This window comes from Lactuca serriola, chromosome 9, assembly GCF_051521515.1.
Source record: "Lactuca serriola cultivar US96UC23 chromosome 9, Lser_US96UC23_V15, whole genome shotgun sequence".
Taxonomy (NCBI): Eukaryota; Viridiplantae; Streptophyta; class Magnoliopsida; order Asterales; family Asteraceae; genus Lactuca; species Lactuca serriola.
This window is the reverse complement of record NC_136416.1, coordinates 215336221-215408309: the sequence shown is the minus strand read 5'-3', so window position 1 is coordinate 215408309 and position 72089 is coordinate 215336221. Positions and strand designations below refer to the sequence as shown.

General features: G+C 35.9%; 4 protein-coding genes across 9 annotated transcripts; all 4 read right to left on the bottom strand.

Moving 5' to 3' along the window:
* Positions 1 to 6162: 6162 nt before the first annotated feature.
* LOC145073676 (uncharacterized) lies at positions 6163 to 10986 on the bottom strand. Of its 2 annotated transcripts, none has more exons than XM_079020192.1 (13): positions 10874 to 10986; positions 9789 to 10248; positions 9613 to 9690; positions 9271 to 9514; positions 8943 to 9179; positions 8615 to 8844; positions 8342 to 8545; positions 8026 to 8118; positions 7821 to 7928; positions 7417 to 7740; positions 7117 to 7209; positions 6980 to 7024; positions 6163 to 6442 (listed from the first exon to the last, which is right to left on the bottom strand). In XM_079020192.1, the coding sequence occupies exons 2-12, from the start codon at positions 10236 to 10238 to the stop codon at positions 6998 to 7000; spliced, it is 2088 nt and encodes a 695-aa protein (XP_078876318.1). In that variant the 5' UTR covers positions 10239 to 10248; positions 10874 to 10986; the 3' UTR covers positions 6163 to 6442; positions 6980 to 6997. The 2 variants fall into 2 exon arrangements, with proteins under 2 accessions (XP_078876318.1, XP_078876319.1); XM_079020193.1 differs by lacking the exon at positions 10874 to 10986 and adding an exon at positions 10523 to 10658.
* Positions 10987 to 14430: 3444 nt separating this feature from the next.
* LOC145073512 (uncharacterized) lies at positions 14431 to 20197 on the bottom strand. 4 transcript variants are annotated; one of them, XM_079020060.1, is made up of 15 exons: positions 20066 to 20197; positions 18979 to 19451; positions 18805 to 18882; positions 18416 to 18659; positions 17753 to 17923; positions 17420 to 17655; positions 17117 to 17320; positions 16666 to 16758; positions 16460 to 16567; positions 15461 to 15781; positions 15249 to 15332; positions 15126 to 15179; positions 14945 to 14992; positions 14745 to 14849; positions 14431 to 14639 (listed from the first exon to the last, which is right to left on the bottom strand). In XM_079020060.1, the coding sequence occupies exons 2-15, from the start codon at positions 19432 to 19434 to the stop codon at positions 14613 to 14615; spliced, it is 2229 nt and encodes a 742-aa protein (XP_078876186.1). In that variant the 5' UTR covers positions 19435 to 19451; positions 20066 to 20197; the 3' UTR covers positions 14431 to 14612. The 4 variants fall into 4 exon arrangements, with proteins under 4 accessions (XP_078876186.1, XP_078876187.1, XP_078876189.1 ...); XM_079020061.1 differs by lacking the exon at positions 14945 to 14992; XM_079020062.1 differs by lacking the exon at positions 14431 to 14639 and having other exon boundaries at positions 14920 to 14992.
* Positions 20198 to 36652: 16455 nt separating this feature from the next.
* Positions 36653 to 45522, bottom strand: LOC145072752 (uncharacterized). Its single transcript, XM_079019227.1, has 20 exons — positions 45372 to 45522; positions 44405 to 44870; positions 44249 to 44326; positions 43859 to 44102; positions 43196 to 43357; positions 42858 to 43093; positions 42542 to 42745; positions 40812 to 41069; positions 40509 to 40724; positions 40337 to 40429; positions 40144 to 40260; positions 38993 to 39301; positions 38836 to 38914; positions 38585 to 38736; positions 38145 to 38497; positions 37875 to 38063; positions 37670 to 37777; positions 37526 to 37595; positions 37352 to 37450; positions 36653 to 36881 (listed from the first exon to the last, which is right to left on the bottom strand). The coding sequence occupies exons 2-20, from the start codon at positions 44858 to 44860 to the stop codon at positions 36789 to 36791; spliced, it is 3516 nt and encodes a 1171-aa protein (XP_078875353.1). The 5' UTR covers positions 44861 to 44870; positions 45372 to 45522; the 3' UTR covers positions 36653 to 36788.
* A 13787-nt stretch (positions 45523 to 59309) lies between these two features.
* On the bottom strand, positions 59310 to 63532 carry LOC145073486 (uncharacterized). Of its 2 annotated transcripts, none has more exons than XM_079020034.1 (13): positions 63394 to 63532; positions 62453 to 62948; positions 62298 to 62375; positions 61984 to 62227; positions 61709 to 61897; positions 61421 to 61627; positions 61083 to 61327; positions 60756 to 60959; positions 60574 to 60666; positions 60378 to 60485; positions 59974 to 60294; positions 59663 to 59746; positions 59310 to 59564 (listed from the first exon to the last, which is right to left on the bottom strand). In XM_079020034.1, the coding sequence occupies exons 2-13, from the start codon at positions 62936 to 62938 to the stop codon at positions 59538 to 59540; spliced, it is 2286 nt and encodes a 761-aa protein (XP_078876160.1). In that variant the 5' UTR covers positions 62939 to 62948; positions 63394 to 63532; the 3' UTR covers positions 59310 to 59537. The 2 variants fall into 2 exon arrangements, with proteins under 2 accessions (XP_078876160.1, XP_078876161.1); XM_079020035.1 differs by having other exon boundaries at positions 61709 to 61894.
* Positions 63533 to 72089: the final 8557 nt, after the last annotated feature.

The window sequence follows — 72089 nt, the reverse complement described above, 5'->3', positions numbered from 1 at the left end:
CACAATCCCACACTTGCTGAAGTCCTGCAGACTCGACCCCAGCTGCTGGCTGACAGACTCCCGAACTGTCCACACCAAAATAACACCCAATTAATAATTGGGTCCCAACACATAACCATAATACATACTTGGATAATTACTTCATTACCCCAGGCTTGGCTTATATAAGCCCAAGGCCCAATCCATAGGCCCAAAGCGAACTAGGAACCAAAGCCTAGCACATGGCCCAATTTTCCAAATTAGGCCCAGGCCTATATGTGGTCTTATTCTAAGGCCCAACATTATACAATCATTAAGGCCCAACTATGGTCCATCTATGGCCCAATTTTCCAAATTGGGCCCAACCCCTTACATGGGACTTACCCTAGGCCCATTAAATTATTTTAGTCCATATAGTTATTCTTGGATGGCCCATTAATAATCCAATCATCAAGGCCCAATAGAAAGGCCCAACAATAAACCCAAGACTTACATTCTAGCCCCCAACCCCATAAAATCTTCTCAACTTTAGTCCAATACTTACCATTCAGCCCTTAGCTTCCAACATCTCTTCAAATTAAGTCCGAATTACATTTTAACCCCCCCAAAACTAACTCTTTGCTGTTCTATTATGCTTTTAGGGCTATTTTCATTTATTAATTTGTTCATTTATTTATTTATTTAACTAATAAATAAACGGGTGTTACATGTTAATAAGTAATACTGTAATACTTAAAATATAAGCTAAGTAAAGATTATTTATATGGTTCTAGGTGTTCAGAGAATTGAAAATCCATCTTAATCACTTCAATAGTTTATTTTGGGTTTGCGACATCAAGTAAGTTTTCTCACTATATTTTGTATTGCAGTATGTATCCTTGTGTGTAGGATGTTGTTATGTTGTAGTGATCTGTTAGACTGGTAGATCTGCTATGATTACATGTTTTTGCTTGTTATTGTTTGTGTATATATGTTGACATTTTATGGTTGGATTGAGGTGATACTTCTTATATTGTAGGCCAACAAACTCGAGAGTGATCTAACTTTATGTTGCAGGCTTAGGAGCGGTCCAACTTTATGTTGTAGGATCGGGGGTGGTCCAGTCTTGTGTTGTAGGTCCGATGTGCATGCATTGTATCTGTATTGTTGTGTGGGGCATTTTGGTGAAACTCACTAAGTTTTGGCTTCCAGTTGTGGATTTAAATATGTTTCAAGTACTTATCAAATTGCGAATGCGAGATTGTACACACGCACATCAACAATTTTATGATTCGAGATTCCACATTGTTTTCCTTATAACTTTGATTTTGAATTGTATTTTATGAACAAATGGTTTGACTTAATGTAATTTTATAAAAATGGGTGTTTATTCTATTTTAAAAATGAAAAATTATATACTAGAATTTGAAACATTACATTCTCACCCTGGTCTGAATTAGGACTTGCCTTGGAGTCAAACCGAACCTATATTGAGGAACTTATTGACATTTATAAAAACACTAGGATAAAGGATAAAAAGGAAAGTATAACTAAAAAATTGGATTTTTTGAATCTACTCAAATAAGAGTACTACTTCGGACATCCATAGTCGTCAAAAGATTAGTCCATAATATGGATGTATGTAGTTGTCAAAAGGAAAACAATGATTACAGTTATCTATAGTCATCAAAAGAGATTGTCGAGCTCGTCCCTTCACAACCAACACAACATGACCATGAATCCAAAGTTGGAACACTAAAACAATGAAATTTAGTGTACATTTTTATGAAATTTTAAAGACAAAACTTCAAAAATGGTCCCTGTGGTTTTCAAAAATATCAAGTTTAGTCCCTAAGTTCAGAAAACCTCACAGATGGTCCCTGTGGTTTCAAAACTTTTAACAAATGGTCTTTTTCGCTAACTCCGTTAGCTTTTGGCCGTTAAGTGAAGGATATTTCCATCATTTCACAAAAGAGGGACCATAATGAAGTTTTTTGTTATTTAAAAAAATATAATTATTTAATAAAGGGTCCCACCCTCTCTCTCTCTCTCTCTCTGCCTTCCCTTGAAGCCACAGCTCAGGAAAGATGGAAAAACGGGATGTCGGCCTCTCCATCTCCGATTCTCGACTGTTCCAGCCCCATCTCCATCCTTGCTTCGTTAATTCAACACCCATCACCTGCTTGTTGTATTTTCAAGTACCATCGACACCCAAAACAGCCTCCTAGCAAGGCTTAAACTGTTGAGAAACTGTCACGAGAAAAGCACCGACAGCTCTCCTTTAGACAACCAAAAGCAGCCTCGAACACCCCCTCATTCCCTTGACTTACAGATGCTACTACTGTCTCCCTTCTGTCGGGTTACGGCCGGCGATGAGGCAAAATGAAAGAAGGAAACCACCGGAGTAGACCTGTACAGCCAACGCCCCCTCCCCCCTTTATCACGATCGCCAGCCACATGATCACCACTTTGACTGCCTTCGATCGCCTGATGCCTTCTCGATCTAATGAAGACGAAGATGAAGACCGAGGTCCCTTTCTCAGTCATACCTTGTGATCTGCTTAAACCTCACTAGTACCCTCGATTTTTGATTGCTTCCATTCGTGTTCTTCCTCGATCAGACGAAGAAGACGCACCATCTCACTTTTGCATTTGAGTTCATTGACGAAGTGAAGATCCAGTTTAAGATGGGTTCTTTTGAGAGAGAGAGAGAGAGAGCGAGGGTGGTACCCTTTATTAAATAATTATATTTTTTTAAATAACAAAAAACTTCATAAATGGTCCCTCTTTTGTGAAATGACGGAAATACCCTTCACTTAACGGCCAAAAGCTAACGGAGTTAGCGAAAAGGACCATTTGTTAAAAGTTTTTAAACCACAGGGACCATCTGTGAGGTTTTTTGAACTTAGGGACTAAACTTGATAATTTTGAAAACCACAGGGACCATTTTTGAAGTTTTGTCAATTTTAAATGAAATATGCCTCTTTACATAGAAAGATACCTTAGTTAAACCTATGATGAGCATCCTCTTCAAGGCATCATGGCTACAGTACAAATACAAGATATTAATAATGAAGATACGATTGTACTAGGATTACACCCTATTGAGAGATTCATTGGGAAAAGGAAAATTGATACCAGACATCTTCCTTTCCCTTCCCAAGCTCGAATCACTTCCAACAAGATAGGATAGGCGAACATCTCAACTATATGAACATCCATAAATCTTCAAGAGATGATGACACATACATCCCTCTTTAATCTCACATTCTCACCCTTATTATCCTTACTAACTTGACCATTAACGTGGATTGCTAAAGACCTTCCTTAAGACCAAACTAATGATTCTTTGTGTTGTTGTTAGGTCTACACTATTTTGACACGCTACATATAGTGTACAAAGATCTGACGCATAAAAATCTTATTATACCAATCACCATATATAATCCAAACAAACTTGTTCTCCAATAAATTTACTAATTAATAGTTTTAATATAAATATTAATTGAAGGGATATAACAAAAATTAGACTTATGAAAGATGTAATTAACAAAAATTACCAAGTTTTTTGTGTTTTAGTTAAATGACCATTTTTCCCGAAATGTGTCATTCTTGACTGATAAAAAAATATATATTGTGTAATTTTTTCATTTGCATAATTTAACAAAAATATCTGTCTACTCATGTTTAAAATAGATACAATGCAAGGGCTTAAATTTATTTTAAGTCATTGCAGTGTGTCTATTTTTCTCTTTGTTATGTTTCTTTTAAATTTTTGTTAAATAAAAATGAAGTATTTTTCAAAATCAAAAATTAATTATTGGATTTCAAACTTGTTTTTGAATTTAAAAAATAATGTACTTTTTGTCCAAAATTTAAACTAAATTTTTTTTTGTTAAAAACATATTTCTGTTAGGCAATATAAAATCGTCTAGAATCAATGGCGGACGCAGAACATTTTCTTAGGGGTGACACTAAAAAAAATTTCCAAATAAATATATATTAGTAGTGTCATTCGTGTTTTAAGCCGGTGCACCCAATAGAAAAAACATTAAAAAAAATTTACACTACGTGTCGGTGTCGGAGCAGTGGCCCGGGACCCCTCAGGCACCACTAAGGTCCGCCACTGTCTAGAATTATTCATTCCTAAACATTGGTCATTTGGAAAAAGAAAATTGATTATTTTATTCTAATTAGTTTAAAAAGAAAATTGTTTAATAAGGGTTCTTCTTTTATTTTAAGCCTCTGCATAGCTGCATTGTATCTATTTTCTCTTTGCTATTTTTCTTTAAATTTTTGTAAAATAAAGATGAAGTAGTTTTCAAAATTAAAGAATTAATTGTTTTTAAGGGTCAGTTTGTTTGGCTGGAATAGAATGGAATTTGTGGGAAAATGATTTCAATTCCCTCAAATTGGTTCAGCTTCAAGGGAAGAAAAAGAAATGTTAAATGAAATATTTTCCGTTCAAATGAATGAAAGTTCATTCCTTCATAATCTCAATGAAATTAATTACTTCATAACATGGAAAGCATCAGATTATGATTTTTCCCCTGCTAAACATTACCATACCCTTCATCAGTTAACCTTGATCGTTCAGCTCATTCTCGTTGAGCCGACATCCATCATCTTCATGTCTTCTCCACTTCGTCACAAGGTTCGTCCGACGACCTTCATTCCAACTAATCTCTCTCTCTCTCTCTCTCTCTCTCTCTATATATATATATATATATATATATATATATATATATATATATATATATATATATATATATATATATATATATATATATATATATTCGAACCAAATAGCCCTATGAAGCAAGACGTAATCGATTCAAGATTTCAAGCTAATCGATTTCTTCACATTCTTTTCTGGTTTTCTGAATTCGTCTACAACAACCGGTAGTGAAGTTAAGCAAGTTCTTATTTTCTGTTTTTCTGATTTTCTAAATTCTCCTTTTCACGATTTCAGAAAAAGCGAAATTATGTTCTTTGATTTCCTTTGTTTTAATTTTGGAATTTAACATGATTGCGATTCCTTGTATGTTCTAGTGTTTTTGAAATTTTTTATGAAGTTGTGAAATCGTTGCTATGAGAAACTGAACAAAGAAAACATGTCTCGGTTTCTTGCTAAATCGATAGAACATAAAACATGTTGTGGTTCCAATGGTATTTTGTTGTTTTGCTATCAATATATGTCATTTTGCTGTTTTGCTATCAATGGAATATGTATACCGTTTTCCTGTTTTACAAAAAAAATGTCCCAACTTAGTTTAACAACATGCAATTGTAGACATAGGCAAACTTCATTGATTTTAACATTGTGGAACGATGTTTTACACGGTGTTGTAGTCCTTTTGTTAATGATATTAAAAAAGAAAGTAAAATTAAGCAAAATAGACAAAAAGGACAATTTTGTCATTATACATAGATTCCAATTCCAATTCCTATAAACCAAATAGAATCTGGAATTAATTCAAATTCCATTTACTGTCAACCAAACAAGATATGAAATTTGATTCAAATTTCTAACATTCCTTTTCCAATTCTAAATACAATTCTCTCAGCAACATTTTACGAACCAAACAGACTCCTTAGGATTAATCAATCTTTCCGCACATCCTTTTAGGATTCCAGTTTCTTAACTTATAAATATAAGGTTTAGTTTAATCATTCTAACCATCACAAATTCTTGTCTCACATCTATTGAGATTGTACCCCTTCTACCTTCTTTTATTAGTTTTATTAATCTACATATAGGGCAACCTAGTGGTGCACAAAAAAACCGGTTCAATATCCGAACCAGTCAAAGAACCGGTAAACCGATTTACGCTGAACCGGTCCACAGTGAACCGAACCGGTTTGAGAACCGAACCACCAGTTTAATCCCGTTCGAGATTTTAGTCATTGAAACCGGTTTATATCGTGTGAACCGGTTTGGAACCGATATAGAACCAATCGAACCGGTTTATAACCTGTGTAACGGGTTTAGATATGTTCGACTAATTTTTTGAGTGAACTGGTTTGAGGTTGAACCGGTTTTGCTTGGCTAGGTAGTGAACTGAACCTGTTTGAGGCTGAACCAGGTTTGCTTGGCTAGGTAGTGAACCAAACCGATTTAAAGAACCGGTTCGGTTTGAAAAATGAACCGGTTTGTGCATGCCTAGGGCAACCGATGTTTGTTAGATTTATTTTCATATGTAATATCCAAAGATGTGACTTTTTTATATTATATATCCAAACTCTTTTATAACAAAATTGCTGAAAAAAAAACAGCCTATTGCTTCCTCGCCTCTTAAAAGCAACAGTTTTATCTTAAAAAATCCTACTACATACAATGATCAATACAAATTCATGTTCCTTAACAAGTTAGTTGGTTAATCTAGGATATCTTGTAACAAGATATCAAATCATAGTACCATTAGCTCATGATTATGACAATGTGATTGGGATTGATCTCACCTCTCCACCAACCTTGAATCATCTGCCCATCAAAATATACAAAAGAAAACTCAAACAAGGGTTTAATGCAAGAAACATCATTGATTTGTTATTCTACTTTCATTTCTTTCTGTTACCATAACATAAATGATAAATCTACCCAAGTATAGAAATGCCATCCAAAATACACTGCAATTTTCTCTGCTAAAATGTTATAGCATACCAAATTTTAAGCACTTAATTTGGACAACTTTACTATACATGGTTGTTTCTTTCACTTCATATGGACAAAATGACTTAATGTGTTAAGCCAAAAAAAAAAAACAAGGCTTAATGTATCAAGACGCTAACCCTCTAACTATTTGTCTGTTTGCCCTTTTTTGGCTCCCATTTTAAAGCTGATGAATATTGTGAAATTTCATTATGGAATGTAAGGGTAAAATGGTCATTTAGTATCTCATGTCCCCCCAATTAAGTCCTTATAGATTCAGTTCAAAAAAGAAACAGACTTTACGTATAAAGAAATAGCCTCTAAATCATGTCCCCATTAAGTCCTTATAGATTCATACGAGAGACATACCTTGCTGATTTGATTTCTCTACCTTTTCTTTGGCCTTCCACGACTCTGCAACATAAATCAGGCGGTTATGTAAAATTCAATTTTAACCTTTTAACATCTAAATTACAAAACATAATAATAAAAATAATAAAATCCACCTTTTTTACAGGAACTTCATGATTAGATGTAGTGTTTGGAGATTCCAACTCACATGGAGTATTATTATCCACTGGAACCAAATTGACATCAACCTAATCAACACACACAAAACTTACACCATTAAACAAAAAGTTCATCATTGACTTCATCATTACTTTCATTTGTTTCCTAATATGACATTATATATAGATTTTTCAAACTACAACTGTTGTAATAAGTAATGAAAGTATGATGCTATAACAAACAAATCAACAAAAGTATACATTGCTATTTCTTGCAATAAACAGTGAGAAACTTACAGCATTAGGAACATTTCCCTCTAGGGAAGGCTTCTGCATGGTGGCCATCATTGAGAGCATTTGAGACATTTGAGCAGCCATCTGTGAGCATGTTTGTTCCACTGATGCAAGTCTCTCCTTCATTTCAACAACCTCAGCATTCTTCTCTTCAACCATTTTCAAAGCCTCAACATGTGAGGGAAGAGGAGGAGGAGGAGGAGGAGGGGTCCCATATAATCCAATAAGGGACCCACCACTTTTTGTATCCACTCCCATTATTCGATTATATACATCATCTTCAACTTTATTCTCTTCATTTTGTGTTGTAGATTCACAAAGTTGTGTCTGCAATCAAGATGATAAACTCATCTGACACGTTAAATGAAAACTCGACAAAATTAATTAAAAAAAAAAAAAGATCATACAATTACAGCAGCTGTTGCTTCATTCACAGGTTTCCCATTTTTACGTGTACGAGTTAATATAAATAGTTCTGCTTGTGAGGGTTCCTGGCCATCGGGCCTTTTTGCCTTCTGTTATAGTAGAAAAGGGCAAATCAGTCATTATGGTGGATATTTAATATTTACAGAAGGAAGAGAAGTGAATTTTGAAAATGAGTATAATGTTTACCTCCTCTTCACGTAATCTGGCAAAGCTTTTTTTGCCTGTGGTGTGGCTGAATTTTAGCTTTGCACGATTGGCCTTATTTGTGGCACAAATATTCTGAAAAAAAAAATTGGACATAAATATATATCGTTTGAAATGTACTTTAAAGGGTGAAATGCAAAAAATAGCAACAGACTCGCATTTAGCAATGTCATTCAATTACAAAGAAATTTAACTCTTAATAGAAAGAAATGAAAGTAGGATGCTATGATAAACAAATAACTGAAAGTAGATTGCTATTTCATGGAGTGTGAGTGTGATACAAAAAACAAACACAAACCTGCCATTTTTCAGAGCTCCAGAGTGAAACAAGGGCTGACCATTGGTCAGGAAGGACCCTCTCATCACAATCTGCAATTCTCTCTTCATCAGTCTCATGAACATCATAATGAGTAGCCTTAAGGCGAGACTTAAAGTTTCTCCATTTAGTTCTAAGTGACATCAGCACCCATCCTCGACAACTGGGCTCCATATCATACCTTTTCTATAAAAATATATACAAATTAATTGACATCACCAAAAAAAAAAAAAGTTTATCCAGGTAAATAAATACCAGAACTTTCTGCCACATGTTCTCTTTGTACTCTTCTGGCATTTTAATCCAAGTGGCATAAGTTAAAGGAGCCAAGTTTCCATCACGTGCTATGAAACCAAGAAAGCTTGTTAATTTGCATGCCTCGGGCCCCACAGGCTGGCCCAGTTCATTGGTCATGATTTTTATCCTTTTTGCTGTATTTGATAGTTCATCATGAAATTGGCGCTTCTTTTGAATACTTCTAGAATCTGTTTTCAGCCACCAAATATAGCTAAACAAGTCACATATATTATCATATATATGCTTTACTTCTTATAAAAGATAATGAATTTTGTAGACAGCTAACCAGGAATACAATATTGGGGATCATCATCCTGTTCTGACGAAGATTGTGGAGTAGAGTTCTGTGGGGTTTGATTTTGGACTTGACCTTGACTTTGACTTTGACTTCGATTTTGTATGTTGATCGGAATGGGATCAATTTCTGCTACTTGGATAGGGCCAGCCTTGTTTTGAGGTGGGAGGGTGACATTATTGGCAGGTGGCGACAATGGGTGGTCTTTTTCTTTCAAGATAGATGACTCTGTTTATCAGAAAAGTGAAATCTTGAATTGAAAATGGTGTCATGATTTCAGAAAAGCAAAAAGTTTATGATAACAATGTGGGGCCCTTACCAATAATAGGGGGTGATTGTGCGGTTTGTAATCCGGCTGCTTTCCAGTACTTCATGAAGGGGGCCTTCACACGCTTCATGAGCTCCAAAATATAATCGCCTTTTTTATTATATTTGACACAATTATACCAAATATATTGTACATCTTTAAACACATCTGCTGAATTCATGTACTTTAGGCCATTTTCAAGATTGTTGCATATTGTACCAAAATCCATTGGTGTATCGATCACATCTAAGTAATCCTGGTTCAAAATCAACCCAAATCACTATAAGAATATAAGATGCAACAATGCACAACAGAATCACATATTTGTAGAAAGAAATAAAAACAAATGCTTACAGGAATTCCAAGTTCAACAGGATCCACGGGTCTGTTAAACGGATCAGCTGCATCCAACTTCATGGTCTTTTTGATCACCTACAGTAGAAAAATTGACATCTATAACATATGAAGGCACTAAAGGTCTAAAGCAAAGATGAATAATGTTAATTATAAAAATATATAATAAACCATACTGTTAAAGCAGCATCTAATTCTTCCTGGTTGTATTCTGGATTTTGATGATGTTGGCTTTCTTTTTCCTCAAGATCCATGTCAGCATGAGGTTGCTCCATCTGTCCATTGCTGATTGAGTTATCAACTAAGCTCTTTGTAAGGTTAGCTAAGCCACCAGCTTCCTTGGAAATCTCTTTTAAAACAGTTACAATGATGTCACCCAATGCTTTTGGATCACCTGTCATCTCCCCATAACCAATTTTTCCTATCTCTAAATCTGTTTGTCTACTTCTAATGGTGGTGCTAGTAGTAGTTCTTGGATTTTCAGTTTCCATGTGCACTGAAGTAATCTTTTCAGGTTCATCATTCATCACATGTTTTTCTGCCATTAGAGCATCAATATTTTGAAGTCTCTTCTTTGCTAATGGCATTTCAGGTTTGTCCTTTTTAGGTGCACGTTTCCGCTTCATTGTAATGTACCTAGAAGCAATGTTGAATAAATGAAAACTTTCATGACATAAACAAGATCTGGGTTTTGCATTACTCCATTTTATCCTCTTCACATGATAACTTTTCACAGGAAAATTAACGAGTATTACATTAGCAGAGAAATGATAGAAGAAATTCACAATCTTTGTTGCCAAGAACATTAAAAGAAACAAGCTCATTACTAAAACGAGTGACATTTTTGTCATGCAGTTTTATCAATCCATTTTTCTATTCACATACTGATGCAAACAACAAAACGACTAACCCACACTTAGGGTTTGGGGTAAATCTCTAAGCAGAAAGATAGCTATATCGCTAACCGTCACAACCATGAAACTTCAATACGAAGCAATTTCCAAACATAAATTCACACTTCATTTCCTCAAGCTGATTCACGACCAGACCATAAAGGTTAAAATAATAATAATAAAAATAAAAATAAAAATAAGTACATGAAGTTAATATCTAGTGCAAAATCAACTGATTTTTATCTTGCGTTGGAAACTTAACAAATTGATGGAACGGCGACTTAAACAATCGATAAGGGTATGAATTGAGTAGGGATAGTGATAAACCCTAGTTGAATGTAAGCATAAAGAGTAGATGAAGAATTTACCTGCGCTAGGGTTTTCTCGGCAATTTGAGAGGATGACAAGAAATGGGAAAAGTAAGTACGGATTCACAGCTGATAAAATTAGCCCTTTTGGTGACACCTGTTCATGCTGTTTACCTCCGTCCCATATATTATTTGCAAGCCTTTCGAAGGGTTAATCAATTTAATACTTGTTAAAAAAAACATTTAAAACCTTGGAAAAAAACATTTTAAGTAAAAAAGAAACAAGATTATTACGAACTTATACATTTATAAAGACATGTTGCAAAAGAAATAATATGAAAGTTATTACACTCTTTAATTCCAGATGAACGATTTTTTTTATTGTAGACCTCTTATTAAAGAGTCTCTTAGACCATCCTACCTTCATCTTATCCTATTTGTATGCGATCGAGATAATGTTGGCGTCATCTGATTCGAGATAAATGGGTGAAATGATGATATTGTATAAGACTTCTTGCAATCCGTGATGCTTAATTTTAAGTTAAATGAACGAAATTTTAAGATACAATCGGATAATAAAGACATCTTGTTTCAGATAGATCTTAGTAGGGGTTGACCTACTTGGTGTTTCAGGTGGCACAGACAACTCCTTAAATTGTACCCTCAGGTGCACAATTTAGTGTAAATTCGTCAAATCTGTCAAAAATTCATCACAAATCTGTCACGAATCTATTGGAAATCCGTCACAAATTCCAACTAAGTGTAAATTAAATGTAAATATGTCGGTGTAATCCTTGTTGCGACGGATTTTATGACGAGAACTGTCGTCGAAAAGTGAAGTTTTATTTAATAGTGCAATTCTTAGAAAAAAAAATTGCAACCTCTGATATTTTTTTCTGTATCCACCATTAAATCTTAGTGTGATTGAGATTTTTTTTTTGTTATTATGATCTTAAGATCTTAAAATCAAGATTGAGAACTTAAGAACCATGGGTTAATTTATATGAATTGTGCATTTCTATTTAACGGTCAATAATTTTTATTCTTGTTTTTATTTGTTACTAGGTATAAGACTCATTTATTATATGGGTTCATTTAAAAAAATTATACGAGAATTTTAAACATTTAAAAAAATTTGAATTTATAAGAAAAATTAGAAAAATATTGAATTATTAAAATTAATATGTTTTTTTTTCTCTTTTAAATTTAAACAAATATGTTAGATAAATAAACAAAAGAAACTAATGAAGTTTTAATTTAGAAATGTTAAAATTAGAAGAAAAGTCAATATTGAAGTTGATATCATTTATTATTACATTTATTATAATTATTATATTTAAATATTATGTGGAATTTAATAAAATGAAAAAACCCACAAAATGTCATGTGGAAAAAATTTAATTGAAAATAACAACAAAATAACAGTGGCCAAATCAATTAGAATGTGACATGTGACAACAAAATTTTCATTTATTAGAGTAAATTTGTCTTTCATTGTCTTTTACTATTATTATTATTATTATTATTATCATCATCATCATCATCATCATGATTATTATTATTTTATTATTTAAAAGACAGTAATAATAAAATTAATAATAAAACAGATAATAATACTAAATTATAAATTTATTTTTATTAACCATTATGTACAACAACTATTTGAATATTACAATTATTGTGTGGTGCATTTGATGGAATGTAGGCATTTTTTCGAGCACTATATATGGTTACCCACCTAGTAGAATGTTGTGATATGTGATTACGTTATAATGGCAAAATATTAGGCATTTTATGTGCTCTTTGTAAATCAACATTTACATATTGGGCATCTTGAACATGACGATAGCAATAACTACATGATTTGGAACGTATTGTGGACCAAGCCTTAGTGGCTAATGTCGTTGAACCAAGTCAATAGTTTTTTTTTATTGGTTACAGTAGAGAATATTACCTGAAATCCACAATTTTCCTCTCTAATGACATTTTCTATTTGCGTGACGTACGAATGAAATTCATTTGAAATTTCATTTATAAGTGAATTTGAATTATACATTGGATGTTTTTTTGTTGAAATATGAGCTATGAAATTTCATCTTGTTGAAGTATGAGTTATGAGTCATTTGTTCCTAGTTTAAGAATGAGTTGAGTAATATATATACAAAATTTTAGTCTATCCAAGAACAATCATCAAAGAGACATTATATAATCTTAGTCGTTTAAATTGAATTTTTGTTATAGATCTTTATACTTGAATAATAGAAAAGTGTTACAAAATATTGGGGTTATGTTTTTGTTCGAACATATTTTTATTGATGACTATTATTTTTCTTAACGGTTAACTTAAACACCTATCTAACCACATTCTATTTTTTGTCCACCACGGTTAACTCTGCATCTCAATCTCTTGATGATGAACACTTTTTCAACACTCTTAATACTCTTAGACCAAATGTCTTCTTGGTTTTTAAAACGACAAATATACTAAACTACTCTTAAATTATTCTATATTTTCACTGCGATACTTGAACCATCGACCTCAAAGATGGAGGGCAACATTGTTAATACCATTAGACCAGATGTCTTCTTGGTTTTTGTTGATCATTTTTTCTTTTTTTAAAACGACAAATATATTAAACTACTCTAAATTATTCCATTTATTTTCACTGCAGGACTTGAACCCTCGATCTCAAAGAACTAGGGCAACATTGGTTAATGTTGGGCTAGAAGTCCTTTGGTTGTTGATGATTATTTAAATAAAAGAATTGCAGAGCTTATTTATGATATTTGACTGTGTTCAAAAATGATTTTTTGTAACGGGATCACATTCGTCTGATTAATTTTCTAACTTATAAAAATATTCAAAAAATTGATTAATGATAACATTGATCATTTCGAATAAAAAATGATATACCTTTAACACTATGTAAGGTTGCATACTTGTATTGTATCGAGTGATTGATAAGTAGAGGGGTGCATTTTGTAAAAAAAATTAAAATTAAAAAAAATATAATAAAAAAATACAAAATTTTGATTTGATCGATTATAAGATAATAATAAAATTTATTGATTTACAGGAGATGCAACAAGAAAATAAGAGTACAAACTTCATAAACAAATGTGTCTTTGATAGTATTAGATCGAGAGATGATGACATTGTTTTGTTTCAAGCATAAATTGAAATTTATGACTACAAAACCCAACCTTAAACATTTTGATGTAATTGTCTTCGTTTATTTTCTTGCTAATGTCTTTTATAAATCTCGTTTGCTCCAAAAAGAAAAACAAATAACAGCACCTTTTATTAATGGATAATTACATATTCATTGATGTAATAAAATATAGAAAAATGTAATATATTCCATGAGTTTATTGGTTTGGTTGTTAACTAATTTTGTGTTAAATTGTACAGTTTTTTAACTGTTGTTATTAATTTACCTTTTATATTTCTTCTTAGTTAGTTTTGTCAATTATTTATACAGAAGGATACAAAAAGAAAAAAAGTTAAAAGAAGATTTTTTGTTGCTCTATCCAAAATTTGTTGTCTGGTTGATGATTACATAATAAAATATAAACAGAGAGGGAGATTGGGTTTTCAGAAACCTTGAAACGAGATCTGCCCATCAAAATCAAAATATAACCAACTGATTACAATGACACAAAAAAGAAAAGGAAATTCATAATTGAACAGGTTTAATAAATAGTATAATATAGTTTCACGTTTTTTAACAAGTTAGCTACTCAACCAACTATCGTGAACTGAGAGAAGAACCCTTGGCTTTTTGCTGATTTGATTTCTCTACCTTTTCTTTGGCCTTCCACGAGTCTGCAACATAATAAATTTATAAATCATAAAAACCAAACCAAACCATTTTAAGCTTTTAACCACATCTAACAAATTACAAAAATAAAAATAAAAATAAAAATCCACCTTTTTTGCAGGAAGTTGAGGATTAGACGTAGAGGTAGGTGGTTCAGACTGTTTTGCAGATACTTGATTAAGTTCTGACCTCTTTCTCCTTCCACGAGTCTGAGTCTGCAAACACAAATTCATTCTCATTAATCATCTACTTTACTTGTGTGAAAACCTTTCAAAATTAAATTACAATTTTTTTTTAATTATAAATCCACCAGTTTTTCATCATCATCATAATCCACTGGAACCACATCACCATCAGCCTAATGGAATGGACACACACACACACATGACGAAACTATATTAGCATTGTACTTTCATTCCTATTTCTTTTCTTTTTTTATTAAATAAAGCATTAAGATCTAAATTACAAAATATAAAAATAAATAAATCCACCTTTTTTGCAGGAACTTGAGGATTAAGTTCTGACCTCTTTTTCCTTCCACGAGTCTGCAAAAATCATCTACTTTACTTGTGTGAAAACTAAATTACAAAAAAAATAAATAAATAAAAATCCACCTGTTTTTTAGGAACTTCATGGGTAGGTTCCAACTGATGTGGTGGTAGTTCATCATCATCCACTGGAACCGAATTGCCATCAACCTAATGGAATGGAATGAATGACAAAACTATATTAGCATTGTACTTTGATTTCTTTTTCTTTTCTTATTAAAGCATTATTGTACTTTGAAAAAAATAATAATAATAATAATAATAATAAAAAAGCTTACATGTTCACGGTGAGAATGGTTGTTGTGATTCATCATTGACACCAATTCAGCAACCTGAGCAGCCATCTGTGAGCATGTCTGTTCGACTGATGAAAGCCTTTTCTTCAAATCAACAATCTCTGCATCCTTCTCTTCAACCAACTTTAAAGCCTCACCACGTGTGGGAATGGGAGTGGGACCCGTAGTGCAGGAACGAGAGGAGGGGGTCCCGCCTAATCCGTATAGAGACAACCCACCGTTTTTATACGGTTTCATCACCCGATTATACGCATCATCTTCAGGCATATCCTTGTTGCAAGATGTCTCTTCACAAAGTTGAGACTGCATTGCATTGCATTATCATAATTCATAAATAAAACACTTTCTTTCTTTCTTTCTTATTAACGCATTCTACTTTGAAATTTCAAATTTAAAACACCAACTATTTCACTCTAAAAACCAATTTAAACACTTTATTATATCAACAGGTAAACAACCATGAAAGTTTGTCCCGAATTGGTCCCATGTTACCAACTTTATTTTTTACAATTTTGACCCAAGTTTTCATTTTTCTTACAAATTTGGCCCAAAACCTATACGCAAACTTGTCTGAATTTTTTTTACAGCTGCAGTTTTTTCACATTCTTTCTCTAAATTGTTTTACATATATGTGTACAAATTTTTAAAAAAGAAACTTTGTAAAGAAAATTGTGAAAAATGGTCGACGCAAAAAGTTGTCAAAAACGTAATTTTATAAAGAAAAAATTGGGGGCAAATTTGTAAAAAAGTGTTTGTACCAAATTTGTAAGAAAAACTAAAACTTGGGTCAAGATTGTAAAAAACAAAGTTACAGGGACCAATTTGGGACAAACTTTCATGTTTGGTTACCTCTTGCTCTAGAAAGTGTGTAAATTGGTATTTTAGAGACATCTGAAATAGTTTGTTGGCCAAATTTGGTGTTAAGTGTCAACCCAAAATAATAATAATAGTCAAAAGTCAACACAATAGATGAATTCATACAATTACAGCAGCTGTGGCTTCATTCACAGGTTTCCCATTTTTGCGTGTACGAGTCAATATAAATAGTTCTGCTTGTGAAGGTTCCTGCCCATCAGGCCTTTTTGCCCTCTGTCATGGTTGAAAAGGGCATATCGGTCATTATGGTGGTATTTTATACAAGAAATAACCTTAAAAAGTAAAAAACAAGCATAATGTATTAATGCTACCTCCTCCTCACGTATTCTGGCATAGCTTTTTGGTCCTGCAGTGTGCCTGAATTTTATCCTTGCACAAGTGGCTTTCAATTTGGCAGAAATACTCTGGAAAATTGGAGATAAAATATACATCACTCACATTCTTTTACTTTCATTTATTTGTTTATTGTAGCACACTCGACTTTCATTTCTTTCTATTACAACATTTTTCTCTCACGAAAAAAAAAACTACCAAATTATAGCATTGTATTTTTTTCTTATTAGGACACCATACTTTGAAAAATCTACATGTTGTTTTGTATTTGGATGACATTGCTATAAGTAAGTAGGTTGATTTCTCAGAGTACAATGTTGTAACAAGAAATTAATAAAAATAGGATGCTATAAGAAACAAAACAATGAAAGTACCTTGTTATCTCTTGCAATTAACCCGATCTTTAAAGTCATGGAATATGACACAAACCTGTGATTTCTCAGAGCTCCACTGGGAAACAAGGGCTGACCACTGATCAGGTGGGACCCGCTGATCACGGTCTGCAAGGCGATCTTCATCAGTCTCATGAACATCATAATGATTAGCCTTAAGGCGAGACTTGAATGTCCTCCATTTATTTCTAATGGACAACAGCACCCATCTTCGACAACTGGGGTCAATATCAAACTTGCTCTATAACATATAATAATAATAATATTATTATTATTATTATTTGAAATTACCGAAAGAATTAAGAAAAATGTGAAAAGGTTTCTTTGGATTATACCCTACCAGAACTTTCTGCCACATGTTCTCTTTGTTCTCTGGTGGGATTTTCTTCCAGTTATAAGTAAGGGGAGCGAAGTTCACATCACGTGCTATCACGCCCACAAAGGTGGTTAATTGGGCTGCCCCGGGACCCACGGGCTGCCCGAGTTCATTTGTGGTGATTTTTATCCGTTCCATTGTGTTGAATAGTGCAAGGCAACGGGTAGGCCCACGATGCTTCTTTGGAGTAATTACAGAATCTGATTTTCAGCCAATTATAATTAACCAAGTTACAAATATGCTTTATTTATTAAAAATAATGATGAATTTTGTAGATAGGTAACAGGAAGTTGGTACCAGGGTTAGGTTCATCTTGTTCAGTGGAAGATGAAGATTGTGGGAGGTTCGAGCTCTGCTGGGGTTGACCAGTTTGACCAGCCTCCTTTTGCTGCAAATGAGCAGAATTATTGGCAACTGAAGTTTGAGGGTTGTCTTTTTCTTCTTTTTTGTGCCTCAAGACCCAAGACTCTGTTCATCATAAAGTCTAATCTTGATGAAAAATGGTGTCTTGCAAGTGTTTATATCATCTCAAAAAACCAAAAAGTTTACAAATTTGTAATTGGTTATATAAGGTAAACATGGTTTTGAAGTTCTCATGGCCTAAACAATTAGTTTTCCAAAAGTAATAAAGAAAAAGAATAAACATGTGGTATGTGGCAACAACTTACAGTTAATGAAACAAAATCTCAATAAAACACAAGTTTTAAGTTTGAATCTATGTTTCAGTTTATCTTTGGAAAATGAGAGTCTTGTCAAACATGTTTCGGTTGTGTTGTGAAACAAATCTAAGAAAATGTCGATCGGAAACATAATATGAAAGTATTACAAAACGAGGCTTAAAGATCCTTTTTTTTAGGAATATAAAAAACTTATTTTACTCGTGAAAGAATAGGCTAAATCTAGCAAAGTAGTACAATTATATGGAATAAAAAGGATAACAAAAGTGGGCCTGGGCCTTACCAACAACAGGCGCTGTTTGTTCAATTTGTAATTTGGCTGCTTTCCAGTACTTCATAAAGTATGTCTTCACCCTCTTCATGAGCTCCAATATAACATCACCCTTCTTATTATACTCGACACAATTAGACCAAATATATTCTACATCCTTAAACACATCTCCTGAATTCATGTACTTTACGCCATTCTCAAGGTTGTTGCATATTGTACCAAAATCCATAGGTGTCTTGATAATATCAAAGTAATCCTGATTCAACCTTCACCCAAATCATTATATGATAAAAGAATGCACAACATAAACAATGACTCTGTAAATACAAAAGAAGAAAATATCACTAGACACTGTAATAAAAGCATGTATTTACAGAAAGAATTTAAAAAGAAATGCTTACAGGAATTCCAAGCGAAATGGGATCTACAGGTTTGTTAAATGGTTCAGCTGCATTCAATTTCATGGTCCTTTTGATCACCTAGTGTAGAAAAAATAACATCTATATGAGTAAAGTGAGGATCCATAATTTGTACAAATACGATTAACGTAAACTATATGATATAACAAACCATACTTTTAAGGCAGCATTCAACTCTTCCTGTTTGTACCCTGGATTTTGATGATGTTGGCTTTGGTTTTCCTCATGATCCATGTCAGCATGAGGTTGCTTCGTCTGTCCATTGCTGATTGAGTTACCAACCAAACTCCTTGAAAGGTTAGTTAGGCCACCAGCATCTTTGGTAATCTCTTTAATAACACCTGCAATGATTTGACTCAATGCATTTGGATGACTTAGCATCTCCCCATAACCACTTTTTCCTATCTCTGAATCTGCTTGTCTTCCCCTCTTGATGGTAGTACTAGTACTTGGATTTACAGTTACCATACACAGTGGTGTAGCATCGTCGGGTTCTTCTGATTCATTATTCATCACATGACTTTCTGCTACTAGAGCAACAGTATTTTGGAGCGTCTTCTTCACCACTGGCGTTTTATTTTTGGCACTTAAATATGCACGTTTTCGCTTCATTGTTAAATGTTATGTTCCTATAAGCAAAGTTGGATAAGCAAAAATCAAATATAGTGACATTACGTTATACATGATTAGCTAAGCAATCAGAGAAGAGACAAGACTGGATTTTGAGAAAATTGAAATCAATGAACACAGAGAAGATATCATGAAAAAAATGCTAACTCCTTGCTGCTAAGACCATTATAAGAACCAAGCTCATTACTCAGATCAGTCCTACCGTGCTTCAAATTAAGTGAAATTTTCATCAGAAAGTTTCATCAATCCCTTTCTCCAGTCAGCTATTGATGCAAATAGCACAATGACGAACCCAATCTTAGGGTTTGGGGTATTCATCTACGCAGTGAGATCAGGTATATCGCTTGCCATCACAACGATGTAATTTCGATACAAAGCAATTCCCGGACATACATTGACACTTAAAGGTAGAAAAAGGTACATGCAATTAATACCGAGCTACAGATTGTTATCTCGTATTGGAAACTAAGCAAAAAAAAAAAAAAAAAAAAAAAAAAGACTTAATAAATTGATGAAAATGAGGCATAATGGATCGATTATGGTACAAATTAAGTAGGAATGATGATAACACTAGTCGATTGTAGGCGTACGAAGTAGATGATGAAGTGTTTACCTGTGTTAGGGTTTTCTCGGAGGATGTCAAGAAACGAGGGAAGCAATGGATTCCACAGCTGCTAAAATTACCCCTTTTTGGTGACACCTGCAAGTCTGTAACTGTTACACACTAAAATTATCCCTTTTTGGTGACACCTGTAAGTCTGTAACTGTTACATACTAGTTACGGAAAATAACAGCCGTATTTTATTCGTATCTTGTCTTTTATTTTTATTTTTTTTCTCCTAGGTTACCGTTCTCTGGGAAAATAACAGCCGTATTTTATTTGTATCTTGTCTTTTATTTATTTATTTTTTTCTCCTAGTTCATTCAATTTGTTGTTTGTGTTCACCATAATCTTTGTAATCGGCTATAACTTGTTATAGCCGGTTAAAAGGGTTACGATGAATACAAATAAAAAATTCAATGGTATATTGCATACAAAAAAAGAAAATGACCAAATATGAACAAAATCAAAACTTTTATTTTTCTTGGTGTCAATGCTATTTGGTCTTGGTTTCGATATTATTATTAGGGTTATTGTCACTCTAGCCCAACAAAGTTCCGTATAATGGTTTAAATGGTCCCTCGTGACTATTTTTTACAGTTTAAGGGCATAAAGTTGTTATTTGTTGGTTTAAAAGGGCAATCTTGAAAAAATGAAGGGGTCAACCGGTGACCCCATCCTACATGGCATTCCACGTCATATGCAATAAAGCCATTACATTGCCACGTGTGCACATTAGTTAATGAGAGATACTGTACGTTTAAACCCCTCAACTGTCCCCTTCTTTCACTTTCGTTTATAACTTCCGCATCGGGCTTTGTTGTTGATTTGTTCTTCGGTCCTATCCTTTTCTTCAAGTGTTAGTCACTCAAATCGGGGAACTTTGTTGTTGCTATGGCCGTTTTCATGAAGATTGATCTACATTTTGCTAGATTTTTTACCAAGTATCCCTCTATTACTTACATAGATGGAGCAGAGCAACGATTTGATGATGTTGATTTTGCTGGAATGGACAAGAAGGAATTTGTCGAGTTCCTTGAAAGATTCGCATGTGAGATATGTGTGAATGTGTACTTTTGCATGCCCGATATTGTTTTTCCTGATGGTTTAAGGTTAATCGCGAATGACATGGATTACATGGAACTAATCGAAGTAGGGTATGCTTCTGATTGTGTAATCGATGTATATATGGACCATCTTGGTGTTAATGTACATCAATGGATTCTTGAAGAGCAAGCAGAAGTTGGCAGTTCTTTGGACCAATTATCTGGTGCAAATGAAGATCGTGAAGAAGTTTACAGTCGTATGAATATGGATGATGGTATCGACATGCAAGATTTACATGGTGGTATGGATGATATCCCACGTCCAAACAAGGATTTGCAAGGAGAGCAAGATGATGACATTCACATGGAAGGGGACAGTGATCATGATGAGTGCATTCCTATGAACGAGACAAAGGAGGATGAGTTTCTGAGTAAGTTGTGCCCAAAGGAGCAAGTCACCCCAGACAGTCCACCTCGTGAAGATACATATGATCCACCAGATGAAGTTGAGGTAATTTCTACTGACTAGGCTATTTACAATGAGAATGTTCATTGGAAAAAGCAAAAAACCTGTATTAGGTATGAGATTTGTGAGTCCTAAACAACTGAAACATATGATGTGTAACTATGCTGTAGCAAATGGTTATCAGTTGTGTTACAAAAAAATGATAATAGGAAGCTGTTAGTGAAATGTTGTTCTGGGCAGTGCAAGTTTAGGATGTAGGCTTCTTGGATGAGTGAGGAAAAGTCTTTCCAGATAAAGATTCTTATAAATGAGCATAACTGTGCAAGAAACTTCAAGTTAGGTTCAATTGTCAATTATTCATGGATAGGTACCCATTACACAACACAATTCTTACAGAAACAAAAGGTTAGTGTGAGGCTACTTAGGGATGAGGTTAAAGAGAAATTTGGTATAAATGTGAGTATGGGACAGTGTAGAAGAGCAAAGAAGTATGCAATTGAACTGATTGAAGGAGCATTAGTGGAGCATTATGCAAAGTTGTGGTCATATGGTGAGGAGATTAGAAGATCAAATCCAGGATCAACAGTTAAAATTGATGTCAATTCTATGCCACATGGTAAGAATTATTTTAGCAAACTTTATTTGTGTTTTGATGGGCTTAAGTAAGGGTGGAGAGGGAGTTGTAGAAGGGTTATAAATTTAGATGGATGTTTCTTAAAGGGCTTATGTAGTGGTGAGCTCATATCTGCTGTAGGAAGAGATGCCAATAATCACATATTTCCAATTGCATGGGCAGTTGTCTGTGTAGAGAACAAAGAAAATTGGAAATGGTTTCTGGAAAACCTTAGAGATGACTTGCAACTGAATGATGGTTTTGGTATAACATTAATGTCAGATCAGCATAAGGTTAGTAGTTTTACTTCCTAATTTAATGAATTCTAGTTTCATACCCTTTATATAATTTGTTACCATTGTTGCACAGGGGCTGTTAGAGGCTGTGAAGGAAATACTGCCTATTGCTGAACATAGGCAGTGTGCAAGGCATATTTTTGCCAACTTTATGAAAAGATTCAGTGGTGTGCATTATGAAAACATGTTTTGGAAGGCAAGCAAGGCATCCACTGAGCCTTTATTCAATGCTGCCATGAAGGAGATTGAAGTGCTTAACCCTGCAACCTTTGCTTATCTTATGGACACCAACCCCAAATCTTGGAGTAGAGCATTTTTTTTCACGAGGGAAAGATGTGTGATGCAGTGGAGAATGGTTTATATGAGAGCTTCAACAGTGTGATAAGAGATGCTAGGAAAAAGCCAATCATCACCATGCTAGAGGAGATTAGATTGTATGTTATGGAGAGAATATACAATTTAAAGATTAAAGGTAGTTCATGGCCTGATTACAAGCCTTGCCCAGCAATTACACTCCTTCTGAATCAATTAAAAAAAGAACAAAGGTACTTCTAAACTCTAAACTCATAAATTCATATAATTACTTATGTTATGTCTACACTAGGTATTGGTAGGTTTTACCAAGTGGTCTTAACCAATTTGAAACAAGAAACATGGCTGAGTCCTATGTTGTTGACCTGGACAAAAAGACTTGCACTTGTAGAGTGTGGCAACTTAATGGGTATGGATGTGTGCATTCAGTTGCAACTATATCATTCCTCAATAGAGATGTTGGTGGTTATGTTGATACAATGTTCTATGGAGCAGTCTACAAGAACACCTATAAGTATCTAATTCAGGGGATGAATGGTAGCAACATGTGGCCACCTACTGACTTCATACCACCTCTTCCACCAATGAAGAGAAGAATGCCAGGTAGACCAAAGGTTAACAGAAGAAGAGATGCATCAGAGAAGCTACCAAGGCACACTGTGTCTAAGGCAGGGAAAAAAATATCATGCAGTGTTTGTAAAAATGTGGGGCATAACAAGGTCACATGTCCTCAAGCTGAAAGACCTCAAGTGCAAAAACCTAAAGTTGGCAGGAGGCCCAAACTAAATGTTAAAAAAATGAAAACAGGTGTCAATGGAAAAGGTGAAGCAGGAGGGGTCAATGAAAAAGGTGAAGGAGCAGGAGGTATCAATGGAAAAGAGAAAGGTGAAGGAGCAGGAGGTGTCAATGAAGGGCAAAATGGTCCAGAAGCAAAATCAGTGCACGAAGGGCAAAAGGGTCAAGGAGCAACAGTTGTTGCTGTTGGAAGGATATCTAAAAGAAAGAAATCAGAGAGAATCATAAAGATGAAACTTGCTAAGAGGGTGAAGGGCAAAGATGGGAAAGGAGAAACAAGTGCAAACCCATTGGAGCTTAATGATTAGGATCTTATTTTGTTTTAGTTGTTATCTTTTAACTTGGTTGTGTTTGGTTGGATTTAAGTGTTATGTTTGGTTTTGGGATGTAGTAGGTTATTAAGTTTGGAATTGGACAAGTTGTTATGCTTTAAATTTGTTGTGTTTGGTTGGATTTAAGTGTTAACTTTGTTTAATTTGATTGTTCATATTTCGTACATACAAAACACATCAAACCCCAAATATAACCACTTCAATTAAATAAAGTACATAACAGATTACATAACAACTTAAAGGAAATAAAGTACATTACAAGTTTCAAAAGACATCAAAGTGCATTACAAGATACATAACAAGACAACTGTTCCAACTGACCTTCATTACAGCTTGTACATGATTAAACAGAAAAAAAATACCCAACTACATACTAGGTAAACCTTCAACTTAAAGACCTCAGCCTGAAGCTTTTTGTTGGACTTATACAACCCATTTATGATCAAACCTTCATTGTTGCACTCCATTTCATCAACCCAAGCTATAAAACCTGAACGAGCATCCTGATTCCAAGTATTTGCTTCAATTAACACATCTTAAAAAAGTAGGGTTAACATCAAAATTCGATTTCACTTACAAAATGCCTGTCATTAAGACAGGACTTTTACGTAGGGATATTTCGCCAAAATAAACAGAATTAAAAGAAAAAAAATTAAGACACACGAACACTACATACTAATAACCTTCTTAACCATTAACCACCTTAGCTGCAGATCAACCCATCACCAAAGCTTAACAAGGAAATGGAGCACAACAACCAGCAACAAGAGCATCCCCAACATCATGCCACCCAGAGCAACACCAACAACTTTAAACTTCTGATCATGATCATCCAGCTTGTGCTGGATACTGATGTGGTCGATCCTGCAAACGATATAATCTTGTCCTAGCTGCTCCTTCAAACTTTTCATTTCAGTTTGGTTTTCTGTAATCTTCGGACCACAATCACAGAAGATTGAGTGGAGAACATTGTAGTTGATGTCTTCACCAGAATTTATAGAGTTGGGTGAAGGTGGTGGAGCCGACATTGTTGCTTTTTAAGGGTTCTTCCACAAGATTGTTTGCCCGAAAATGGTAAACAAGTTTCAGATTTGTTTTACTTCAAACCCCACATGCGTATGTCCCCTTATAATTCGAGACTTGTGTCTGGGACTCAATCAAATCGACAGCGAAAGGTTGTTGGGGTGTTGGTGGACATTAAAGGCGATAATTACTAATCTGTATGTGCCAACTTATGTGTCATCGAGTCAACTCGGTATTGACTCAGTGAGTTACCTCATACGTATACATGGCAAGTGACGAGGCAGGTTTACCTGCTAAAATGGGTAAGGTGACTTTCTCAATCGGTCATCAACAAGTTTATGCCCTTAAACTGCAAAAAAAAGTCACGAGGGACCATTTAAACCATTATACGTAACTTTGTTGGGCTAGAGTGACAATAACCCTTATTATTATGTTGCTCACAATTAATCATTACTCATGAGAAATAATTTATTCACCCTTAGTGAATACAAACAAAAAGTTCGATAGTATATATTGTTTTGTTAGTGTGGAATTTTTATAATGATAAATGATGCTATGTTTTTTTTTGTTAATAAGCATAATATTACGAATAAGTTATTTTTACAACGAATTTACTCAGGAGATAAATAACTTGTTCACCCTTGGTATTGTTTGTCATTATGGAATCTTTATAATGAAAAATGATGCTTTGTTTTTTTTTTTTTTTTGTTAATAAGCATAATATTAGAAATAAGTTATTTTTATGATGGTATATTGCATTATTGTGTACAAAAAAATAGATTAAATGGGAATAAAATCAACAGTTGTTGTAGCAACCTGATATTCCAAGTCAATGTAATGCTCAAAAAGTCAAATATTATAATCTATTTTGAAATCAATAAAAATAGCGTCAAGAGTGAAATGTTCAAAAGTCAATTGGGATACATCAAATGTTATATATCGTGTCAAGGTTTTCAAAAATATAAAAAACACTCAAATCCGAGTTATAACGAAGTAGTTATGACCGATCAAAGATCCGTGACAAAACCGGTAAAACACTGTTGAGCTTAAAAAGTGAAATTTCAATAAAAGACTTTTTAGCCTTAAGTATCTAAACGAAAGTCGTAGATAATAACAAACCGTGAGCGTACATAAAAAGAACGTCCAAATATGACTTCGTATGAGGAAGTTATGATTTTTATAAGTCTCAGAACAGCAGTAGACCGCTAAAAACTCGAAATAAAGATCGAACGATTTTTAGCCGACGCAACCTAAACGAGAATTGAAGATCTCGACAATAATAGTACAACAGTAAAAAGACAGACGAAAACGGACATCAGAAGTTATGAATTTTTAACGGATTTATCCTGTCCCGGCCTGTTAAAAATATATAATTAAAATTAAAATCAAAATTTGCCGATGAAGTCTAAATGAAAGTTTTAGAGTATATTCTCACCTACGCGTGGATATAAAGAACGTTAAAAACGGAGCTCGTATGCGAAAGTTACGCATTTTAGAAGATTTGGGCACACACTTCGAGGCTTATCCGAAGGGTTATGCTCCGCGTACGAGGGTACGCCCAGGGTACGCAGATGAAGGGCCTCGGATCGACCACATCGCCCCTATGCGCTCTACCCCTGTCCCATCCGAAGACTAGCGACCGATAACGTCATCGCTGGCGTACGCCCCACGTACGAGGGTACGCCCACATCTCCCCTATGCGCTCTACCCCCGTCCCGAAACTATCCCGACGCCCCGGTTCCATATCCAAGTTCCAACGAAGGTCTGAAGCTCCGAGATTCCCGAGAAAACTCACTTCCTTTCCGGTTGAAGTGTTGTGCGAGAAGAATCTCGTTTTCTTCAATCACCACACTTTCCAGGTGAGTTCATACCCCTACGTTTTCCAGTTTTCTTTATTTTTCAGGGGGGAATACAAGTTAAAACACCAAAACATATTTGAAAACGTAACTGGACAGCTTACAATAGAAAAGTTGTGACCTGTTCACGAACGGTTTTACCCGACTTAAACTTAATACTTTTCCAAAACTATTTATTATGCAAATAGTTCAGGTCATACCCTTAAAATGACTATTTGCACATCTCCATACGATTTTTCTAGAAATACTCTAAAACAGTGACAGTTAAGGGTAAAACTCTCAAACACAAGTTTAAGAGTTATTCACACCTTGTAACATGTTGAGCAAGGTGTGTAAGATTTACACTTAGTAGTTTCAATGTCCTTTTTCGTTGAAATACAAGGTCATGCATATCAAGTTTTCGTTAAAACATAACACACAACTGATAAACTATAATAGGTATAGTTCGAACACCTCATTTAACAAAGTCATAGTAATACTATCGATTTACAAAACGAGTGTGTCAATACAAACAATGTGAACTTGTTAATGAATAAATTTCTGAGACATTCACCTTCGGGGTATTCTTAATTAAGTGCCACAGAAAAGTCTTGTAGTTATAATCAAACTCTTTTGGAGGGAGAGTGTGATAGTTGTGTATATATCTATATTGGGTCTGACAAACCCGCACATAAGTTGCTTGCAACAGCTAGACTGGTAGGTCTGAGGTGACAAGTGTCATAACATTTCGACGTCTGAAGAACATCGAGTACGAGGTCTTCGCATTTTAGTATGGTTATAACATCTCATATGGGGAATTAACAAAACACACAGTTCACGGGGATTTAAGGATTTTTATTTAAATATAAAATCACACACACACAAGTACGGCGATTTACTTACACATACTAAGTCTTGGTTCAGTTAAGGCTACTACAAACCTCTAGAAAATATTGGATTTTCTGGAAACAAACTTGTAACAAACTTAAAGGAACATCATTCATTTTTCATTCATAAATTGCTCATGAACTCACCAGCTTTATGCTGATACTCTTTCAAAAACAACTTGTATTCTCAGGTATTTAGTAATACAGGTAATCCACAAGATTTTTAAAGGCAAAACGCTAAGGCGCAAATTTCTTTTGAACTATTTTGACATCATATGTAATTTATTTGGAAACATGTATTTTTTTGCAATGATGTAACCTTCTAAATTATATTTATGATGGTTGTTTTTACTTTCTTCACTATGGTTATGATACTGAGCATGACGTCCTCCGCCCCTGAACGTTTCCGCCGTTCCGGTTTGGGGGTGTGACAGATTGGTATCAGAGTTTTGATTATAATGAACTAAGTATATCGAACCACGTAAGATATACAAACTATAAATACAACGGGACAAAAATTCTCTGACGTAGCTTTTCAAAAGTACTTTAAAGATAAAATTTTGTATTTTTATAAAAGTACACGCACATTCGCACTCATTAATTCAATATCATAATGGCAATAACATAAAAGTATCAAAAACAAGTTGGACACCATGATTCAGCTTCGGGGTATGTAGTATGATCTTGGATGAATATAGCCGGATCAACTATATTTAGCCAAGGTAGGACCAATGTATGCCAAAGAAGGATCATGATGAGCAACGAGTCTTCAACTTACCAAAAACTTCGAACATCAAACATAAAAATACTATAGGAGTATTTTAACTCAAAAACCGTAATAACCACATTATAAATTGCGATAACTAACTTATTATTACCAAAAATTTCTCGCAATATCCTTCTTATCCCTATTCTCGTACAGGCGCAATGGCAGGATTTCACTTACCGGGTGATCCCTACTTCCCTAACCAAGGGAATGTCTGTTGGATTATGGAAGACCCAGAGAAGGATTCCGAAGAGGAACCCATGGAGGATGAGGAACCCATGGAGGATGAAGAACCCATGGAAGAGGAAGAATCTGTAGACGGTGAAGAGGAAGAAGACTCAGATGGAACCGACTCTGAACCCGAAGTCTACGATCCATACCCTACCCCCATCCCTCCGCAACGCTTCCAAAACCCGACGCCCCAATGGGCCGAAAACTATACATCGATGGAGCCGAGAACAAGGTCAACGACCTCCCTATGGCATGGAACGAAGTTTCTACGATCTCAACAGAGGATGGTCAGCCGACCGAGCCCTTCCCGTCATGGTTCACCATGCCACACACCACGAAGAGAAAACAAGAGTTAACACCCGCCACCTCATGGAAGTTGGTGCAACCAGCCAAGTCAACTCCGTTCTCATTCGCCGGTTGGATGATGACCACAATCGAACTCGAGATCGCACCTAGCTGCTTCGACGGGAAATGGCCACAACCCGAGCTAAAGTGCAAGAACTCCGAGAACACCGAGCCACTCTAGAAGGATGTTTGGCAGACACATAACGCCAGGCGGCTGAATCCAGAGCTGAAATGAGGAACTTCGTGTCTTCACTTCGTGATCCTTAGAGCTTCAACCCCCACAAGTAGTGTTTGCACTGCTCGCTTCAGTCTAATCTAGTTTTGCGGATAAATACTACTATTATTTTCTAGTATTTTATGTACGATCTCGCGACTTAAGTGTTTACACTTCCGGGATCTGTTAGGCGGTCAAAATTTTGCCATACATTGATGTAGCATAGACCCCTTGTAGGGTCAAATTTTCCCCAATATTGTATACTAAGTTATATCAATGAAATTGACACGCTATTTGCTTTATTACATCAAGTTCATGACATGAATTGTTTTCAGACTAAATTTACTGGTGTCTGATTTATGATTGTTTGATGTATAAATCAAAGTTATGTATAATTAAGACCATGTCGGCCTAGAAATAGTGGTTTCACCTTGGATCATGTTCCTTGTTTGGTTGTGGGCCCAGGACGAACCCATTAGATAAAAACTTAATTATATATAAATATTATACATCGAACGATTGTTGGATGGGCCTGGTATGGGTACTATCACAGACGTTTCATGTGAACCAAATCTATCAGCATTCATAAAGTCTATATTTCATTATCTATATACCTCTAGTATGAATGGATTCATACGATATCCTTACAAGTCGGAATCATGATGCATATGAAGAACTAATAATGTTTAGTCTTAACTCTCAACTTGTGATCGCTATCAAAGACTTATTGTCTTTTCATTCTTAATATGGCAAAAGAATGCCCCCTCGTAGAAATCCTAGACGTGGCGGCGTCGCAGGAGCTGTGATGTGTGTAAAATGCACTCATTTTATTCCTACTTTTTATTAATAAATTTAGCACACAAAGGCAGTGAACCTGTCTTTTAATGGTATAGTTGGATAAGTAGGGTGTCGATCTCAGGGAACGGGAAAAATTAAACTAATGGCTAATTTTAACTAAGCAAATAATGAAAGTAAAAAGGTTTTTTCTCTAGTTTTGCAAGACTAGAAACTTAAACACACCACAAAAACACTTACTTAACTAAGTAACTAAAGCAAACAACTAATTCACCAAATTTGATAAAGATGTTTCTATTTTGGTTCAACCAATTCACTCCTATGGTTATTTTGAATTTATGATAGATTAATTGTTATTGGCTACCAACTATAGTGGTTAGGTTCATGTTCATTACTCCTAACCCTTAGACAATTAATTAATTCAAGCGGTGATCAAGTGTTTAAACTAATTAATTCCCTAGATTAATGATTTGGATTAAATAAGATTTGTAATGGTTAATCAAATTAGTGGTTCAATTAACCTCTTGTTTGTTGGTTTCTCAAACAAGCTCACACATTAATCTACCCATTATCTTGTTAATCTTAGTTTCATATTCATTATTCCTAAGCATATGATTAAGTGTTCACATAGACATATGAGGTTAACAACTAAGAGATGTTCATGCAGCTTAATTGTCTTTCAATTAACAGAAAATAGTTGTGATTAATGCATAAGGTTCTTTAACAAACTTAATTTAATAAATCACCAATAAACAATCAATCAAAAGCTAAGAATTAAACCATAGGAGTTACTTGGTATTCCCCAAACAGAAACAAAAACGTATTTAGCTCATAGTTGCAGTAAAAACAAACACAAAAACAGGTTTAACTAAGCTAAACATACTTAATTCCTAAAGCTAAGTGGAATGATTAACCTAGTTGCCTTGATTCTTCAAGAGATTGAAGATTAGGGTTCCTTAGCTCCTCCAAGGGTTCTCAATCGCAGATGAATCTCCAAAAAACGCCAGAAAAGTATTCCCATCGGATAAAGGCTCGGTTTTTATAACTATCTCAAAACAGGGTGTACTCGACGAGTAGCAGACCCAACTCGCCGAGTAGGTTCTTAGTTATCCGTCTCAAATCAGGAGTCGTGACTTATCTTCTGGAATATTCTAATGGACTCACCGAGTAGGAAAGCTTTTGTCCCTCAATCTTCATTCTTTGGTCTCTAATTGCTTCCCCTTGTTCCCTTTCACTCCCAAGCATGTCTTTTGGACTGAAAACAAAATTTAAACAGTATTAAGTACCTTTTGTCCACATTATACACATTATTAGTTAAAAATGAATAAAAATGTATTCTAAATAATTAACTAATTATGCACATATCAAGCTGCACTATCACCACCACCCCCTCAATTCGACCCAGTAATGTTCCAGGCTGCCGTGATAGCCTCACTAGCAGCCGTAATGTCCCAAATCAACACCAATAATGCGGGTGGTGTGGGTAATGGTGCCACCAATTCTAACCAAGGGGATAGCCAGGGACACTCGAGAGAGTGTGCCTACAAAGACTTTACAAATGCCAAACCCAAACCTTCAATGGAAGTGGAGGTGTCATAGCATTGCTGCAATGGTTCGAGAAAACCGAATCCATCTTCGAAATATGCGCATTCCCTGAAGCAAGCAAGGTCAAATTTGCAGCATGCACATTCTCTAAAAGGGCCCTTACCTGGCGAAATGGCCACGTCAAGGCATTGACACTTCCAGTGGCTAACTCGATAACATGGGAAGACCTGAAAACCATGTTGATGAAGGAATATTGCCCAAGGGGCGAGATACAGAAGTTGGAAGAGGAACTTTGGGGTCTCAAAATGACAGGTTCTGACATCCTGTCTTATACCTCAAGGTTTAGCTATCTAGCCATGTTGTGTCCCGGGATGGTTCCTTCGGAAAGCAAAAAGGTGGAAAGATACATATGGGGACTATCTCCCAAAATTCAAGGAAACGTATTAGCCTCAAAGCCAACTACTTTTGACAGTGCCAAGGAACTGACACAACAACTTATCGACCATAAAGCCAGCCATGGCACCGTGGCAACCACCACCGAACAAGCAAAAGGGGGGGGGGACAACAAAAGAAAGTTTTGGAACAAGAAGAAGGGTCAACCTGGTCAAGACCCTGCCAAAAAGCCACAAGTGGTTGCGGTGCACGCTGCCACAACCACTGCCAACCCAACTCCGATAAGGCAATACGCCGGGAACCTACCCAAGTGCAATAAGTGCAGCTTTCACCACAACGGCGCGTGCTATGAAATGCACTGCACCAACTGTAACAAAAAGGGGCACACCGCCTGATTTTGTAAAGCTCCAGTCCAACAAAACGCACAAGCTGCCAACGTCGGAGCCAGTCGAACCTGCTATGGATGTGGAGAAGCAGGACACTTCAAGCGTAACTGCCCAAAGGCAAGAAACCCCAACCCTGGTGAAGTGGGCAGAGTGCTGGCGATAGGTCATGAGGAAGCAGTTGCAGATCGAACTATGGCCACCGGTACGTTTCTCCTCAACAATACATACGCACGCATTCTTTTCGATAGTGGCACGGAGAAAAGCTTCGTGAGCCATCAATTTAAATGCTTGCTTAAACAAAAACCACAAACACTAAAAAACACATTCACCGTAGAAATGGCTAACGCAAAACAGAGAACACAAACGACATTTACACCAATTATACACTCACCTTAAACAATCACTCTTTCCAAATCGACCTTATGTCGGTCACCATAAAAAGTTTTGATGTCATCATTGGCATGGATTGGTTGTGCCTTCACCATGCTGAAATCCTATGTCACGAAAAGGCCGTTCGCCCTAATCTGCCAAATGGCGAAACTCTCATCGTTTATGGCGACAAACCTAGCTCAAACTTTCAGATCATCTCTTGTGTCAAGGCTCAAAAGTATCTCGACAAGGAGTACCACGCCTTCCTAGCCCACGTTGTAGACAAGAAACAAGAAGCGAAAAACATCAAGGACATTCTGGAGGTCTGTAATTTCCCTGACGTATTCCCGGAAGACCTTCCAGGAGTGGAAGTGGGAGCAGATCACGATGGACTTCATTACCTAGCTGCCGAGGATGGCAAAGGGTTTGATGCTATATGGGTCATCGTAGACCGACTAACCAAGAGTGCCCATTTCCTGGCCATACGGGAGAGTTCACCGGCCGAGAAGTTGGCCGACGTGTATGTCCGCGAGATCGTCGCTTGCCACGGGGTTCCGGTCTCTATTTTTTCCAACCGGGATGTTAGATTTACCTTCCGCTTCTGGCAGTAGTTCCACGAGGAACTGGGCACGCAGCTACACTTTAGCACAACATTTCATCCACAGACCGACAGTCATAGCGAGCGGACTATTCAGACCCTCGAGGATATGTTGAGGGCATGTGTCATTGACTTCGGTGGGAGCTGGGATTCCCACCTACCCCTTGCAGAGTTCACCTACAACAATATCTATCATTCCAGCATTAGTGCCCCGCCTTTTGAGATGTTGTATGGGAGGAGATGTCGCACCCCGGTTTGTTGGGTTGAGATCGGTCACAGGGTGATGGGACGGACGGAGGTAGTCTTGCAGAGAAGATCCAGCAGATTAGACAGCGACTACAGACCGCTCAGAGTTGGCAGAAGAGTTACGCCGACAGACGCCGATTTTAGTTAAAGTTTCAGGTGGGTGATATGGTAATCCTGAAGGTCTCACCCTGGAAGGGTGTGATCCGCTTCAGGAAAAGGGGGAAATTGGGTCCCCGTTACATTGGGCCATCGGGATCATTGTCAGGGTAGGCAAGGTGGCATACAGGCTAGAGCTACTAGATGAGCTTAGTCGGATCCATAACACTTTCCATGTTTGGCAATTGCGAAAGTGCATTATGTATCAGGAAGCAGTGGTGTCGTTGGATGATATTCAGGTCGATGAGCGTCTGAATTACATGGAGAGGCCTGTGGCAATACTGGAAAGGAAGATAAAAGTTCTACGGAACAAGGAGATACCTTTGGTGAAGGTATAATGGGAGCATCGGAGAGGATCCGAGTGGACGTGAGATCCCGAATCCGAGATGCGAGAGCATTACCCGAATCTATTTGCCGCAGCAGACTTCGAGGGTGAAGTCTAGGTCAAGTGGGGGAGAACTGTAACATCCCGAGATTTTGCAGATATTTTCGAACCCTCTTCTGTCATTACTTTGTCAATTATAGCCCTTGGGATTGAGTAGGAAGAGCCAAGATAAGTTTAAGGGCCATGTTTGCAAATTTGGGCCAAAAAGGGAGTACGTTGCGCGTACATAAGAGTACGCTAAGCGTACTAAGGTTCGCCTTAGTACGCTGGACGTACACTTGTTTACGTTGGGCGTACTAACGTTAGGATGAAACCCTAATATTTAGGATTTGGGGCCTATATAAGCAACTTAATGAGCACCAAAACCTCCCGTACCTTAGCCTCCACATATCAAACTCGTCTTTCCTAAACCCTAGCCTTTCCTTTGTGTGTTTAAGCTTATTTGGTGTGTTCTTGAGTGCTTAAGAGGAGAATATTTCATCAAAGAGTTGGAGAAGAAGATCAAGCTCATGGATCTGAAGTTAGTTTGTGCCCAAGAAGCTCCAGAAGGTATAAAGCTCCAAACTTTATGCATATATGATTAGATCTCACCATTTTGCTTTAAAAGACCCATTTATTGTCCCAAAAACCACAAGGCGGTGCATATTGTGTTTTGGACGAATAGGATTATCCTTCTAGACTCTTAAAGGGACCTTGAGTGATAAAAATGAGGTCCCATTAGCTGGACGTGTCTCATGCATGGAAATATAAGGTCTTAATGGATTAAGACCAAGCATTAAGAACTTATGGACGTCCAAAGTGATAAAGTTCACGACTTTATGGATCCTAGGCATGTTAGGTCTCTGGATCTGAAGTTTGGGCTTAAGTGCTTAATCCATTAAGCACTTAATAAGGTTTTAGCAAACTGTCCAGTATACCCAGCGTAAATCCATGGTGGTCAACATTTGGATGAGTACGCCCCACGTACCAGAGGAGTACGCCCCGCGTACGTCCTCTGTTGGGCCTTTGGCAAATAGGCTTCGGGTTTTAGGCTGTTTATGGACTAAATGGAATTGGGCCTTTGCTGGACTTTGTAAATAAGACATTTTGGGCCAGGTGGTGATAGTGGATCATGGGGTTAGGCCCAATTAGGTGGTTGGGCCCAATTTAGTAAATTGGGCCAATAATGGGCTTTATATTTGGACCTTCAAGTTAAGGACTTGGTATTGGGCCTTGGCCCAATAATGAGAATCGACTTAATGAGTGGTGTGGACACTTAGTCAAGAAGGTTATTGTGAGTATTAACTTAGTATTGATTATGTGACAGTTCAGGATTTCCGGTGAGACAGCAGTCAGAGATTTATAGTATTCCAGCACTATTACGAGGTGAGTTGTCCTCACTATATCAACAGGGTCTAAGATACAAATGTCGGTCCTTATCGGATTTGCATCCGGGCTTATTGCATGATATGTTGTTGATTACATCCTGGTAGTTAGGATGGTTGCTATGTTAGAGATCGGTTAGATCAGTATCCTGGTTATAGGATGGTTGCTATGTTAGTGATTGGTTAGATCGGTATCCTGGGCATAGGATGGTTGCCATGATTAGTGATTTGTTAGATCTGTATGTTTAATTGCTTATATGTATGTGCACATGTTTATTGGTTTGATGGAAAGGGTTGAGGCAAGTCCTCATGTGTGCAGTAGGCCAAGACACCTTGGGCGGACCGGGTAGACTGCAGGCTCGGGCCAGGCAAAACCTAGTCAGGCCGAAGGCCTAGCAAGCGGTCCAGAAAGGCTGAAAGCCCAAAAAGAGGATGGTCCAGACGTATCGATGGCTTGGTGGTGATGAAGATACAACATACTGGATCATGAGCACATCTGAATCCATAATATCTCAAAGGTGATGAAGATACAACATAGTGGATCATGAGGTGAGGCGGAGGCGATTTGGATCGACAATGATTTCCATAGCGTTGTTCAAAAAGATAAGTAACATGGCGTCTAGTAAACTATGTAAATTGGATGAACGTGTGCTAAGAAAAACAAGGTTTATATATATATATATATATATATATATATATATATATATATATATATATATATATATATATATTTCTGATTTTTATTATTTAAAAAATTATAAAACTAATTCCCCTCCCTCGCCCCACCATCAGATTGTCGCCTGCCTCGACCTATTATACCCACCATCGCTACCCTCTCAACCATCAAAATCACCATCTTAACCCCACCTTCATCCACCTTAAACCTACCATAAGCAATAACCTACCATAAGCAATACAACGAACACCCCATCGCACCCCTATAAAACTGAAAAAAGTTCAAAAATTATACCTTTCCTTATTAGACTTGACAAAAAAAAAACTAACAAAGTTAGAGTTAGGACCATTCTTTAAAAGTTTTGAAACCACAAAAACAAATGTTGATGACCTGAAAAGTTAAAGGATTAAGCTCAATTTTTTTTGGAAATCATAGGAACTATTTTTAAAGATTTGTCTATTTCAAATAATAATAATACAACACCGAAAATCATTAAATACAAATTGTGCTTACAAAAGTCAAATATTGACACACAAAATGTTTGTCATAAATATTTAGTCATCAAACAATAATCCATTGTACACAATAACATCATATGTCATACTAATTAAGAAACATTTCAAATTAAGTTATCAAAAATATTGTTTGTTGATACAAAATATCAGCGGAAAATAAAATTTGACACAAAATACGCCCATTCTTCGCGAAGTTCATCAATATCAGCATCCGTGTACATATCCTTGCCGCCCCCAACCTGTAAACAAATCAAATTTGTATCGCACTATAACGAGGGAATAGAATGCAAGACTATATATATACTATTTACACTTACTTTATTTTATTATGAATAACTCGTATATTTAACAAATAAGCATAAAATGATCATTTCAATTCCTTTCTTATTAGAGCATCGTAATTTCAAATAAATGAAAGTACATTGTTGTTTCTTGCATGTATCCTAGTGTTTAGTAAGAGTAGGATGCTATATTCAACAAATAAACATAAAATGATCATTTCGATGCCTTTCTTATTAAAACATTATACTTTCAAATAAATGAAAATACATTGTTGTTTCTTACATGTAACCTATTGTTTCAATTATAGCAGTGACACATTATGATGTTATAATTAACACATCATTATTTGCATTATAGCATATGTGTAAGTAGGATGCTATAATTAACAAATCAATAATTTACTAACGATAAAAAAAAGTTTACTTACATTTTTATTGACCAACACTTTAGCTCCTTCCTCAACTATCTCTTTCATGAACTTTAACATATAGAAGCCACATTCGGTGCCTCCCGGCTGACGAGGACACTACATAATTACATAATAAATGATAAGTCAAAATGAGGTCAAACCTGCAATTTCAATAATGATGTAAGTACTCACCGTAACATTGATCCAGTTGAGTTTAACCTTTTTATTGGATCCACTTTGTGTAGCGTACAAGACCATTGCACTATAATAAATTAATGATGAAATATATCAAACAATATAATATAATATAATGTTTCAATAATTTATATTACTTACGCTTCAATAATGTTCTTCAACTGCGAATTGACATTGTTGGGCCTCAGGGAATCAAGATAATAGCAAGTAGTTGTTTTCATGTCAAGTACGGCCAACACCCAATGTCTTCTATACAAACCAAAAACCAAATTAAGTCAAAAACATGTTACTTACTAAAATAGATTGGTAACTATTATTGTATTCATAATCAAATGGAAAACCAAACCCGGGATTGTAGGGCAATAGGATGAGGTCATTGTCCTTTCTTGTAGACAACCGATCTGCAACGCTTTTACCTGCATCAGCGATATTTTTCAATTTGTCTTTACGTGCACGTGGCGAGATTGCAGTCGGACTCACAAAACAAATTCCATGATCACTTTTTGGCCCATTCTTGATTTGCTCAAACAAGTACCTGTTAACGTAAAAAAACAAAACTGATTAAAGTAAACTGTGTTACACGAAAAGTTATTTTAAATAAAATTTAAGCACTTACATCATATAACAAGTAATAACAACACCAGTCAGCTCATCCAATGTAAAAACCACTTCAAAATCTTCATAAGATAAGTACGTGTAACTCTCGTACCCAAATAGATCGTCCTCACACTGCACTTTTATAGACTCTGCCTTTAAAACTTGTGCATCAACCATACGTGCAGTCATTTTCAAAACACGATTATTGTCAATTCTTATCCTTGTCCTCTTTTGTGCTCTCGTCCTTCTCCTTTGCGACATCTCCCTTCCTTTCTCTGTTTCCTCATCTGATTCTCTTTGTCGTTTTTCTTCTTTTTTACTCTTTAATTCTTCTTTTACAGGTTTTCCTATTGGTTTCGCCATCACCTTTTCCTATATAAAGTGTAAAGTATAAATAAATGCTTTGATGTTAGACTTAGACCCGTATAAATGCTTTTTAATGAATGAAAATAATATTACCAAATCAGAGCATCGAATGACTAGATATCTCGGCCAATTCAGTATGTGCCCAACTGCATCTTTGACCTTCACAATGAACTCCTCTTCCAGTGGAACTGGTAGTAAAGCCTCTCCTTGTACAGACGTTTCCATCATAACTTCAATGTTTTCATCTATTACATGAAGGTAAAACTAAGATCCAAATTTCTAAACAACGTAAATAAACTACTAAAGCAAATATTTTTCGTAATGTAATGTAATGTAATACATACCCGAGACACTATCCTTCATTATGGTTCCTTTGGCAACTATATTTGTGGCAACATCAAGCGCAAGATAACAAGAATTATCCTACAAACATATAATATGTTAGTTGCAATTAAGTCTTACTTTTAAAATATAAAGCAAACAATTTAAAAAGAAACATACAAGTGGTTGGTCTTGTAAATCTGCATTGCCCCACATTTGGCGACTTGCAGCTTCAGAAACAGGATTGACACCTCTTTTGAGTTTCTCTATCTCACCTTCAAGCTTGCTGAAGCGTTGATCCAACTTCTTGTTCTCAAGGTCCAAGTATTGCTTAACAGTTTTGGGTAATAAAAAATATTGGTGTGGTGCTACATATTTACCCATCCCACGTACACGCCCACGGTTTTCTTGAGTACCTAGTGCTTGTGTAAGCACATCATTTGTTCCATATGTAATCTCTCCACAACTTTCCGAATTCTGCAGCTCTTCCTGTAATTGTAATTGTAAATTGTAATGTCTATATCATACTTTACAGTTTAAAACACATTCTAAAAAGAAAATTGAAAGCAATCATACACTGTACTTTTTATATATATTTTTTTTGTAATATATCGTTTCCTTGGAGAAGATGCTACAATCAGATCAAGTAAACAATTTTTTTTAATAGGATGTAACATTACATAAAGATGAAAACTATACAGGGATCAAAAATGTATTTTGCAACATAAAATCCCATTGCTAACAGGTTGGAGGGTAGAGGCATACAAAGGTCAAGTATGTTGTTATTGCCTAAACTTTTAAATTTTAATGGGACAGATTATGAACTTTTGTTGCATGTTAATTTGCTATTGTTGATGATTCTGAGCTTTTAACAGAAAATGGATAGATATTGAGTTTTACCGGAAACTTAAGTACATAGTATGGTGCTTATAAGGCTCAAACTGTTGAGTGATTCTATTTTGGCATTTTATGTTGTATAGGGCATAAAAAAAAACCTAGAAATAGGGACCAAAATATTCCATCTTGCACCTAAACCAAAGAAAATCACCAACCTGACCAAACTAACAAGGTTTTTTAAAAATATTTAAATATGTTGTGTTGTGTGTGTAATGCTTATAAGCAGGATGCTATAACTTTGATCTTTGCTGTGTGGACATGGATACAGTCCCTGTACACAACAAAAATAACAGAAATGGTCCAATTGTAGTTTTACAGTTTCCTAAAACACCCTTGTGATTTTTTTCACTGTCTGGAGTAGGTGTATAAACAAATAGCATGATATATGAAGGAATTTAAAAAAAAAAAAAAAAATCTAAATAGAATAAACTAACCATTTTATCAACAATCTTCTTGACATCAGGGTCGTAACCTCCTTCTTTCGTTTCTCTTGCTTTTTTCCACAGCATTGTTCTATCAATCTCCTCTTCTGTCTTCCCCGTTTGTTGCATCTAAATTATCAAGAATAACATATGTGAATTAACATAAACAGATACAAGTAAACTATTCGATTAATTTAATTCATACAATCTCAACAACGAGTCTGGCATATCCTTTTCTGCTCAAACGATGATTGTATTTATGATGAGCACGGACTTTTTTAGCATCATTACTTTTTTCCTGCATTAGAAACATTAAAATTGTTTTTAAAACTCAATGAACATTGAACAAATACACACACGCAAAAAGATTAACAAACCTCCCACTTGTCTGAAAGTCTTTGTTCTACAAAAAGTTTCCAGTCTTCTTTCTTCAAGAATGGATACTTATCGGGAGGATTGAGTAAATTCACCTCAGGGTCATTTTTATATCCCTTAATGTATTTATCATATAGATAATGTTTGAAGTTTCTCCACTTTTTCCCAAGTGATTGGAGAGTGTGCTTCCGACTCTTTGGGTCAAGTACAAAACTCATCTGAAACATAAAACTTAAAACAATATTATTTTCAACAAAAAAGAAGATAATTATTACAAGTCAAGATCAGATGTAAGTTAGACTTACCAAAACACATTGCCATAACTCTTCCTTTTTTTCCTTACTAATATCCTTCCAAGAGGCATATGTTATGGGCACCATTGTTCTTGCTATAAAGCCCTCAAAAGTAGCGAGTTTTGCTGCTTCATCTCCAATTGGGACACCTTTTTTATTGTAGGTAATTACTATTTTCTCTTTAATAGCTTTTAATTTTATCATCAGAGCTCTTTGTTTGGAGTCTTCATCATGATCCGAAGAACCTGATTCCATGTCACGAAAAGCAACCTGTTTCAACATGTGTTGATTCAAATAGCATAGTTAGTTACAGTATACTCATGCTTTACTTAAGCATATGTTTAGTTTATTTCATACATCATACACCCTTGTTCATATTCTAAAGCTTGTATTTATGTATGAACACAAGGGAAAGCGAAATATAATTAGTCATAGTTACAAAGGAATGGTGGCATTACTTTTCCAGTACTCAAATAAAGATGAAGATATAATTTTCTTTTCTCTCAACATTTCAAACGGATTGGATGTCAGATGTCAGATATATTGGCTTTCATGTTGTTAGTTATATTTTATCATGTTTGTGCTATTTGAGCATTTACACCCCCTTTAATTAGTTTACAAAAAAAGATTTTAGTTATACCATCATTTGTTAGCCTTTAGCAAAGACAAAACACCTTTTTATACAGCAGGTTTTAAGCAGAGCAAGTTTTAGAAGAAAGAGTAACTGACACACAAAAGTGTTTTCTGCATATATTCTAAAATAACGACAGCTACATAGCATAAAAACATAAGTGTAAAAGGGAAACTGCTGCTACCTAGAAAACAGGAAAAGGCTATGAAAACTAATTCAACAAAGCAATTACTGAAACTTAAAGAAAATAACTGAAGGATAAAAGGAGGCCTGCACGTGACTGGTTGACCAAGTTGATATTGTTCTCTTTTAACATCATTATCAAATACATATTTTAAAACGTTTTGAATTTTCATTTGCACTTTTTCAATGTAAGTACGTATAAGGTTTTAGCTATGTCACTTTTTCTATCTTACACTTTATAGTTTCAGTATGTTTACGTAATTTATCAAAAAAATATATAACAGAAAGCATGTCTTAATTTTATTTATATATATATATTTTTACAAAGAACTCATCGATATCTAGAAAGAGCGATAATAAAATAAAAGACGACATACATAAGACAACATACATAGTTGATGAAGTGTACTCAGTGTTTTTCCTTTTTTTAATATGACACTAAAACACGACATACATTTTTGTATGTCATAAAACTAGTGTGTGAAATAGTTTGTGTGTCATTAAAGGCCTATTTCCTGCTACTTGACTGAATTTTATCCTAGCACAAGTAGCTTTCAATTTGGTAGAAGTATTCTGGAAAATTGGAGATAAAGTATACATCACTGGCATACTTTTACTTTCATTTATTTGTTTATGATAGCATACTTGGCTTTCATTTCTTTCTATCACAACATTTTTCTGACAAAAAAAGAAAACTACCAAATTATAGCATTGTACTTTTTTCTTTTTAGGACATCATACTTTGAAAAATCCACATGTTGCTTTGTATTTGGATGGCATAGCTATAAGTACGTAGGTTGATTTCTGAGACCACAATGTTGTAATAAGAGTAAATAAAAGCGGGATGCTATAGAAACAAATCAATGAGAGTACATTGCTATTTCTTGCAATTAACCAGATCTTTAAATTCATGGAATATGACACAAACCTGCGATTTCTTGGAGCTCCACTGAGAAACAAGGGCCGACCACTGATCAGGTGGGACCCGCTCATCACGGTCTGCAAGGCGATCTTCATCATTCTCATGAACATCATAATGATTAGCCTTAAGGTGGGACTTGAAAGTCCTCCAATTCTTCTTAATGGACAACATCACCCATCTTCGACAATCGGAGTCAATATCGAACTTGCTCTATAACATATAATAATAATAATAATAATAATAATAATAATATATTATTTAAAAATCACCAAAAGAGATGAGAAAAAAAATGTGAAAAGGTTTCTTTAAGATTATACCCTACCAGAACTTCCTGCCACATGTTGTCTTTGTTCTCTTGTGGGATTTTCTTCCAATCATAATAAGTAAGGGGAGCAAAGTTCACATCACATGCAATGGCACCCAACAAACAGGTTAATTGGGCTGCCCCGGGACCCACGGGCTTCCCACGTTTATTGGTTCTGATTTTTATCCGTTTGACTAATTCAGGGGAAGGGGTAGGTCCTTGAAATCGGCGCTTCTTCTTAACAATTGTAGATTCTGATTTTCAGCCAATTATAGTTATTATAAGCAAGTTACACATATGCTTTATTTATTATAAAAGATAATGAATTTTGTAGATATGTAACAAGGATTAGGTACCAGGGTTAGGCTCATCTTCTTCTGTTGAAGATGAAGATTGTGGCTGGTTGGAGTTCTGTTGGGGTTGACCAGTCTCCTTTTGCTGCAAATGAGCAGAATTATTGGCAACTGAAGTTTGTGGCTTTTCTTTCTCTTCTTCTTTGTGCCTCAAGACAGAAGACTCTGCTCATCAAAAAGTGGAACCTTGATCAAAAATGGCGTCTTGCAAGTGTTTATATCATCTCAAAAAACCAAAAAGCTTACAAATTTGTAATTGGTTATATAAGGTAAACATGGTTTTGAAGTTTTCATGGTCTACAAAACTAGTTTTACCAAAAGTAATAAAGAAAAAGAAAAAGAAGTCTTGTCAAACATGTTTCAGTTGTGTTGTGAAACAAAATGAAGAAAATGTCAATAGAAAAAAGTATTATCAAACAACGGTTACAAGATCCTATGTTTAGAATATATGATCTTTTTTTGCTAATGAAAGACACCCATAAATACATAGGAAGAAATATAAAGCTATAGACTTCACTATCATGAACATGGTAACTTCTGCATTCATAAAAATATATTTAAAAAAAAAAAAAAAAAAAAAAAAAAAAAAAAAAAAAAAAAGTAGACAAAATCAAGCAAAGTAATATAAATACATGGAATGAAGAAGGATAACAAAGTGGCCCTTACCAACAACAGGCTGTGATTTTTTGCTTTGTAATTTGGCTGATTTCCAGTACTTCATGAAGTATGTCTTCACCCTCTTCATGAGCTCCAATATAGCATCACCCTTCTTATTATACTTGACACAATTAGACCAAATATATTCTACATCCTTAAACACATCTCCTGAATTCATGTACTTTACACCATTCTCAAGGTTGTTGCATATCGTACCAAAATCCATTGGTGTCTCGATAACATCAAAGTAATCCTGGTTCAACCTCCACCCAAATCATTATATGATAAAAGAATGCACAACAAAAACAATGATTCTATAAATACAAAAGAAGAAAACATCACTAGACACTGTTAACAAAAGCATGTATTTACAGAAAGAATTTAAAGAGAAATGCTTACAGGAATTCCAAGTGCAATGGGATCTACAGGTTTGTTAAATGGTTCAGCTGCATTCAATTTCATGGTCCTTTTGATCACCTAGTGTAGAAAAATAACATCTATATGAGTTTGTACAAAATACAACTAATGTACACTATATGATATAACAAACCATACTCTTAATGCAGCATTCAATTCTTCCTGTTTATATTCTGGATTTTGATGATGTTGGCTTTGGTTTTCCTCATGATCCATGTCAGCATGAGGTTGCTTCATCTGTCCATTGCTGACTGAGTTACCAACCAAGCTCCTTGAAAGGTTAGCTAGGCCACCAGCATCTTTGGTAATCTCTTTAATAACACTTGCAATGATTTGACTCAATGCATTTGGATGGCTTAGCATCTCCCCATAACCAGTTTTTTCTATCTCTGAATCTTCTTGTGTGCCCCTCTTGATGGTAGTACTAGTACTTGGATTTACAGTTTCCATTCGCAGTGGTGTAGCATCTTCAGGTTCTTCTGATTCAACATTCATCACATGATTTTCTGCCACTAGAGCAACAGTATTTTGGAGTGGCTTCTTTGCCACTGGCATTTTAAGTTTGTCCTTCTTAGCTGCACGTTTCCGCTTCATTGTTATGTGCCTATAAGCAAAGTTGAATAAGCAGAAATTAAATTTAATGACATTACAATAAATATGATTAGCTAAGCTACCAGACGAAGATACAAGACTAGATTTATGAGAAAACTGAAACCAATGAACACAGAGAAGATATCATGAAAAAATTCCAACTCCTTGCTGCCAATTGCCAAGAACATTACAAGAATCGAGCTCATTAGACAGATCAGCCCTACTGAGCTTCAACACACCGACTAACCCAATCTTAGGGTTTGGGGGTATTCACAACGATATAACTTCGTGTCAAAGCAATTCCCTAACATACATTCCCACTTAAAGGTAGAAAAAGGTACATGCAATTAACATTAAGCTACTGAATGTTATCTCGTATGAGAAACTAAACAAAACAAAACTTAGCAATTTGATGAAAAGGAGGCATAAACGATCGATAATGGTACAAATTGAGTAGGGGTGATGATAACCCTAGTAGATTGTAAGCTTAAGAAGTAGACAATGAAGTGTTTACCTGTTCTAGGGTTTTCTACTTGTATCGGCGACCTGGAGAGAATGTCAAGAAATGAGGAAAGTATGCAGAAACGCTGCTAAAATCATTAGCGCACTTCTTACACCTCAATTTTTGTCGAAATTAAATAATATCTACAATGAAAAACTATACAGCATTTAATATGACATACGCTTTATTAAAAGGCACATAAATGATCATATGACATTTGTCTATCACAAATTTACAACATATACATATAATTACGACTAATATTTATGACAGACATTTTGTAAGGGTCTATTTTTTTTTTTTTCTTGACAAAATTGCAAATATATCTATGTGGTATATATTTTTCTGAGGCTTAGTCTAAACCTCAATTTTTTTTTGTTGTTGGTCCTTTTGAGCTAGTTTATTTGCAGTTTTACTTCTTATCCAAACTAAAAAGACTATTATATCCTTAATAAATTTAGTTTTTATTTTTCTTTCACTTTTTAAAATTATTATTATTATTAAATATAAAACTAAGCTCACGTATCCACCTTCTCTGTGTGTAAACGAACTCTTCATTCCCCAACCTCCATCTAACATGCCTTATCACCCCCATTTGTTAGAGAAGTCAACAATCCCAAATCAAACAATCAAGAAAACAATAAACAAAAATACCCACTTCAAAAAACTCACTAATAGATTTTCCTAGTTCGAATAGATCACCACCACACCAGTAAAACCAAGCATTTAGGAGGATCTTCAATCATGCTTCCCCAACAACCATCATACATGTTAATGTAAAAGTAAGATTATGTTATTATGGTTGTAATATTTGTAGAGATTATGAAATCGGTATTTTTGATACCGATTAATATTTGTATTTATTTTTGTCAATAATTTTCAGTTACGACATGTTATTTGTTTTCAAAAGTAAATTAATTGACACGATATAGAGTCAAAACGATATATTTTGTGAAAATTAATTTTCAAAGAGCATAAATGTTCAGGTTTTTGTGTTTATTATTGCGGATATTAACCGGCCCAAAGGTAGGTTGATATTTGGCCGGATAAATGCATATATGATAATAAACATGAAATAATTTTTTTAAGTTACATGTCATTAATAAGTCAATCCAAAGAGGGGTCTTTAATCGACATGATTTATTGTCAATGTTTATTGTTAAATTTTATGGTAATGTGTTTGTTAATGTGGATATTAATCGACCCAAAGGTAGGTTAATATTTGATCGAATAAACACATGTTTGATGATAAATATACGGCAATTTTTAGGTTGCATGTCATTAATAAGTCATTCCAAAGAGGGGCTTATTAATCGACATGATATATTGTCAATTTTTATTATCAAAATTTAAAATTTATGTGTTTATTAATGCGAGTATTAGCCGACCCAAAGGTAGTGCGGATTCTTTATCAAGACAAATACTTCACATAATTGACCTTAGTTGGTCTTTGTTTTATCCAAAACATCACAACTTACCAATTTCAAATGTACAAGAGTAGGACACTTTTACCCTTAGATTTAACAAATGTTATAAACCTTTCTTTAAGATATGTCACTCAAGAAAAAGGAGTTGAAATTGATGAGTGCTAGATACTTGGAGGAGTGGAGCTGAAACTAGGAGAAGAAGGATGAAGAAAACATGCAAAATGAGGAGAACATAACTGAAAAAGATACAAAAAGGATGTTGTTGGACAACTTCACCCCTTGTTAGTATTTTGGTCATATTTCATGACTCGTAATTCCGATCGATAGAAATCAAAATGTTCCGAAAACTAGACAAAATTTCAAACAACTTTCGTTTTTGTGCCAAACATAAATTTTCAGTGCTCACGTCGTGACAAGGGTATTGTCACGACGTGAAGAATAAAAAATCATCCAAAACTTCCCATGTCGGTCTACGAGTTTGTGTGCGACAGGGAATCCCACCAGTATGACGTGGCACATGTTTCCCACGTCATGGCAACTAGAATTTGGAAATAATATATATTGTAATCATTAGGTCGAAAGGGAGAGTTCTGGGGCAGAAAGCTGCGATTGAAGAGCGAAAAATAACCTTCTAAGACCCCTTGGCGGGCATAAGAAGATTGGAGATCAAGACATTGGAGCAAGGAATTCACGTCATTAATTTGGTTTGCCTAGATTTTATCATGTCTAGCTTATTTTTCCATGTGTTTATGTGTTTCTTTTCTCCAATTATGAGCTAAATCATTAGACTTTCGTTTAGTAATGATGAACCATGATATTATGTGTTAGTTTCTCACTTTCTTTTTTCATGGATTTTATGAAGTTGGTTTAGCTTGTGTTTGATATATCAAAGCCTAGTATGTTAATAGTTTCAATCTTTGTTACTTAAATTCCAAGTTTAGTGTAGTTGAATGATCACTTTAATTGCATAAACTTGCTTATCTAGTTGTTTATGAATCTTAAATTGCTAGAGCTAGAGATTGGCCAAATCCTAGATCATGTAATAAAAAATGTTGTCTTAACTGTGCTAGAGAACATAATTAGATCATAATTTGTTTTGGTTATTTGTCTACATTATAGATAATTAATCTTAGAATTATCATTCATAGCCCAACAATATTAATAATCAATTTAGTGTCTACTTGTGTAAGACTATTGCATAGTAGTTCATGAATTGACGAAAAACATTAGGAGATCGGACCAAGACTTCTAATTACATTTATATTGGTAACCAACTGAATTAATCCATGTGTAGAAACTACCCATAGGAAAAAGGGTGATTCAAAGCTAAATGGAAGTGTCTTATTATCTTGATTTAGAGTCATCTTTAATTGTTTGCTTTGTTTCTAGTAATTGAATTAAGTTAATTTGAACTTGCAAAATCAGATAGAAACCCCGTATTTTAGTTATTTTTTCTTAGTTTTACTTTTAGTAGTTATTTTAGCTAAAAACCGTTCCTTGTGTTCGACACCCGACTTACCTTAACTATTCTATAATTTGACTAGGTACACTGCCTAAGTGCGATTTAGATAGTTAAGTTCGTTAGTAGGTATATCTTTGCACATCAATATATATATATATACTAGACGAATTCTCGCGCGTCGTGCAAAGAAGATTAAAAATATATTGTTAAAATATTGAAAAATATATGTTTAATATGGTTATTTTATTGACATTAACTTTGAGATAATATTTTTACACTAATTTATATATATATATATATATATATATATATATATATATATATATATATAATCTATATTATTTTGAACAATAATATTCATTGACATCAACCCACATTCCTCATTAATATAATTAAATATAATTATTTATTTAGTATTATTTTTAACAATTATTATTATTGATTAATTATATTTTTACTTATGCGATCATTTTCTAATTTCAATAATTATGTTCATTTAAAATACAATTTATTTATAGTTAAATATAATTTATAATTTGATGTTATTATGATTTAAAAATGTTATTCACTAGTTTTAAACCACTTATTATTAATACTAAGTTAAAGAAGACTTTTAAGAAACACTTAATATTATTATTAAAATGTGAAACATACACTAAATAATAAAGTGATAAGATAGACAATTTGCATTTCAAAAGAAACTTGCATGGATAATATGACATATCCATGTAATTTGATTTTATTATTTGTAATTATTGCTTATTAATTTTAAAACCACTTGTTATTATTAATAAGTGAAAGAAACTTTTAAAAAACACTTATTATTATAATTAAAATGTTAAACATATACTAAAATATAAAGTGATAAGATAGACAATTTGCATTTTAAAAAAGGCTTACATGGATAATATTGGATAATATAACATATTCATGATTTTTAATTAATTATTGTTTTGAAGCAATATGAACATACCAACATATATACAATAGTTAATTAAATATTATATATATCACCTTCCATAACATATAATCGATAATATGAATCTAATCTAATTTATATTAAAATTTCAACCACAACATACAATGATATTCTTAAAAGAATACTTAAATAAAAAAATACAAAAAAAATTAGTATATAACAAACTTACAAATTAAAAACTTCAACATAATAACATGGCTCGAAAAATTGTTCAAAGCCCTCAAACCAACACAAAAAACTTTAAACTTGTTTTCTTTGTAAAGTTTGTATGTGAATTATATTTGTGTGTCTACTCAAAAAGATTGACATTTTTATAGTATAATATCCATTAGTTGTTTATTAAATATATTATATAAGCTATAAAACCTTTGAATTGTTAATCATTATTAAGAGACTTTTGAGTGGTATTCATTCATTAAAATAGAAGGTTTCAAATGCATGAGGTGTTTGCAAATTTTTATGGAGTTTCAAATGCATGAGGTTCAAGGAAAAATGCTATATATATATATATATATATATATATATATATATATATATATATATATATGTAACATCCCAAAATTTAAGGCCAAAAAATTCATTTTAATTAAGTTAATATAAAAACCGATAGTATAAAAACATCCATAGCGTTATCCCATGTCAAAACCAATATGTCAATAATCAAAACATATCATAATGAAACATTATTAGAGTATAATCCTAAAGATATCATATGCGAAAAAAAATAGTGTGATGCGTTGGTATCATGCCAACTCCTTTTCCTTTTAAAGAAGAAGTACCTGAAACCAAAACTGAAAACCGTAAGCACGAAGCGTAGTGAGTTCCCCCATCATACCACATACCATACAATAAACATATTGCCAGACATATATGGGTGCCCGGCCTACCCCGCTGAGCATATATGGGTGCTCAACCTATAAATGTTAGGCATATCGGGGTGCCCAACCTATCCCTGTCAGGCATATCTGGGTGTCCGACCTACCATGTCATGCATATCTGGGTGCTCGACCTACCCTGCCAAGCATATCTGGGTGTCCGACCTACCCTCCAGTTTATTTCAACCGGCTACGGGGACTATTTCACCCCTACCACTACCACATAATAACATAGCATAACATACTGTCAGACATATTTGGGTGCCCGACCTACCCCCCGGTTTATCTCAAGCGGCTACGGGGTCTAACCTACCTATCCTACCACTCACATAATACCATAGCATACTAGCACATAAAGCATAACAGATAGTGGCATACCAGAAAATTATCACGAAGACAATCATCTCAACTATAATCAACTACTAGTGGGCCGACATTGGTGCCTTCGACCTACTTCTACTGGAAGGTAACTCACCTCACACTGTTGAAGTCCCGCAGACAAAACTCTAGCTGTTGGATGACAGATTCCCGAACTGTCAACATCAAAATAACACCCAATTAATAATTGGGTTCCAGTTCATAACCATAGAATCTTGCTTGGGGTAAAAAGACTACTTTACCCCAACTTACTTTGATTCAAGCCCAAGGCCCAAGCTCACACTCCAAAGGACAAAAAGTCAAACAATGGATCAAAGCCTAACATATGGCCCAATTTTACAAATTGGGCCCAAACCTTTACATGGTCTTACCCTAAGGCCCAACCATTTATTCTAGTACTAACACTTGGCATTTCGATGGTCCAATGTCTCATAATCATCAAGGCCTAGTTATGGCCCAATTTTCCAAATTGGGCCCAAACCCCTCACATGGGTCTTACCCTAAAGCCCATCCAAATATTCTAGTCCATATACTTGTTCTTGGATGGCCCATCAATAACCCAATCACCAAATCCCAACAGAAAGGCCCAACTCAAGGCCCAAACAAAATTAGGGTTTTCACATAAAATGACGATTAGGGTTAAGTGTTCTCGCTTAACCCATTAAGAACTTAATCCATTAAGTTCATCACTCTACTAGGTCAACCATACAAGGTGGTCGGGATTAATCCATAATTCCAATCCAATGGTCCAAACATGCGGGTGCCGACAGTTCCAAATTAACATATCCAAAATTAGGGTTTTCTAAACCCTAAATAGGGTTTCCAACCCAATCGCTTGCCAATTAGTCCATTGGTTATGTTTTTAAGTTTATTAATGTTAATTATGTGGGGCACCACCCACTACCACCTCGGGTAGTGGTGGTCAACGACGGATCACGGCGGCGGCCACCACCTCGCGGTGGTGGTTATAATTTTAGACTAAATATGTCCAAGCATCTAAACTAACAATTCGATCACACAGTGCACACCGCCACCCAACATGACGGTTAGTAGCGGCAGAAGGCGACAGCCACCACCTCACGGTGTTGGTGGTGGGTTTCTTCAGATTTTACGGCCATTCAGTACATTATACAAACATAATATCCCAAATAACACATACAATATAACACACACACACGCTCATCCCCCTTGTGGCGGCAGGCGGTGGTGGTGGTGGCTTCTCTTGATGTTGTTCGGCCAAGCAAAACACACACAACATGTGAATTGGTAGCAGAATCACACACCCACACGTCTTTGCTCGGAAATCTAAACGCAACCAACCACTTTGTGGTGCATGGTCACGACAGTGGTACAAAATTGCGGGCAACAGTGGTGCTTACGGCGACAGTGGGACAGCTGGAGCAGTGAATCAAGTAGTAGTCGGAGGAATCGATGTCGTTGACGGCTGCATGGGCGGCGACAGACGTCGGCTAAAGCAGCGGCCATGTTCTCCGATTTCCAAACTAGTCTTGAGTCTCCCTTGATCTTACCGGAATAAGGCCAACAACAACAAGAACAGAGCGGGGTCTTGTTCGATGTGGGCTTCGTCTTCAGCGGTTGAGGCACAACGGCGACAACAATGCAACCATAGTTACATAAATTGCCAGAGTAGCCATGATCCTCGCTCCAGATCATGCGAACTGGATCGGGGTACGTTTTTGTACCGATCGCATGTGGAACGCGAACCAAATCGGAAAAAGTATCGATTGCAAAATTGTATTCACCATACCTCAATTCGTGATTCTGGAAGACAAGAACGACGATTTGGAACGTTGATTTGGGGTTTGGGAACGCTGATTTTGGGTTTGGAATCGATCGGCCGGTGAAATTGAATATTTTTTATCTTTTATGCAATTGATTGTGTATATCCCCTTCATATAAAGCATAAATTCACTAGATATGTTCCATATACACCATTAATTTAATTTCATTGATTTAAGTGGGTCCAAATTTGTTTACAAATTAAGTGATTTCATAGTGTATAGACGATTTCATATCAATAATAGATTACAAACAGCTCGTTTCACTAGGTAATCAACACTATATATACATGGACGATTTTTTTTATTTACCACATATTAAACAGAAACAAAAGCAATTAGAGGCACATTACTTACCAGTTACCACATAAAAATGGTATTTGGCAAACAAATATCTGATCACATAGTACCTATTGAAGTAAATGAAGATGAAGATATCACACAAGAAAACACATTTGTAGAGGAGACTCAAGAAGTTCAAGGTAAAGAAGTGAACGATGACAAGCCCGTGTTGCAAGAAGTAACCATTCTTTCTGATGCAAATAGCAAGAATCCATCAGGTTAAAAGAAATGGGTTTGTAAACATTGCAAACAACAATTTACAAGTTCATACACAAGGATACATGTACACTTTTTTGGTGCTATGTCGGGAAAAAAACCATAAATTAAAAGGTGTACAGTTGTACTTAATGATCGCAAGAAGTATGAAAGGCTGATGAACAAAGTAAGAGATGTTGTAAAAGTGGGAGTGTCTCGTGATTTAAAGAAATATATATTCACTAAAAAACAATCTTCCTCTTCTTCTAAGAAACCAATTGAAGATGCATTTGCTGTGATAAAGAGAAGCACAGTTGACTTGAAGATCATGAAAGGGCTTTGTGCAAATGGAATTCCATTTAATGTGCTACGTAATCCCCAATTTCTAGAGATGGTTAGTGTTATCAACAAAGCACCTGCGGGTTATAAGCCTCCTTCCAGTGATAAAGAAAGGACGACTCTACTTGATGAATGCCATAGAGATGTAGAAAATATTTAAATCCTATAAAAGATACATGGTATACGCAAGGTGTTTCAATTGTTTACTCATTAATGTCTTAGTTGTTAACAATCGTGGGGCGATGTTCATGTATGCAGAAGACTTTTCTGGTGTGGAGAAAACTGGAGTTGCAATAGCAAATTATTTTCTTGGAGCCATCGAAACAGTAGGACCAAGAAATGTCCTACAAGTTGTTACAGACAATGTTGCGAATTGCAAGGCTACCGGGAAGGAAATAGAAAAGGTACGCAAACACATTTTCTGGTCTCCTTGTTGTGTGCATACATTGAATTTGATTTTCAAAGATCTTGAAAATTCGTTCTATTGGTTGATGACAACATATAAAAGAGGGAAAGTGGTTGTAAATATCATAATCATGCTTTGACCATGTTTAGAGATAACTCAACACTTGAGTTATTAAAGGTGGCAAAGACGAGATTTGCATCTCATTATGTATTATTGAGAAGGTTAATGGACTGTAGAGAAGCTTTGTTTACAACCATCGCCCTTAATTCTTGGAGAGATTGGGTGAAGCATGGGGGTGAAAATACTAGGATTACAGGATCAAAGGTTGTTGAAACTATTAGAAGTGAAGAGTTTTGGGAAGATATGGAGAGCATTTTAGCCATCACAAAACCTATTTTTTTTGCTGATAAAATTTTGTGATGGCGAGGGAGCAAAAATGGGAGAAATATACGAAAAAAATGGACAACATGTTAGGTGAAATTAAAGATGTGATGTCAAATAACAAATATGTTTCCTACTATGATGAAGTTGAGAAAATATTGCTTGCTCGGTTGGAGAAGATGACGATTTCGTTACATTGTTTGGGATTTGCTTTATGTCCACGATTCTATGATACAAGCTATCTTTCAATGTTAGCACATGGTGGAATAGCTAGAAAAGCACCCAACTTAGATAAAGAAGTGATACTTGGAGTCATGGAAGCGTTTAAAAGAATATAAGAAAGTCATGAAGAATACCAGATGTTGCGAAAGCAAATTGGAACATTTCATATGAAAAAAGGACTTTATTCGATGGCATCATCACATATGGATGCGGTAACCATGGACGCGATTGATTAGTGGTCAAGTTATGGTTCAGAAACTCCACAATTGGCTGATGTTGCCAAAAGAGTTCTCTCACAGCCCATTAGCAGCTCATCAGCAGAACGAAACTGGAGTACATACTCTTATATTCACAATGTGAAAAGAAATCGTTTAAATTGTAAAATGGCAGACAAGTTGGTGTTTATCCACTCAAACATTCGACTCTAGTCACATTTTTTTTGAAAATTAAAAAGCAGGTCCAACTAAAAAATGGGATATGAATCCAGAAAATACAAATTTGGAAGGGCCAAGTACAAGATATGAAGATTTGCAATGGGAGAACTTGGAAGGAGATGATGCTAATGCATATAGAAATGGAAAAAGGCAAAGGATGGATTAGTTTGAAGTTTTTTTAGATGTGTTAATCAGTTAATGTTCTTGTTTTTTGTTTTTTTTTCAAATTGTTACTGTTACTGTTTTTTTGATTCCTGGTATTTACTTTCAATTTCCATGTTTTGAATTTTGAAGTGTTATCTGCTGGAATATTACATCCTATTTGAAGTGTTTATGTTATAATATAAGTTAACTGTTTTTGGAATTATGTTTTAAACATGGTACATTGTATTCGATAATATGGTACACCATACCAGATACTATGATACACCGTACCGGGTCGTACCCGACGTACCGAAATGAACCTACCCCCTCGTACCGGATACACCCATGCTAGCAATCCACTTTCCCGATCCATGTTCCCGTACCGGTTCATACCACGATCCATGTGACTATGAATGCACCAGTGGGAGGAAGGTGGTGCGTCTTCAACCGAGAATAGCGGCAGCTACACCACGGGTTCGTTTCTCTGGAAGTAGGATGGTCGCGGTGGTGGCTTCAATGGTTTGCAACCTCAACAGCGATGGTGGTGTGGCACTGGAAGTCGTAGAAATGAAGGCGGCGCCCGAAGGTGAAGGGAGATATAAGGTGGCGGCTGGAAAAAAAAACTTCCTAGGGTTAGGGTTATGGGAAAGTTGCGGGTTTATATGCTCCCATCCATTTTCAAACTTTAACCCATATTAACATTTTCAGTCCCTCCTCCTCTCATTCTTTTCAAATAAAGACCATATATTACCATTCAACATCTTAGCCTCCAAAATCTATTCAATATAAGTCCAAATGATACCAAACACCCCCTGAATTATGAAAATCTTTACAAAATAAATCCCGAAATTACACTGTTAACCCCCGAAAATCCAAATTATATTATTTGGCTCCCCAAAACCAACACCGCCGCTAAATATTATGGATTTTAGGACTACTATTCATTTATTAGTTTTATCTATTTGTTTATTTAATCAACGGGATGTTACAATATATATATATATATATATATATATATATATATATATATAAACTAAAAGTTAGTTTTATAAAATATATAAGACAACATGTGGGAAATAGAATGAGTGTAAGACACTCTTCGCTCTCTTTGATACCACCTTAGGCCATCACCATCACTCCCACCACTCTAAGGGTGATGAGTGTTTTTCCTCCAGTGCTTTGACTAGTGTTTTTTTTTTAAATCTTGAGAATGTATTGTGTAAGAGAGATTACATATGTACAAGAGTTGCATCTTTTTTTACGCATAAAAAATGTGGTTATACACTTTATCAAACTATACTTTTGTTTGGAAACTTAATAAACCATAAGATTTACTTTTAAATATAATGAAATCATTAACTTCCTTTAGAACCATATATGAAGTTGTTACCATTCCATGAAATACTTTTATGGGTTAATGATCTATAAAGGTAGGAAGTTTGGCATTTGTCCACATATAGGTAATCATGTTTTTTTCGTACATATTTGACCATTAAACTTGTTTGACCTGTTCAAAATAAGGTAATATGATTTGTAATTAGCGGTAATATTACCTTATTATGAACAATGAACAAGCCAAACAAGTTTACTGGACATGTGTACAAAAAAAACATGGTTACCTAAATATGGACAAAAACCAAAGTTTCTTACCCGTTTTGGTAATATTGGGTTATTTATGCTAAATGCAATATGTGACATAAAACCAGGCTACCAGGTCTTTGTGTATGAGTAAATGGCCAAGTTTTGGGCCAACCCAGTTTAGGCCCAACTAGTTAGGGGCTAGGTTGTATACACTTAAGGGGCTAAGTTGTGTACACTTTAGAGACATGGCAGTACAACCTAGCCCATGACTAGAAGGGTTTGAACTAGGTTGGCCTAAGTCTAACCTAATTGTCCATTGACTTGGATTTATAAATAGAACACCTCCTCCATAAGGAGGATATCTCATTCTCAAACATAAGCCTCCACTTTAAACATACACTCTTCCCACCAAGATGGTTCTCCGTACAAGAGAAACTATCTCCTCATACACATCGATCTAATTTAACTGTCGGAGCTTGATCCTATGGCACAGTCCCTGAAATAATTCTAACAGTTTTGTTGTATGATGACACCTAAGAATCAAGTCAGGAACTTGCTAATGACACCTACTCTAGATCTTACACAAAGACCCGATAGGCCGATTCCATGTCAAATCAGTGGGTATTATGATTACTTGCACGTAGCATAAAGAACTCAATATTACCAAAATGGGTAAGGAACTTTGGTTTTTGTCCATATTTATATAACCATGTTTTTTTTGTACACATTTAACTAGTAAACTTGTTTGACTTGTTTATAATAGGGTAATATCACTGTAATTACCAGTCATATTACCATATTTTGAACAAGTCAAACAAGTTCGATGGTCAAATGTGGACAAAAAAAACAAAGTTACCTAAATGGGGACAAAAACTAAAGTTTGTTACCTTTCTAGGTCATTAACCCTGCCTACTTTTTAAGATATGTTATACTATCTTTCATGAAGCATGGCAATAGACCTTCTTTACACATGACATGAATATATATATCATGAACATGAGCTCTTTTATCTTGAAAACATGTTTCGACTTGCAACCTTGTTTTCACAAAAAAAAAAAAAATACTACTCACCTTAATGGTCTGGGCCAAAGTTACTAGTTTCCTTGAACTTAATTACAACCATAAGGTGACACCGCAAATTTTATCCAATCTAAACTTTAGACATACTTGTTTTAATATATATGATTTAAAATTGTCACCATGACAAAAGCATAATTGTTGATATGTAAAATTTCATAAAAGATGTTCAAGGTTCAAATCTTACACGCCTATAATCAGTGTTATGTGATTTTATCCCAGGAGATGGTTCTACATGGGCTGCCGAAAGAGGGCGGACTACCAATTTTTTATGTTTTAAAACAATAGACAAAGTTTCGGCTCTTGATATATTTTTAAACCAATGTTGTTTGTGAAGAAAACGAGTTCCTTACCCATATTTACCACTAACCCTAAAATATTATATCATTTATTTTTGCCGCAAAAACCTCCAACGTACCAACAAAAATGGAAAAGGAATGCATATGTGTTTTCCAACAAAACATGTTTCCTTAAACTATGCTAAGCATTGCCTTAATATATACAAAAACATAGTTTTTTCGTTTTTTATAATTTTTAAGAAGCTATTTTTATCGAAAAATGATTTTAAATATACCAAAATTCATGATTTTTTATTCTCTACAAATAGACATCCATATTGATATAGTTTTAAGATAAAATAATTTTTTTTTATATTTTAAGCTATCGTTGTTCATAAGTGAATAAAAATGAATCTGGTTTTTATTATAGTACATATGTTATTCACTTATGAATAAAAACTATGATTAATTTTTTTAATAATTTAAGTATCATTCATATATGAATATAACATATATTAAACATAGTATATTCATATTTAAATATTAGACGATGCATTCACTTGTGAATATTAGATAGTATATTCACTTGTGAATGTTAGATGGTATATTCACTTATGAATATTAGATGACATTTTCATATGTGAATATTATATAGTATTATATGGTATATCACATGAGAATAGTACATAGTATATTCACTTGTGAATATTAGATCGTATATTCACTTATGAATAATAGTTGGTATATTCATATATGAATATTACAAGGTGTTTTCAGAAATATATATAATTTTTATATGTTATTCACATATAAATAACATACAAATTTGCATATTTGTTTTGTGTTTTAATAATCAAATATTGATTCTGGTGAGAAAAAACATATTCATATGTGAATATAACGTGGTAATTTAGTTTATGCATTTCATCAAACAGTTGGAATGTATATAAGGTAACTTTTTTAAAAATGTGCTAAATATGATACTTTGACTATTTACATCTTACAAAATAGTAGATTGGTAGAAAAATATATGAAAATTTTCAAACAAAAAATTATTTGATCTTTTTCTAACCTTAATTTTGATGTTTTATTTGATGAACGATGTTGAATGAATGATACGAATTGATTTTTTTGTTGATTATCGATGATGTTCTAATGATGCTGGGAGTATAATTAATCGTAGATATGTTCGTATTCAGGCAAAATTGAAGGTTGGATTGGAAGAGCAAAAAACGAATGAATTTCAACTCTTATCTAATTCTCTACATTTATATATTTGTGATTGAAGGCTATCATATCATATTTACAAGTTTGTCACCGTGTCCTTTATGTTTAGATGCGATGCTAATTAAATGAGTGGCTGAGAATAATTCCCCCATTCTCAACCTTTTTTATTTTCTCAATTGAACAATATATATATATATATATATATATATATATATATATATATATATATATATATATATATGCTAATTAAATGAGTGGCTAAGAATGATTTCCCCATTCTCAACCTTTTTTATTTTTTCAATTGAACAATATATATATATATATATATATATATATATATATATATATATATATATAAAAGAAAGAATGTAGCTACCGTACTATTAACTTGGTTTGCAAACAAATTCAGAAGAAAAAAACTACACATTAGTGTATCCTTATCCAAACTTTTTGTAATAAGATGCCGAAATAGTCATTTGTGAGCAACATTTTAACTTTAAAAATCCTACTACTGGGTGCATCACAAATATGTTTCGTTAACAAGTTAATCTAAGACATCTTTTTTTAACGAGATATCAAGTCTTACCAATAGCTAAAAAACATATTACACATGGAGATTATCTTTTCCTTTCCTACCTTCTCTTTTTCCTTCCGCGAGTCTGCAACACAAATCCAGTCATAAATATGTAATTATGTGAAGAAAAAAAAATATCAAACTTTTCAGATCTAAAAATAAGAATATTAGACAGAAAGCCACCTGTTTCGCAGGAACCTCATGAATAGATGTAGAAGTGGGTTCTGATTGATTGGGTGTACCCACCGGAATCAAAGTGCCATCAACCTAATGGATGCATGTAATCGAAATTAATTAAAACTAAAAACAGAGCATCTTTAGTCCCCGCTTATTATGCAGGACATGTAAGAACAAAACAACTTGTATTGTGTTTGACATGCATTCGACAGGACTGGGACTCTGACTGATGTGAATGGGACAAAAATTGCCCAGTCCAGTCCAATGCACGTCAAACACAGTACAAGTACAACCCAGACAATGGATGGGAAACTTACGGTATTGGGGATGTTTTGAGGAGGGGTAGCCTTGTGCAAGGTAGACATCATTGAGAGCATTTGAGACATCTGAGCAGACATCTGTGAACATGTTTGTTCGAGTGATGCAAGTTTGTCCTTCATTTGAAGAACTTCGGCATTCTTTTCCGCAACCATATTCAACGCCTCAACTCGCGTAGAAACTTCAGGGCCGGGACGAGAAGGGGTAGTAGCATTTAATCCGTATAAGGAGACACCGCCTTTTCTATCCACTCCCATTACCCGCTCATACACATCATCTTTTACTTCATTCTTGTTACCATCTGTCTCTCGTAGTTGTGACTGAAATCAACAATCCATTTAATTAACACATAAAATATAATTTTAAAAATAAAAAGTACATATTAGCGTAACATGATTATTACAATCACAGCAGCTGTCGCCTCATTCACCGGCTGACCGTTTTTCCGTGTACGGGTCAAGATAAATAGTTCTGCCCGTGATGGTTCCTGCCCGTCCGTCCTTTTTGCCCTCTGTCATAATTGAAAAGGGTATATCAGTCATTATGAAGGTATTATCTATATTCTATAAAATAAAGAGAATTACAATGTTGTTACTTACCTCCTCTTCACGTATTCTAGCAAAGCTTTTTTTGCCCGAGGTGTGACTAAACTTATGCCTAGCACGATTGGCCTTATTTTTGGCACTAATACGCTGAAACATTGTAGAAATTTATAAAAATTAATTTCTTTTTTCAATTTAACAAATGAAATTTATAAAAATGTGAGAGCCAGAACACAAACCTGCCATTTTTCAGAGCTCCATTGAGAAACAAGAACTGCCCACTGATCAGGAAGGACCCTGTCATCACAATCTGCAAGGCGTTCTTCATCGGTTGAATGTGTGTCATAATGAGTAGTCTTGAGAAGAGACTTAAAGTTTCTCCATTTAGTTCCAAGTGACATCAGCACCCAACTTCTACTACTAGGGTCAATATCAAATTTCATCTGTAACATATACATGAAATATATTATTGGACAGGAGTCACACGACCAAAAGAATATAAAAAAGCTGGTCACATGTTTTCTTTATTCTATGACATTAATGATTCAAAAAATAAAAATCCATACCAAAACTTTCTGCCACATGTTCTCCTTATTCTCTTCTGGCACTTTGCTCCAACTAGGATAAATCAAGGGAGCCAAGTTTCCATCACGTGCTGTTAGACCTAAAAAGCTGGTCAACTGTGATGCCTCTGACCCCACGGGCTGCCCGAGTTCATTGGTCAGGACTTTTATCCGCCCGACTGTATTCAACAATCTAACGCAACGTGTGGGCCCACGACCTTGGCGTTTCTTTTGAATACTTCTAGAATCTTTTTTCAGACAATTATGGTTAGTATTAGTAAAGTTCATTTTTTTTGGTAAAAGATTATAATAGTAGATTGTTAAAAAAAAAAAGGAGTTACCAATGTTAGGCTCATCTTGTTCAGGGGAGGATTGTGGGAGGTTGTTAGAGCTCTGTTGAGGTAGAACAGGGTGCTGCATGTTGATTGGCTCGGGTTGATTTTGTACTATTTGGTTAGAACCAGAGGCGTTTTGGTTGGACAAATTGTTGGTGAGTGGGACAAGTGGGAAGTCTTTTCCTTGTTTCTTGTGCCTTGAGATAGAAGACTCTGTAAAGGAAAGGACAAAACGGTCAAAATATGATCACCCTTACCAGCAATAGGAATAACAGAATTTGCATATAGCCATACCTGCAACACCAGAATTTGCATTTGTGAATCCTGGGACATGATATTGCACATTAGAGCTCAATCCAGGCCTATTCTCTTTGGATGAGGGTGGAATGGATTGTACTTGGGTTGACCTTTTATCAGCAATAGGAGTAACAGGACTCACTGAATGTCCCTCGTTATGCATATTTTGTTGCACTGCAGGTTCTACTAAAAATTTGCTCTTTATTAAATATATCCATCATAAAAAGATACTAAAACTAATTACAGCACATATGGCCATATGGGGTGCTTACTAACAAAAGTTGGTGATTGTTCACAGTGTAGTCCAGCTGCTATCCAGTACTTTGTAAAGAATGTCTTCACCCGCTTCATGAGCTCCAAAATATGATCACCCTTCTTATTATATTTGACACAATTATACCAAATATATTCTACATCTTTAAACACGTCTCCTGAATTCATGTACTTGAGACCATTCTCAAGGTTGTTGCATATTGTACCAAAATCCATTGGTGTATCGATAACATCAAAGTAATCCTGGTTCAACAAAAGCACATGTTTTTAGAATGTATAAAAAAAATGCTAAACACACAAGCAAGAAGCTTACAGGTATTTCAAGTGCAACAGGATCTACAGGTCTGTTAAATGGATCAGCTGCATCCAACTTCATTGTCTTTTTGATAACCTAAGATAGAAAAAAGGCAATCTATAAGTGTAAAGCAAGGATGTAGAATTACAAAAGATGGTCAACGTAAATTATACTGATAGGGCAGTATCCAATTCTTGCTGCTTGTATTCTGGATTTTGATGTAGTTTGCTGTTGTTTTCATCAAGATCCATGTCAGCATGAGGTTGCTCCATTTGTTCATTGCTGATTGAGTTCTCAGCCAAGGTTCTTGTCAGGTTAGCTAGTCCACCAGCTTCCTTAGACATGTCTTTGATAATGGATGCAATCATTTTGCGCAATTCATTTGGATGATTCTGCATTCTCCCATAAACAGCTTTTTCTATCTCTAAATCTGCTTGTCTGCTACCATTTCTTGGAGTTTCAGTTTCCATATGCACAGAGGTGAGATTTTTCTCTGTTTTCTCATCAGATACAGATTTTCCAACAGGTTGAAAATTCATGCTGGTTTCAGGTACTTCTGGTTCATCATTTTCTGCTACTAGAGTAGCATCAATTTGCACTGTCTTCTTCGCCAATGGAGTTTTAGCTTTGCGCTGCCCATATGCACGTTTCCGCTTCATTGTTATGTGCCTGGCGATGAAACCAACAAAAGCGACAAAAAACTGATCAGATAGTTTGCAACATGCTAATCAACGAATCAACACAGGTAACAAGCTACAGAATTACTATTACAAACTCTTAATATTTGGTTAATTCGTTGATCTTAGTCATCCACTCCAAACTCCATGTCTATGTCTAGTACCCGAAATGCTCGATTTTCTAGGATTTAAAACTTTGTAGATCAACTTGGAATAACATGTACATATAGAAATGTAGCTGACTATCAAAATCATACAAATTTGTTCCAAATTTTGCGACGTCTACTGATTGTTATCTTGTGTTGGAAAGTAAGCACAAAAAACTTAACAAATGGATGGAACAGAGATATAAACAATCGATAAAGCTATAATTGAGTATAGATAATCATAAACCTTAGTCGATTGAAAGCGTTAGAAGTAGATGATGAAGTGTTTACCTGTTGCTAGGGTTTTCTCGGCGACTTGGAGAAGATGTCAAGAAATGAAATAATGAGTTGGATTTTGGCTCGAGCCCCCTTTGGTGACGCCTTACAAACTACTCCCCTCCCGTCCCATATACCGATTATTGTTTTATGTATTTTCATGTAATCAGCAAAATAGAACAAGTATTATTTTCGTGTGTTATACGGATATTTTGTTTTTTCTTTTTTATCAATATAATTTTTTCTAAAGTGTGTATCGAGTATTTTATTATTACGGGTGGTTGTACCGTCACAAAAATAGTAACTTAAAATTTTTATTTTTAGATTAATAAATCCTCAGTACATATCATTCACATAAACCAGGTAATCAAGATTTATCAAAACATTATCAAATCAGAGTAAATCAAATAATGCGCGTATGTGCTTTGCAATTATCCCAAACTCTTCCATTTGAAAATCGAAATACCTGAAACATAAACTGAAAACCGTAAGCATAAAGCTTAGTGGGTTCCCCCACCATACAACATACTAAAACAACATACTGCCACGAATATTTGGGTGTGCAGCCTACCCCTTCGGTCTATTTCAACCGGATGATGTCGAGCATATCTGAGTTGCCCTTTCGGTCTCTTCCAACCGGATACTGTCAGGCATATCTGGGTGCCTGACCTACCCCTGCCAGGCATCTCTGGGTGTGTCTGACCTACCCCTTCGGTCTATTTTAACCGGATATCAGGTCTATTTCACCACTTACCACTTCGGTCTATTTTAACCGGATATCAGGTCTATTTCACCACCTACCACCAGTGGCGGATACAATTCAACAGGAGTGGGGTGCATGGCCCCCACTTAAATTTTTTTTCCCTCTAGTAATATGCTGAGAAAATAATTTATGTCGTTTTTATTTTAAACTATGGACCCCACTTCACAAACATTGGTCCCCACTCATTTAGATTTCTCTCTCGTTCATTTTTCTCTTCCCGTCTATTCTTCTCTCCCGTTCTTTGACCTAGCCTACCAAGTACCAACAAGTGGAAACCATGGCCCATAGCACAAACAAATGAAAATCGTCGGGAATTAGCACTCCACAACCACCGCCCACCGTCGCCAAAACTTCGCATTATCCAGGCACACATCACCGCTGCCTGACGTAGTGACGTCATTGCCTGAAGTCGCTCACCACCGGCTGACCGACACCATTTGCCGCCGCACCACGACCCACCACCGTATGACACCGCACAACACCGCCGCCAAAAAGTTTGTAAGTTTGTTGCACTGATTTCTTTTGATTTTGTGTTCAATTTTCACAAATTTGGTTTGATGCTCTCAAATTAGATTTTGTGTTCCATTTCTAAACTGAATGAATTTATCTTGCTTAGTGGTTTTGTGTGAACTGATTTTAGTGATTCCTGATTTCTGGTTTTTGCTTTGATACTTTGAACTGAATTTAGATTTAAACTGAATTTTGCTTTGATTTAATACTCTTGGTTGAGTAATTTGGATCAAATGGGTTTGATACTTTGGTTAATTTGGATTAATAGTTATGTGGGACAATGGAAATATATATAACCGATTAAAAAGGGTATACAAAGTTCAGATTTTTATTTAGTCAGTTCAAAACTATTGATTTTGCCTTTGTTCTATGTTGAATGGTTTTGTTTAATGATTTTTATTGTTTAATGGTTTTTTATTGTTTAACCAAATCAATTTCAAATGAAAATTTAAATTATTGTGTAATTTGCACAGTTGAAACATAAAAATTTTCCAAGGTTAGGAATGAAAATAGCATCAATCGATTTTTTACTTATGTGTCCTAGATTTCAATTGTAAAATGACATTTAAGGTTATAATGTGATTCTACTTCTTGTTATTTTAATTTTTTCGTATTAATTTATATGGTCAACGGTCAACGGTACACCCCACTTGACTTCCGGGCTGGATCCGCCACTGCCTACCACTACCACATGATATCATAAGCAAATAATCACATAAACATCAAAAAACACTGACAATTATCACAAAAGACAATCATCTTACTATAAACATCAACTAGTGGGACGACATTGGTGCATTCGACCCACAAATACAGTGAAGGTAACTCACCTCGATCCATTGCTAATCAGATAACATTTGGCTGCCGAACCGGAAATCTCACACTAACAACAAATAAATTCCAATTAATAATTATGTCATAATCCAATAACCGTGGTCTCAACTCATAAGCCACGACTCTTAGGGTAAAAGACCATTTTACATTTTCCTTAATGGGCCCAAGGCCTACTAATGGCCCAATGACACAACTCGAGGCCCAAACCAACCTAAGCCAACTCAAGGTCTTGAGGCCCAACCAGAGCCCAAACAAATAATTCATAACCCAAAGAAACAGCCCATCCCAACCGACGCCCAAATTACCGAACCCAAACCCCAAATGGATACTTCTTGTTTTACACACTCGAGGGTAAAATACCATTTTAAGTTCAAACTCTTACCACTTCATTTTAATATATAAATTTTTGGCATATGATAAAACGTTGTGTCATATAAATTATTGCTTAAAGATAAATTTCATCTCTAATAAAATTATACGTCACACCATTTGCAAGACTCAATAAATGTATTTAAATTGATTTTAATAAAATTATACTCACTGTCTAATTAAAAATGGGTACCAATCTTGAACCAATAAACTTTAGCCCAAGATAGAAAATAGCCCACACTAGTTAACCCAATAATATTATACCATTTAATTTAGCCCAAATACCATTTGTAAGCCCACCGCATCAAGCCCTAACTCTAAATGAAGACCATCAAAGTCAAAATTAGTCAAAGGTCTTAAACCTTTCTTGTCGTTTCTAGAAATCAGAAATAGCCACAGGACTTCCAAAATGAAGCGTTTCAAGAGTCCTAATGGTGACCTCCTTCAACGATGAAGTTCATCTTCTTAGCCATTCTCCTTCTCGCAGAAAACATCCCATCGAATGCCTCCTTACTCTCCGTTAAAATCGCAAGCAAAACAGGAACAAAAAAGCACATAACTTTGGTCTTTGTTTGAAATCTCCTCCTATCATTTTATGCCACTGTCCGGAGACCATCCACAGTGGGTCGTCCATCCCCTCAGTCGACTAAGTTCGCTCGCGCATCCCTCTATCTCTTTGCTCACGCCGTTAAGGCATTAACCGATGTCATCAGAAACCATCGAGAATCTCATCGAAAAACTTGAGGGGATCGGAGTTCACACACACACACACACACAAACACTCGACATGTCCTTACGATTCTCTTTCTCACTCTCCCCAAATCCCTAATGCCTTTAGATGCTAGCATTTAAATGGGTAAATATGGCAGAGATCAAATGCCTTTTAAAATGATCGGGTAATGCAAGCTATAAAACGGAAAAAGGCTTCACAGATTGTGTCGATGTAGAGGGGAAGAGGACAAACAAGATTTTGGAAATTGGTAGTTTTGATCCTCGACCTTTGGCGTATTGACAGGAATCACCCCCACTCTTGATTCTCTTAACATACATAGTTTCATGAATAACAATACAGACCCTGGACTTATAGAATCAAATTATTATTTATTAACCTTAATAATGTGCTTAATCAATCTTTTAATTTAGTAAGTCTCATTTTAATTAATCTAATTTATCTCCTTCCATCTATAAATGTCTTTTACTCATTGACTCTACTTATTTTACCACACAAGTTATCCTTAAATGAAATCATTATTCGAATTATTTAGGAACCCTATTTCGAAATAGCTAGACACAAAAACGAGGTGTTACAACTCTCCCTCACTTAAATTAGATTTTGACCTCGAAATTGTAACATCCCAAAAATACAAGACAAAAATTTCGTTTGAAAATATTACTAAAACCATAATATTCAACATCATGTAGAAAAACCATAAGTCATGTATCTCAAGATATTATAAATATGTCTCATATCAAATCATGTCAAATATCAGAGTCTAACTCCCAGGCTAAAACTGTGGTGGGTGCCATGTCATCATCCTGAGCCCTTTCCCTTGCTAGTTGAAGTACCTGAAACCAAAACTGAAACTGTAAGCAGAAAGCTTAGTGAGCTCCCCCAAACTACCACATACCATACAATAACATATAAAGCACATACTGGGTCATGCCCACTGCATCGAACCGAAGCCCGAAACTGACTAGGGCCTCGCCCTCTGCATCGGACCGAAGTCCGGAACTGATTAGGGCCTTGCCCTCTGCATCGGACCGAAGTCTGGAACTGACTAGGGTCTCACCCTCTGCATCAGACCGAAGTTCGGAACTTACTAGGGCCTCACCCTCTGCATCGGACCGAAGTCTGGAACTGACTAAACATAGCATAACATAATCATAAACATATAACAATAACACATATACTGCATACTGCATCGGACCGCAGTCCGGAACACATAACACATAGACATGCATGAATCACAAAGACATCAAGCATACTGAACAACTTCTCGGGACCACCCCAACATACGACCGCAGTCCAGAACTACTGCTATCTAAACAGGCCGGCATTGTGTCCGTAGACCCGTTCCTACTAGAAGGAAACTCACCTCGAAGAACTGACCGTTGAAAATCCGAGTGAAGGATCCCTGGCTGCTCTCCGGCTATCATGACCAGTAAAACACTTAATCAAAACGAGGATCCATCTATGGGTGAAATGACTATTTTATCCCTGCTATGGTGTGGGTCATAACCAAGGCCTAAACCCTTTACTTCTTTCTTAGTCCACTACTGGCCCACCAGAGGCCCACTAATGGCCTGATTTTCTAAATTGAGCCTAACACCTCAAATGGCCCTACTTAATCCCAAAAATACCTTTGGCCCATGCTCTGACTCCTACTAGTCCACTAAGGCCCAAAGTCTAAATACAACCCACACCGAGGCCTAAATACCCAAGGTCCAAATTGACTGAGTTACGCGGGGCGTACTCTAAAGTACGCTTAGCGTAACTGTTTGATGGCGAGTACGCTGGGCGTACTCCCATTTACGCTCAGTGTAATGCCCTGTTAAATCCTTTCTCTATTAAGTGCTTAATATTCCGAGTCAGAAGCTACAAACTTAGATCCAAGTCTTATTCCATGCCTTAAACCATAAAGTTTCTTACCTGATGGCTTACATGACTCACATAAGCTCAAACTCTAAAAACAATAATCTATTTCCATGGAAATGGCTAGATCTCATGCATGGCTTCATGAAAGCCTTAAAGATTGAAACTTTATTGCTAAGAAAGTGTTTTGAGCCTCAAGGATGGCAACCCTAAGCTCAAAAACGAATTCGCAAGATCAAGGTCCAACCTTTGGACCTAAAGAGGTCCAAAACTCCCATAACCCTAGATCTAGAATATGAGGAAGAAAGTTAAGTGCTTTATACCTTCTTTTGTGACAAAAGGGTGAGATTAGTCCAGATCCTTGAGCTCAAGCTTCTTCTCCAACCTGTCCTTTCCTTCTTCACAACTTTCTTCCACTAAAAACACTCACAAAACCAACTTCACACAATGAAAAGGGGTAAGAACGAGTTAGGGTTTCCTTGTGGGTGAGGAAGCTGATAAGAAACCAGGGGGAGGCTATAATGGGGTTTATATAGCTCTTAAACCCTTAAATTAGGGTTTTTCTTATCTATTCACGTACGATGCGCGTGCACTTTGGTACGCTATGCATACGTGTGCGCGCCCCCGATTCTAAACGCAGCCCATTACGCCCAGCGTAAGTCTTCTGGGCGGCCCAAGTCTTTGTCCAAGTGCATAAGTCCAATCCAATACTCCTATTATCTATACTTGGCCCAATTATAATTTAAGAAAATTAAATAATTAATACCTCGAAAGACGATCGTTACAAATCACCCCCACTAGAATCAGACTTCGTCCTCGAAGTCTGCTGCTACTGATTCTGACAACAACTCCGGATAATGCTCTCTCATTTCCTCCTCGGACTCCCACATCCACTATGAACCCTTCCGGTGCTGCCACTGCACCTTTACCAGCTGAACTACCTTGTTCCTCAAAGTCTTTGTCTTCCGATCCAAGATCGCAACAAGTATCTCGATGTAATTCAGGCTGCTATCAACCTGAATATCCTCCAATTGTACAGTTGCTGACTCGTCCACCAAACACTTCCGTAACTGAGATACATGGAACGTGTTATGGATCTGACCGAGCTCTGCTGGAAGGTCCAAACGGTAAGCAAACCGACCTACCCGGGCCAAAACCTTGAACGGACCTATGAATCTGGGGCCCAGCTTGCCCCGATTCCGGAATCTGATGACACCCTTCCAGGGTGACACCTTCAGGAGGACCATATCACCCACCTAGAACTCCAAGTCCGAACGCCTCCGGTCGGCATAACTCTTCTGCCGACTCTGAGCAGTTTGGATCCTGCTACGAACCTGTTGTATCAACTCTGTGGTCTTGAGCACTACCTCCGTACTTCCCATGACTCTCTAACCGACCTCACCCCAACAGATTGTGTAACGTCCCAAAATTCAAGACTAAAAATTTCTTTTAATAAAACATTACTTTAAGCAAATTCATCATTCCAAAACATAAACAGAGTATTAGTTTCCAAAATACATGTTCGTTATCAGAGTAAACATTCCTAGGCTGTCTAAGCTATGGTGTGTGCCATGCGATCACCCCGAGCTCTTCCCTCCGCTACCGGAACTACCTGAAACCAAAACTGAAAACCATAAGCACGAAGCTTAGTGAGTTCCTCACCCTACCACATACCATACAATCACATATCAAACACACTGTCGGGCAATTCTGGGGTGCCCGACCTACCCGGTACGACCATTATGGGGTGTCGACCTACCTGTGTCAAGCCGTTCTGGGGTGCTGACTACCCATGTCAAGCCGTTCTGGGGTGCTGACTACCCATGTCAAGCCGTTCTGGGGTGCTGACTACCCATCGGTCCTAACAACTGATCCTCGGGGACTATTTCACCCCTACTGCTACTATCACATATATCATAACATAACATATTATCAGACATATCTGGGGTGTCCGATCTACCCTTCGGTCCTAACGACCGAACTTGGGGACTATTCCCCTCCTACTACCACTATCACATATAACATAACTTGCCAGCATATAAACATATCATCACATACTGTCAGACATTTCTGGGGCGTCTGACTACACTCCGGTCCTAACAACCGAACTCTACTGATGAGTCATGGAACCCCATCCATGCTCCTACTGATAGTGAGATACAGGCCCATCCCACCCTCACTCCTTCCCTAACTTGGGCCTCGCCCCTGCTCTGCTGCTACTGAGATGTGGAACACCATCCACACTCTGCTATGGGTGAGATACGAGACCTCGCCCACACTCACCTCCCTACCAGGCACATACAAGTATCACACAGACAACAAGTATAAACTATCACATAAACCATCCCTGGGCACCCACCCTCTATCATTGGACCTCGTCCCGGATATCATACTAGCATACTGTGCCTAGGGCTAACCCCCGAGTCTTCTACTCATAACTACATGGGTCGGCATTGTGGCCGTAGACCCATTCATACAAAGGGAAACTCACCTGCACCGGCCGAACTCGCTGATGATCCCACTGCTGCTGCCCGACAACTCTCTGAACTCCTGCTCCACTCGCTCCCCGAGCTACCAATATCAATGCAACACTGAGTCTAACTGACCCCCGAAAGACAACCAAGTCAACTCTGGTCCAAGTCAAAGTCCTGGTCAAATTCAACCTCCCAGGTCAACCCTACTCGCCGAGTTTATAAGTTCAGAGTCCTTTTATTCGCGACTCGACTCGCCGAGTCAGTCCATGACTCGCTGAGTCTACCGATTTCCGAGTCCTGATCTGTCCAACTCACCGAGTCTCCATTCGACTCACTGATTCGAGTCTCAACACGAAGGGTTTGGGGTTCCACGACCTGACTCGCCGAGTCCAAGAACAGACTCGCCGAGTCCAGGACAACCTTCAGCAGACTCGCCGAGTTGTTCTTCCAACTTGCCGAGTTCCTGCCCAACTTCATTTGACTCGACGAGCTGTTCATCCTACTCGTCAAGTTCCTCCAAATCTTCATGCTACTCGCCGAGTCCATTCAAAGCTCCTTATATGCAGAGGACTTTTGAGTCATGCATGGACTCCAAACGTATAGAGAAGGGGATCTAGGCAAAATACACCACAAACTAGGGTTTAAGGCAAGGAGGCTCCATAATCAACTCAAGGGCTGCTACTTTATGCTTCTCAAGACCATAATATGCTTAGATCTGAAGTAGCAACTTCAGATCTGGCTTCTAACTCAAAATAATAACATTATGGCTAAAAAGCCCCAACAACCACACATAAATCTAGATGCAAAAAGGGTCTAGGAACTAGTTTATTACCTCCAAATGCTCAATATGAACTCACAATCCTAGATCTATAGTCCCTTCTTGCTCCTCCAAGTTCCTTCTTCCTTCTCCAAGCTTTAATGCACCTTCCAAGGCAATAAATGGCTCAAATAGAGGATATGGCGGCTAGGGTTTAATGTTCTGGGTGAAAGAGGCAGTAAAGGAACCCTAGGGGAGAGAATGAGGCGCTTAAATAGGCTCCAAGTCCCAAATTTAGGGTTTTCCTCGCACAAACCAGACTCGCCGAGTCCACTTGGCCGACTCGCCGAGTTTGTCACTTACACCTCGACCCGGATCCCGCTTGGACTCGCCAAGTTCCTCCTTGGACTC

Coding starts and splice junctions, on each gene's coding strand:
- LOC145073486 (XM_079020034.1), bottom strand. CDS start 62,938: ATGAAGCGGAAACGTGCATATGGGCAGCGCAAAGCTAAAACTCCATTG. Junction 61,628..61,708: donor TGCAAATTCTGGTGTTGCAG/GTATGGCTATAT, acceptor TTTCCTTTACAG/AGTCTTCTATCTCAAGGCAC. Junction 61,328..61,420: donor ACAAGATGAGCCTAACATTG/GTAACTCCTTTT, acceptor GTCTGAAAAAAG/ATTCTAGAAGTATTCAAAAG.
- LOC145073676 (XM_079020192.1), bottom strand. CDS start 10,238: ATGAAGCGGAAACGTGCACCTAAAAAGGACAAACCTGAAATGCCATTA. Junction 8,546..8,614: donor ACATGTGGCAGAAAGTTCTG/GTATTTATTTAC, acceptor ATATTTTTATAG/AAAAGGTATGATATGGAGCC. Junction 8,119..8,341: donor GGAGCTCTGAAAAATGGCAG/GTTTGTGTTTGT, acceptor TTTTTTTTTCAG/AATATTTGTGCCACAAATAA.
- LOC145072752 (XM_079019227.1), bottom strand. CDS start 44,860: ATGAAGCGGAAACGTGCAGCTAAGAAGGACAAACTTAAAATGCCAGTG. Junction 43,094..43,195: donor AGAAGATGAGCCTAACCCTG/GTACCTAATCCT, acceptor GCTGAAAATCAG/AATCTACAATTGTTAAGAAG. Junction 37,596..37,669: donor TTGAAGAACATTATTGAAGC/GTAAGTAATATA, acceptor AATTTATTATAG/TGCAATGGTCTTGTACGCTA.
- LOC145073512 (XM_079020060.1), bottom strand. CDS start 19,434: ATGAAGCGAAAACGTGCATATTTAAGTGCCAAAAATAAAACGCCAGTG. Junction 17,924..18,415: donor ACAAACAGCGCCTGTTGTTG/GTAAGGCCCAGG, acceptor TATGATGAACAG/AGTCTTGGGTCTTGAGGCAC. Junction 17,321..17,419: donor ACATGTGGCAGAAAGTTCTG/GTAGGGTATAAT, acceptor TATATGTTATAG/AGCAAGTTTGATATTGACCC.